The sequence below is a fragment of the Equus asinus genome, chromosome 3, assembly GCF_041296235.1.
Source record: "Equus asinus isolate D_3611 breed Donkey chromosome 3, EquAss-T2T_v2, whole genome shotgun sequence".
Taxonomy (NCBI): domain Eukaryota; kingdom Metazoa; phylum Chordata; class Mammalia; order Perissodactyla; family Equidae; genus Equus; species Equus asinus.
Genome location: NC_091792.1, coordinates 33,624,068 through 33,696,156, shown reverse-complemented (window position 1 = coordinate 33,696,156; position 72,089 = coordinate 33,624,068). Strand labels below are relative to the sequence as shown.

The following is a 72,089-nucleotide window of genomic DNA, read 5'->3' as shown; positions in this document are numbered from 1 at the left end:
TCTCAGACACTGATAATAATGTACAAAATGATTACACTGTACCGATACTAATGTCACAATCAATAACTGTGTATTTCTCATGTGCACACAGATACACAAACATACATATACACTCTATACACATAGAAAGATAGGGAGACAGACAGACTATTCTTAAGTCTCTTGCTATTGCTAATGAATGCTCATATAGGCACATTTTTTGATCTTTTGGGGGCAACATGAACACATTCAGGGTGATGCTCTATTTGGCAATAAATGGCACCCAGAAACCCAAAAATCTGTGGTGTAGCCTGGTGAGGTTTAAGGGAAAGAATTTTTTATTGTAAAGCAAGTCTTTATGGTGAATCTACATGAGTTGTCTTGTTTTTAGGCCACAACTCCTAGAGCATCATGCTTAAGAGAACTTCAGACACTAGTGAAGGTAAACACAGTGGTATACCTCATTTATTGACCATTTGTTCTGCCACAGACTGTAATAATCTGATTGCATTTTTTGATGTTTTACTACTGACAGCTTTTAAGCCTCACCCCTCCCTTGTGCCTCACCTCTGGGCAAGATGGTAAGAAAGCCAGTGCTCCCTCCTTTGGCACCAGTGGGAGATTCAAACCACAAAAGGCCCCGCCCTCAGCTGGCCCCACCTCCTAACCATAATAAAAACCTCCATGCCAGTCTCCTTGACTTGCTCTCTCAAGACATTTTTGGACCAGCTCATCATGTTCTCCCCAAAAAAACCTTGTCATAATAAACCTGTTCACACTTACTTGGTGTGTGTCTTGACATTGGTATCAAATTTTGCATGGGAGTCTATATACCATTCCTGTGAGATGGCCACAACACAGACACTCCTCTTAAGCATTTTACATGTGCTTCCCGTCTTAGAGTTGGGGAAACTGAGAAACAGGGTAACTGGCTACAGTTCACACAGTGAGTAACAGAGCTGGGATTCACACCAGCCAGCGTCCATGATGTTAATAAAGACAGCATTCTGCTGATCAAACCACGATGACAATGGTGATCAGCAGGATCGTGATGATGATGTATGCCTTTATTACTGAAAGTATATTATAAAAACACTGAAGGGATTTTAAAAGGCTATTTCAAAAATAGCATAGAACAGCCTTGTCTTAGGTGTCTGGTAGTTTGGGCTACTATTAGGTTAGCCTAGTATGTTAAACAATGAGTGTTATGATTCAGCTCTAGAAATCTAAGGCTGGTCCATTTGGCCCCAGAAGAATTGTTTCGGGAATGTCTCCTTTTGACCCTCCCCTGGTATTAGGTAGCCCCAGCAATCAGTACACTGTATCTAGATAAAGAAACAGAAGACTTTATTTCAAATGTCTTTCCAAAAGAGGCAGATGACCCACAAATTAAAGAATGTGTCACGTAGTTACAAGGTCAATTCACTGTGATGGAAGTATCAAATGGGGGAAGGATCATCTTGAGCCTTCCTGGAATTTTGGCAGTAGAAGGAGGTAGATTATGTGGGATCCTTTATGGACAAAACAGTTAAAGATGCATAAAAAGCAGACAACAGTCATGGTTGAATTACCCAGGGAGGCGAACAGGAGTTCCTTTGGAAGTAAACTCCACTTCTCCATGATCTTTTACACTAACATAACACGTAATACCAAAGTATGTAGCAGTAAGTGTCATGTCTGTAGAGATGTGATAAAGGTCAGTTAAAGGTACTTTAAAAAGGATTGAAAAAAGTCCCAAGCGAGAAAGAGATACCATTTTTGAGATTTTTGAGATCTTACTATTTTTCAGGTATGCAAAGCACTTCACATTCATCATCTCATTTAACCCTTATAATAATCATTAGAAGGAGATATTATTTCGATTTTACAGCAAACAGACTCAGAGAGATGCATTATCTTATCCAAGGTCACACACCCAGTAATTGGTGAAGTCTGAATTCGGATCCCGACCCCAAAGTCCCACTCTGCTTAACCACCCTACCAGATGGCCTCTGAAGTTGGCCTACTGATCACTTTCCAGAAAGTGCTGTGGAAATCAGAATGCTATCAATTCAAGATACAACTTCATTTTTTTCCTTAGTCATTTGTATTTAAGCTAAATGGCTCCATTTATTAGTTCATAAATATACCATAACTCTTAAGTAGACCAGTAGTACATTTATTTTCAAATATTTTTAAAACAATTTTACACACTTCAATCATTCATATGCTTTCATGATTTTTTTCTTATGTACTTAATGTTTTCCTTTAAATTAACTCCCTTTCTTATTACTTTAGCTTCTTCCTGAGTCGTAATATTCATGAAGTTGTAAGTTTGGTACACTCCTTACATTTTTCTAATAGATATTAAACATATATAATTATTAAAATGAAAATATCCACCTGGTTCCACAGTGGCTCACACTCCACCATCTGGGAAACACTGTTCTTGAGCTTGTAGGTAGAAAGAATTGAAATGCCTCCCCCAGAGTTGACCTTCGCGTAAAGAACACCATCCCTGCTCCGTAAAGTAGATTTTTCATTTCAGCCTCACCCAACCAACCAGTGAGATGTCTTCCTAGTTTCCTTAATCTAAAATCTTCTCCTCACTTGGCAGAATTTACCATCAAATAATCCAGAGAGTACCAGGACCCTGAGACTTTGTCCTCATCCATCTCTAACTTCTACCCACCCTGGTTCAGGGTCCTCACACCTTTCCCTTGGCTCGCCAGTCTCCTGCCTCTCCCCTAACCCAAGCAGGGTCCTATACCATAATAGGTCCTTTCTCATCTTCAAAATCTCCTCTTCCATTGAGCTATTTCTCCAGAATACAGAACAGTTTGCTTATCTTATCCATGCCAAGTAAAATCAGCAGTAATGCCACACTTCTCTCGGGTAACATACTTATGCATTAATATGGTCTTTCTGGAGGCCGTAGTATGGTTCTGAAGATGGAACTCCGGGCATTTGACAGCCTGTGGTGAGACGGTCCTTCAGATCATCACAGCAGGTATCTGGCCACCAATTCCCTCTCTGTCTGGTCTGATCCTGTCTTCTCCAGGTATCCCGAGGCCTTTGACAACACGGCTAAGCGTGGAATTCCACCTCTGTGATATCTCTGAGGGATTGGTTTGGATCTCTTTTTCTTTTACAAAAGCTCTCACTTTTATAAAACACTCTCTCCTGTCAACACATCCAGAAGACATCATACTCTCTGTGAAAATTCATCCTTCTGTTCACTGTTTTAAAATAAACTCTATTATTATTGGGAACTTATTAAGACATTTTCCCAGTATTACATCACGGTCAATATGTAAAAATATATGTGTATATAATAATAATATATCACTTAAAGTAAGCTTTGCCTAACTTTGTTTTGGTGATTGAAACACAACACTTTCACTCCTGGGGATTCTGTAGACCTATGTTTTATGCTTGGAGATTGGAAGAAGAATAAAATTATTTCCTTCGTTAATCTGAAAGGCAGAAACTGTGATCTGGTCCAGAACACTCACGTACAGAGTAAGACAACTTTACGTTTATTCTAAGAAAAAGCAATAAAATGATGCTGAATAAGATATGAGATATCAAATGCAGTTGGGGGAAACATGATACAGTGTTATCTGTGCTCTTGATCTTTAAATTTGCCTTTATTTACGTATTTGAGGCTCAGCAGCTGCCTCCACACCTAACTGAGGAACTGTTGGTATGTTCACTCCCTCTTCCTGGAGGGTGCCTCTTCTAGTCCACATGGTTTTGTTTTGTTTTTTTTTTGGATTGCTGCTAAAAGAACATCCATAAGGGGTGAGAGAGGGCTGACCAAAAAGAGTTGGAATTGGCCCAAAACATTTGACTATTTCTTGGTATCTGAGAAAGGGAGGAACTTTTTATTATTAAGACTAGTAATGTTCTCATGGTTCCTGGAAGATATGCTATCTTGAGCAGCTGTGTGTCCTGGGAGCCCTTTTTGTTACCGAGGGAACCCTCTAAATGCGTCCTATAAACTTTTCATCAAAGAACTCAGGAATATTCTATCAGATTTTTCCTTCCTAGCTGAAAATGGACGTGTTGAGAATTGTATAACCTGCTCTGGCAATTCTTTCACTAAATACAAAAGTGCTCCGTTCCTCACAATTGTAGAGTTGATTCTCTTCCCTCAAATATCAACTTGGGGAAATGTTGGCGAAAAATCTATCTTTATTCCTGGAGTCCTCTGTCTAAAAATTCCACATTTGTGACTTAAATATGAAGCACTGGCATCGTTTAAAGCAAATGGGAATTACGAGTCTGTGGCAACAGTCTTCACAAATAGAATTGAAAATAATGCTTATTTATATATTTTTTTCAAGGCAATTCTCCACACATTTTAATGTTTGAATAAACACAGCTTTTCAACATATTGGGATTAATCAGGAGTAATTAAACCCAAGCCCTTGTAGCTGTAGGAAAAGCAAAAAGGCAGCCAATTTCTTTCTATCAGTTTAAACCATGAAGTGTGATGTGATGACTACCGCCCGTCAGCACATGCTGTTGCATCAGAGGTCTGCCCAGATGTTACCTTGGCAGAAAGTAAATGCTCCTTCATTTTCTTCTTCATCTATAGTATTAAGATATTGGTATTTTTGAGCTCATATTCTACACCTGACAGTGTGTTGGGAACTGGGTCAACAAGACACAGTTCATACTCTCAGAAAGGTTTCTGTGCCCCCTAGACATAGAAGTCAAGTGTCTACTACGTCAGTTCTTTGAACGAGCAAGTTCCATAATGCAACCTGCATGGATGGTTGGAATAAATGGTAGTGCTGGGACAGGATGTGGAAATAAGATACAGGCATCCACATCGCCTATTAGGAAGGCCTAATAACCTCTGGCTACATTTTAGCAGGCTTGTGTAAAGACAGCGCTGGTGGGTAAACCATACGTAAGCCACAGCTACTCCTCTACTTCTTTTTGCCACAAGCATCACCTAAAAGTGAATGAAGTAAGAAGCACCCATTATTTAGGCTCTCAGTGAACATTCATTGCTGTTGTAAGAAATATTAGAATATCTACCTGGTTTTGACCTATTGTCTCTCAACTTCAAGCCTGCCCTTCTCATACATTTCCCAGGTTCCTGACATACCTGGAGGAAGGATAATTGGTAGTTGTTTCTTTGGTCCCACCACAGTTCTCTAGGGAGGTTCTCAGCACAGCTGGGACTGGTGATAGCTTTTCTTCAGTCTGGTCTCAAGGGAGTCCTGTATCTTGCCCTACAACAGTGTTTCTCAAACAATGAGTCAACTAGGGCGGATTTTTGTTAAAAATAAAGATTCCTGGACACACCCAAATTTGCTGATCCAGAGTCTCTAGCAATGGGTCCCGGAATCAACAATTTTAACATCTTTCAAGGTCATTCCTTGGCATACTGAAGTGGGAAAAAGCCCACCAAGGAGTGGCCTGAAGAACCTAATTTGGGCTCAAGAAACTCAGTGAATGTATTCAATATTTATAGGAGAATGAAGATACTTTGAAGAATCCCAGATTCCCACAACACAGGAAGACCCAGGTGGGTAACACAGATGAAATCCTTCAGTTACTCATACCACCTGAAATTCTTCAATAATCAAATATTCATTTGATTAAATAAGCTTAACTCTTTCCATTTGTAACTTTCCCGGGTGGATTCCAGGAGGCGGCAATTACATTTTGGTGTGAATTAATGTTATTAGCTTTGTCTCCTTTAAGTAAGAGAAGGGGATTAAAAAAAAAAAAACACTTAAGAGAACAAGAGTGTTAGCCCACTTAGTATGTCTCTCATAGCTCACTTAAAAAGGTATATATATTCCTAAAACTGTCCATAATGGTGAGTTTTATATGTCAAGTTGGTGAGGCTACAGTACCCAGTTTTGTAATAAATGACTAATCTAGGTGGTGTTGTGAAGGTATTTCGTAGATGTGGTTAAATCAGTTGACTTTAAGTAAAGGGGATTATCTTTGATAATTTGGGTGGGCTTTGTCCAATCAGTTGAAAGACCTTAAGATCAAAACTGAGATTTCCCTAAGAAAGTAGAAATTCTCCCTCAAGTGGCAGTATCAGCTCCTAACAGAGTTTCTGCTGGCCTGCCCTACAAATTTCAGACTTGCCAGTTCCTCCACAGTCACGTAAACCAATTCCTTGAAATAAATCTCTCTCGATAGATGGGTAATGTGATAGCTTTCTATAATATTTATGTTATATATGATATGTCCCATTATATATATATATGTGTATGTATATATGTATATGTGTGTATATATATATGTATGTATGTATCTCCTACTGATTCTGTTTCTGTTTCTGTGGAGAACTCTGACCAATACACCATCTTACAAATGTCTCTTTTCTGGTCTTAACAAAAGGGAAGTGGAAGGAGTGGGGTTGGGGGGTGTGATACTCACCAGGGAGAAGAAGGGCCTCATGTTCCGGCCTTAGAGGAAGAGGGCAGGAATGTAAGATGAAGCAAGCTCCCTGCTCCAGTAAAGCAACAAGGGTTTATAGGTGGAAGGGCAAATAGAGTCCTTTTATTTCCAACAAGCCTCCTAGGGATGCCATCTGACCCTGATTTAAGTGCCATTCCCATGCTCTGCCTAAGCTTCTAAACCCACCTTCCCTGCATCCCTCTGCATCTGCAGAGTCATGCTAGGGAGGATGGGGCAAACAGCCCACCAGTGGACCATTAGGCTGCACTTCACTGTTTGGAATTCCACTTTATCCACACTCTGACTCTACTCTTCTATTTCTTCCTAAGATTAATTTTTTTTTTAAACAAAACTGAAGTTTTCCTGGTTGCAGGCCAAAAAAATGTCTATAAAATTTCTTCCCTTTGAAAATCCTCCTCATAGCAGATGAACTAACCTTCAGAGCTCTATTTCACTGGCCCATTAATAATAGCCTTAGAATCCAGAAATAACTTGTCATTTGTGGTTTCCTGCTCCCCACAATACACCCCATTAAAAGCTCACCTTATAGAAATGGAGTGGGATCAAAGATGTTGCCTTTGTTTGCAACACCTGCTAGGGGCCTGCAAGTGCTCACGCCATAGAAATATTAGAAAGAAAGAAGTGCCACAGGTCAGCCGTTATTCGCCCAGCCAAGGGAATTCATCTTATCAAAAAGCAAGTATCGTGTCCATTTCACAGTTCCTGCTGCCTCCCTCAGTAGCTGAGGTCATTAAATGATTTGCCATTTAAGGGTTCAGCGATTGTAAGAGTTGGCAACAGTTAAAGGATACAAAAGCTGATTTTGAAAAATCATCCTAGCAAGCAGTGGTTTCCTACCATCAAGAACCTCTTCTTGTCTCACACCTTAGCCCATAGATTTCATGTTGAGATATGTTTTGGGCACTGCTCTTTCTTCTTAAGAAATTAATGTAAGGTTTCACATAAAAAAACTACAAAAGGAGTTGGCACTGACTTCTGGAATTTATCCAGAATACTGCTTTTATTGTGTTCCACAGCAATCTATCTGTTTAACAAGTTCCACAGCTAGTAAGCAGCAGAAACAGGATTTGAAGCCCCTTCTGCTCAGGTGCAAAGCCCATATGCATTCTTGCATTCACCCATTTCACAGAGCCTTATTCATCATTCGCTAGGTACCAGGCACTGTGGTTATATGTCACATAACCTGAAAATAAGATTAAGAAGGAATAGTGGTGGTGCCTGCCCAAATCTACCTCCCATCAACCAAGAGTGATGGAAAGCGACTAGTTTCAGTTCCTAAGGCTCTAACAATTAAGAAAAATCTGTGAGTACACCTATGTACAAACAAGAAACATCACTCAGAAAGTTGATCCATTCTTCTATTTTTACAATTTCACAGTCCCAGTCCACTTCTACCCCTTGATATCCTAAATGAATTTATTTTGCAAAATCCACACTTTGGGGTGAAACAGATATCCTCATTGCATACTATTTAATTTCTAGAAATCTATTTTTTTTTTTTGAGGAAGATTAGCCCTGAGCTAACATCTGCTGCCAATCCTCCTCTTTTTGCTGAGGAAGACTGGCCCTGAGCTAACATCCGTGCCCATCTTCCTCTACTTTAATATGTGGGACGCCTACCACAGCATGGCTTGCCAAGCAGTGCCATGTCCACACCCGGGATCTGAACCGGTGAACCCCGGGCCACCCAAGCGGAATGCACGAACTTAACCGATGCACCACCGGGCTGGCCCTCTATCTTTTTTAAATAATCCAAAATGTGGAGAATGTTCTACACATGGAAGTCTTTACCACCATGTTATTTATAATAAAAAATTGGGAAATGTTGGGTAAATTATGGTATTCAGTCATTGAAAAATAATGTTTTATAGATTTTTAATCACATGAAAATTGTTGTGAAACAATATTAACGGAAAAAGCAAACTAAAGTACTGTATAGGGATACTTGGACCAAAACCAATTTTTCTGGACTATACCCCCAAAAGACCAAAATGCACCAAGATGCTAAAAGTGGTTGTTTTAAAATGGTAGGATATGTGTTAAGATGGTGACTTTCTCTTGTTATTTAAACATTCTTTGTAGAGAAAATTAAATTTTTAAAAATATATATATATTTTTTAACACCTTGGCAATAGGACACTCTGTGCCAAGTGAATTGATGGCAATTGTTATCCTAGTTTTTGGGGAAAAGAGTTGATACTGGAGACAAATTAGAAACAGGTAATGAATAGGGGAAAGTCTTGTCCTGATGTAGGTACCATTCGATGGACTGTTCCTTCATAGGGATAACACTTTAATTTTAACTGCAATTTGCTTTCCTTGTACAGCGTTTTCTCTTTTTGCTTAACACAATGACTAGAGAGACACCATTCCTTGCCAAAGGCTGTCTAGATCTTCTAAAACTCTTCTGCTGATGGAACATCTTATTTGCCTGAAGCCAGAAAGTTGGGCCAAATGGTTTCTTGGATTCTCTTTCAGCTCTAGTCTTGGTGACTTGGCTTCTCAGTGTCACTGTGCTGGCAGCCTGGAAGCCCTGCTTTGACTTCATGCCATTTCAAGGAAATCGCTGACTCATTAAAACGGAGCTGGGGATATTGCAAGAGCCCTGGAGACATTAATGAGAAGCGGGCACTGTTTAAGCAGGGGCTGCTCCCGGCTCAGAAAGCTGAAGAGACACAGGAGGAGGACTCTTCTCTAATGAAGCCCTCAGCTTTCCACATGGATGGACAAGCTGGCAATCCTAAGAAAGCACATTTTGGAGAAAACTGAACAATTCTAAAATACTCAGTTTGAGAAACATTAGCCAGAAGTTTAGATGTCACTTCTATATATCTCTACCTGAGAGTTGCTTCATTTTTTATAACTGTCTTAGAGTTCAATTAGGCAGGATATAGGAAGGCCTTAAAAACGTTCATGCCCCTGGACCAAGAGATCCTGGGACCTAGGAAGTCACTTAAAGGAGACAATCAGACAAGGTGGGAAAAAATACATGTACTAGACAATTTATCTGTTTAAAATAGCACTATCCACAGCATCAGCAACAACTCTAGTAGTCAGGGTTTCTCCAGAAAACAGAACCAATAGGACAAGTGGATGTATGCTACGTGGTATATAGTATATAGATATTATGAGGAATTGGCTCATGTGATTGCAGAGGGTGAGAAGTCCCACAGGCTGCCCTCTGCAAGCTGGAGACCCAGGAATCCTGGTGGTATAATTCAGTCAGAATCCAAAGGCCTGAGAACCAGAGGAACTAAAGGTGTAAACGCAGTCAAAGGGCAGGGTGTGTGTTCCTGGGTTATTGGCTCTCCTCCAAGAGATGGTTGTGACTGGGAAGCCAGGCACCTTCTGTCTAGGGGCTCTGCCATTCCCTAGAGCAGGGGTTGGCAAACTTTTTCTGTAGAGGGCCAGCTAGTAAATATTCTAGACTTTCTAGGCTCTATAGTGTCTTGTCATAAGTACTCAACTCTGTAGCATGAAACAGCCATAGACCATTAGCCCATAGGCTCTTTGTGGACCTCTGCCCTAGGCCGTCAGAGACCTTTCCTGGATCTATGCTTCTGGCCCACAAAGGAAGAGAGAATGTGTCTCTATCCCGTATCCATCTAAAAGAACATATGGGAAGGCCACATTCCTAATCTGATCTTTGCCGCTGGGCTGAGTCTTGTGTTTAACTGAGGAATATCACTGGCTCTAATACTCAAAGCCTTATCTCTTATTATTTGGTAATCTCAAAGGTATCAGCTATCCTAACATTTCATTGCCCCAGGTTTCTTGACTCTGTTCCCTTTCATTTCAGCTTGCAGACCAGCCAACTCCTTCCTGAACTCATCTCTTTCCTATAAAACATTACCAAAGACAGCTAATAGTAGCCAGCAGGCACCAGCACTCAAATTATTCCCAACCGCTTCCTCAGAACCCTGGTTCAGTAAACACACGGTCTTCTTTAAGTTACTGCAGGTGACCATTTTTCAGTGTCTTGCTACTTTATAGCCTAGTATCCATCATTCAGCTACTACCATGTTTCCTTACCATTCGCCAACTCACTCATGTATTTTAGATTTATGCTATGGCAGCACCCAACTTCGAGGTACCAGTCTCTGAATTGTAATAAAGGCACCAATATTTCAGTGGTTTTAAATAATAAAAAAATTATTTTTTGACCTGAAACAGTCCAACACAGGTGTCTGTGGTTGGGTGGGTCTCCTGGGTAGCTTTATTCCACATGGCAACTTAGGAACCCAGGATGCTTCCAGTCTAGGGGCTTCACCAATCTCCAGGGTCTTGGAGTTCACCAGGTCTCCACATCCAGCCACTAGACCCATGATTGCCTCTTGTTCCGTTGGCCAGAACTCAGTTATATGGCTCCACCTAACAGCAGAGGAGACTGGGAAATACAGCCTAGCTGCGTGCCCAGAAGAAAAAAAAAGATACCGGCGAACGAACAGCATTCTCTCTGAACAGTGGTTTATGTGGTACAATTTTCTTGATTGCAGGCAGTCATGGGGTTACCAGGCCTATACGAAAGTGATCCTTCTCTCCCGGTCTTTCAGCTTCTATGTTCTGATCATGAGAGAAAAGGGAGAAGCTGAGAGTTGCAGGGAGAAGCAGAAGCTGCAAGAAACAGACACAGTGAAGCAGAGAGAGCAAACAGGGAAAGCTGGTGAATTAAAGGCCTCTCAACTGACAGCTGAAACTGTGGACAGCTGTGAAAAGACAAACTCTGTTAAATGGCTTCAATCTGTGAACACGGGCCAGGGATCTTAACACCATGAGTTGAAAAATATTTGAAACTTTTTTCTCTGGATAAAGAAAGCTGGAGAACTAGATTTAGCTGTGATTTGATAGAGGGCAATATGAGGATAGTTATTTATAGCGAGACATTTATATATCTTTGAATAATATTTTTATTGTATGCTTTCATTTTTAAATTTTGGATGTTAGGATTAGTTATCTGTTTATTTTTGGAAATTATAATTGTATCATGAACCTTTCTTACTCTCTACTCGGCCGCATTCATTAATTAATTCATCCATTCATTCCATAAATATTTAATTAAAGTCCAATTAAGTGCAAGGCACTGCTAGGTACTCTTAAAAGGCAGATGTGGTCTCTGCCATCATGGGACTTAGAGTCTAGTGGGTAAGCCAGACATCAAACAAATACTCTGGGACCAACAATTACATTTAATATTACATCATTATAACGTATATGGTTAAGGTTATAACAGTATCTGGTTATGAAAGAGAAGTACAGAAAGTTTTCAGAGTGTATCACACAAAAGCCTGGCCCTTTCTGAGGGCTCTAGGACAGCCCCCTTGGTAAAATCACATTTCTTTATTTTTAAATAAAGTGTTACTTTTCTTTCAAGTTACAAAAGGATGTGTATTGAAAAGCGTTTTCCTGCCTGCCAGCTCTGTCCCAGCCTTCTAGATTCTCTGCCTGGAAGCAACTACTCTTCCTAGTTCCTTGTATGTCTTTATTTTAAAACATCCTCACAACAGGTGGCAATATTACCTGTACTGTTCCATTTCTTGCATTTTTCACTCACTATATATTCTGGAGATTGTCCCATGCTAGTTCCAGGATAGAGAGTGTCCTCATTCTCCTGTGAAGGCTGCATGGCATTCCATCGTCTGGGTTACCATAACTTATGTAATTAGTCTCGTATTAGTTTTCTATTGCTGCTGTAATGAGTTGCCACCAGTTAGGTGGCTTAAAACAACTTGTTTATTATAGTACTACTCTGAAGGTCAGAAATTGGTCTAAGCCGGCGAGAATCAAGGCGTCATAAGAACTGCATTCTTTTCCGGAGGCTCAGTGGGGAGATCCGTTTTCTTACCTTTTCCACCTTCTAGGAAATGCTGCATCCGTTGGCTCACGGCCTCCTTCCATCTTTAGAGCCAGCCATGGTAGATAGTCTTTTGCATGCCACATCCCTCCGACACCGACTCTCCTGCAGCCCTCTTCCACTTTTAAGGACCCTCATGATTATATTGGGCCCACCTGGATAATCAGGATCCTCTCTCCATCTCAAGGTCAGTTGGTTAACAACCTTAATTCCATCTGCAACTTTGATTCCCTCTTGCCATGTAACACAGTCAAAGATTCTGGGGATCAGGATGTGGACATCTGGGGGGGGCGCATTATTCTGCCTACCATAGGCCCTATTGATTGATATTTATGTTATTTCCAATTTTTTTATTTTTAAAAATAGTGATAGAATAAATATATTCTTATAAATATGTCATATTTACATACAGAAGTTTTGGGTCAAAGGTAGCTATTGGTAGGCATCATTTCATATGTTAAAAGCTATTTGTATTTCCTTTCCTGTGACCCTCTATTCATATGCTTTGTATCATTGTCCGTTTTTTTAAAAATGTACCTTCCGGGGAGAGGAATTCATTTTTTTTTTCTTTTTGACTGGTAGGAGCGCTCTACATAGAAAGGAAATGGTTCCTTTATCTACAGTAGTATTGGAGATATTTCCCCCACTAAATTATCTTTCGACATGTTTCATTGACTTTTTGCTATGTGGACATTTTAAAATATATTTATGAAGTTAAATTTATCAATCTTGTTTTAGGGCTTCTGGATTTTGTCCTACTTCACCGTTTTGAGATTATTTTTAAAATTTTCCCAAGTTTTTCTTCTCGAACACTGTAATCTTTAATTCATCTAGAACTGATTTGGGTTTCAAAACCTTTCTTGTTCTTCTTCCTCTGAACCAACTTGGCATTGAAACGATCTATTTTTAAAAGTTGGTGGGATTCCCCAATGAAGCCATCTTGACCCGGTGTTCCCACCCTGCCAGTTCCTGCCAATTTCTTCTTGTACTTTCCGTATGTTTTACTTTAAGAATATTTGCGTCACACTTATTATCATTCTAATGTGCCCTTGTCTTATTTAAAGCTCCACCCTTAATTCAATCTTTCTGGTCCTCAGATCCAAACCACTGCTTTCTTTGCATTGCCATTTGATCAATAGGACTTTGACCATCCTCTTATTTTCAACCTTTCTGAAACATTCGGTTTTAGATGTGTCTCACGTCCTGCTAGGGAGCCAATGTTACGGAGCTTTTCCTATGTGACAGGCACCATTCTAAGCGCTCTACACATGTTAACTTGCTAAATCTTCCCCAGAGTCCTGTGAGTTAACTTTAGTTACTATCCTCACTTCATTAAGGAGGCAACTGAAGCAGTGAGAAATTAATGGCCCCAAATCACATAGATTTAAATCTAGGCAGCTTGACTCCACAGCTGTCTTCTTTATAGCGCCTCGTTTTCACGGTGCAGTTGAGATTTTAAAAAAAAAAAATCCAATTAGGCTTTTTTAAATGGGTGATTTTAGCCCATTTGTACTTACTGCTATGACAGATATATTTGTGTTTACTTTTGCCATTTTTGTGCTGTTTTATTGCTTAAAGTCTTTTTTCGTTATTTCCTTTCCTCATGTATGTGTGTGTGATACTTCTGATTACTTGGAAGGTTTATGTCTTTGTTTTAGTGGTTATCCTTATGTACTATAATTTTATATAAAATATTTATATGTATATAAGGTTTTATGTAGGGTATTTAATCCTCTGTTTCTTTAGCCTGTATTTACTGGCTTTCTACTCAAGCAGAAACAGGCCAATGCACTAAAAGTAAATTTGCCCAAAGCTAATTCACTGAACCAATTCACCAAAAGTCAATTTGCTCTAAGTCCAGTTTATTGGATGACTTTTAGAAAATTGACCTGAAGCCACTCTGAGTAAGGGCAAATTTAGCATAATTCCTCTCTCTCCTTCTTTACCATCTACTGTTAAAAAAAATTATTTATGACTCTTGCTAAAGACAGTAAGGCCGACTTTATTCAGGGGGACTATTACAAGAGGTTTTGTAGTAGAGGAGAGAGATTGGGCTTGACTCCAAATACAACAAAGAAGAGTGGGAATTCATAGTCAAAGAGCAGGCTGGGGGTCAGTGGAAGGAAAATCACTAAGAGGAAACATCAAGCCTAGGGGGATTCTTGCTAGACCAACTCAGCCTTGCTGAAGGCAGGCCTGGGCGATAAGATATCAAGCTTGGGGGAGGAGGAAGTCAATCAGATATCAAGAGTAGGGGATTTTCTCAAAACTGACCCAGCAGGATTCTTGCTGAAACTGGACTAAATGGGGCATGGACAGAGTCCAAGGTCAGAGACTAGTCAGAAAAAGGACTCAGCAGACCCTACTTCAAGTTTGGTCAAAGGAGAGTCTTTGCCACCAGCCCCTCCACCACCTATTTTAGTTGAGTGTGTTATTTTTCTTAGTGTTTATTGTTATGCCTTGAAGTAAAATTGTCCCTGCCTTACTTGCTGTATCTTTATCTTTTTACCCCTGGTCATAAAAGATGGGGAAATCTGCCTATTTATCTTTCATCTTCTCTCTCCCTTTCCTCCAACTTTTTTAGTTATTTCATTTATACTCTGCTGTGATTTATAATGTTTATAGTCTGTTCTGGACCATTATCCTCACAATTTGCTTTAGTTTCACCAGTTAAACAGATTGAAGGTTTTCTGTCAATCTTTTTCACTGCAGTGTTTTCACTTATCGTTTGATTGGCAGAAGTTTGACCTCTTTGAGGGCATCATGGGATCTTTATTCTTTGAGTTTTTATATGTTCAAAACTATTTTTCCATTGTCTTCATACTTGAAAGACAGTTTAACTGGGAATAAAATTTTTGGATCATAGTATCTTTCTTAACCATTTGTGAAACACTGCTCCACTTCCTTCTAGTACTGAATGTTGACATGGAGAGGTCTGAAGTCATCTGTTGGTTTCCCCTTATGGGTGACTTATACATTTTGACTGAATACTCAAACTGGTCACTCTTTTTCAAATGTTAATTTTTGCTTGCCCCAGCCATCCTCAGTCCCAATTCCGCTTACCCTGAGGCAGCAACTTTCAACTTCTCAGATATTTCTTTTGGTATATATCTCTGTACTAGTAAGTGATGCTATTTCACAATTTTTCACATAGATACTATGCATTTACTTCCTACTATGGAGGGTTTAGCTCTTTTACAAACATCCCCAGCCCACATCATCCATATGCACACACATCCGTAGAAATATACACTTCCTCTGCTTTCCTTTTCCTCACCTTTTGGAGTTAAATCAATATTCAGTGGTCATGTTATGACTTTGTAACTGTTATTCACACCTGGGCTATATAGTATACAATGGTTAAATTTCCTTTCTTGAAAAACGTTTTTTTGTTTTGTTTTATGGAGTTAAAAATTGCTTCTTTTTTGTATGATTTTTCATGTAGCAGTCCCAAGTCCTTACCAGAACTGAAAACTTCTTTAAAGTATGTTTAAATGTATCAAGTATTCTACACACTTCATTTTCTTTTTGAAGAGGTCTCTCCTGTATTCCTGCATCCTCCTCCTGTCTGGACTGTGTGCATCCCGGGCTCTGGCCAGCTCTCAGCCTCAAACTTCCCTTCGTTATCGTCCCGGGAATTCCCTTCCTATCTGGAGCCCTTGTTACCTGCAGATCTTCTTCATTCTTGGTTATGTCCTCATTTTGTCAGGTCATGTCTCCTATTAGCCATCTGGGAAAGTGTGCTTGGAAGGAAAATTCTTGAGACCTTACATTCTCAAGTTATCTTTGCTTCACACTTGCAATTTATCATTCGGCTGGATGTGGCATTCTAAGTGGGAAATAATTACATCAACATTTTAAAGAGATTGCTTCATTGTCTTCTAGTGCTAATGTTATCTCTTGTCAATCTGATCCTCAAACATTTGTATGTTCATTCTGGACACTTTTAGAAACTCTTCTTTAACTCTGATGTTCTGGAAATTTGCAACAATCTACCTGAGGGGAAGTCATTTTTCCATTTAGTGTGCTGGCACTCACTGGGCACTTTCAATCTGGAAAATCATGTACTTCGATAATGAGAAAAATTTTTATTAGTTTTATAATAATTTCCTCCCTTCCGTTTTCTCTTTTCTTTTTTTCTGGAAATCCAAATATTTGCATGTGGACTCCTAATCGTCTATTAATCCCCCCCCCCCCATGTTTCATTTCTTCTTTTTCTGCTCCTTTCATCTGGGAAATTTTTCTTATTCTTTTATTTCTTCTTTTGGAAATTAGTTTCTGCAATCTGATGATTAATTTGAAAGAGTTCTTTTTTGTTCTCTGAATGTTCCATGTATAAGTATATATGTATATGTTCCTGTTTCATGAATGTAATGTCTTCTCTTGTCACTCTGAATTATCAATTTTCTTAAAGTTTTCTTCCAGTCCTTTCATTTTTTTATTTCTGCAATTTTTTCAATTTGTTTGTTTTCTTCTCTGTATTTTGTGTTAGAAACTTTCTTCGAGTGTGTAATGACCCTTTCCTGTCAGTTCACGTTTAAGAGTGAGGCTCTAAAAAGTGGGTTAGGACTCCATAAGAGTTGATGGGGCTTGGAAATCGGTAAGCCTCACTGAGGAGTAATTAGGAGAGACTTGGTTCTTTCTTTGGAAGTCTTTTCTTTTGTAGCCAGTGACTTTCATCTGAAATCCCCCAGTTGTGAGTTGAGATTGGGCCAGGGCTAAGTATAGTTGCTAGAATTCTGGGACCTGAGAAAGTTGGAGGGTGGTCTACACCTCTTAGTAAGAGTGTCACCCCTACCCTTAAGGTGTTCCTGATATCCCCAAGTCCAGGTCAGTCTTTCTGGTTCAAGTTCTCCAGCAAGTAATCTCCAGCCTTCTGCTGGGACTCATAAGATGAGGTCCCTGGCTATTTGGGACAGGGAAGGGATGCAGGCATTTGTCTTCTCTTTTTAAGCATTTATCATCATTTTTCCTGTTTTCAATCCACCCTGCACTTCTGTCTTCAGAGCTGCCTGTTGCCTTCAATATCTGAGTTGCCATGAGAGCAATCATTTTGTTTCCTGTGAGCTTTATACACATACTGGCCCAAGTTTCAGCTTTCTCTGTTCTGCTAGGTCAATTATCACCTGCTTTCCATTTCCAAAGTATTGTTGACGTAAATCATCCATTCCTCCCGTTCTCTTTGTTTTCGTGGGGTTTTGCCTTTTTATTTATTTACTATCCTTTCAATGAAATTTTGAAATGGAAATGGAGATCACTGTGTAATTCAATCTGTGGCAGCCATGAAAATGCACTTCTCAGATGGCCTCCTGCAGGGAGCATGATTGACCGAAGGCTCCAGCTGTTATGCTCTGAAATCCAATACTGCGTGAAGAGGCCATGTTCTCCCACTAGCTGCTCCCCGTCAGTGACAGTGTGGCAGGGATACTGAGGCAGGCTCATTCCTGGGAGATGTGAGCCTCCTCTGATGGGCATTGTTGGCTGGAGGATGCCTCGTCAGCCTTGCCAAAATTTTCTTAGAAGTGCATTACAGACTAAAGCCTGACTTCCTTCTTTCCTTCCTTCCTTCTGTCCTTCCCTCCCTCCCTCCCTCCTTCCTTCCTCCCTTCCCTTTCTCCTTCAGGAATCACGACTGCATCATGGTCTGAGGGCTCATTCAACCTCCTCTGGCTTCCTCCTCATTTTCTCTCACGGGTGTTTCCTCTCTAAAAATCTCTTGTACGTTGAATACTGTCTTGGCATCTGCTTCTTGGAGAACATGGACTGATAGACCATCCAACACTTTAATCTGGAAATTAAGAATTCTTTTGCTAGGTTTGAAGTTTAGAGACTTTACTAAGATATAATTGTTATTGGTCATCTTTATCAATTTTTCCTAAGGTACAATGTACCTTTTCAGTCTTTTCATTCGTGTCTTATTTTATTTCTGGGAACTTCTCTTAAATTATGTTTATGTTCCCGTTCAGTTATTTGTTTCTTTTCTTCAGGCATACCAATTATGCACGTTTAATCTTAATTTTTATCTCCACATCTATCATCTTTCTTTAATCAACTTCATTTTACTTTCTCAATCCTCTCTCCCATATCCCTTATTTTGAGTTGTGAGTATTCTCCTTTATTCTAATGTGACCCTCACTTCTAATAAGATTATACTTTTGCCTTCCCCTCATCTTTCATTTTTTACTATCTTATCAGCACATATTTCCCCCAACTCTTGTAGATGTACTTTGAGCTCTTGTTCCATATAGGCATTTCCTTCATTAAATGTTTTTAATTCAAGGCAACGTATTTGGCAATAATTTTCATCTGGTTCATAGCAAAATGATTCTAGGGTATATTCTTTATCTGCCATTTGTTTTTCCGATTCCGTCAACATTTTTTTTTTCTTTTTAAAGTATCATCCCATAGATTCAATGTGGTTCCTTTATGGTCATTATTCACTTTCTAGTGAAGGAAAGTTTTTCGTGAACTGGATATTTGCAGGCTTCTCACAGCACAGAGGCAGTATAGAATAGCTCTGACTTCAGATTACAGCTTTACCACATAATAACTTGATGACTTTAGTTCTGCAGTAAAGAGGTAATAATAACAGCAGTTATCTCACTGAGTGCTATCAGGGTTAATACACGAAGTAACACGTGAAAAGGCTTGTTGACCAGGCATGTAGACCAAGCACTGTAAGGACGTGATAAATATTACCTTTTAAAAGGTCATCTGTCAGTATCTTTTTCACTTCCATTTTGTCTTTATGTGGGGTCTTTTCCTCACTTTTTGTAGTTCAGAGTTACATATATTGACTAGATTTGTGTAAAATGAAGTTCACACTTCTAGATTTTTTTCCCTCCTTGTTTTTGAATAATTTCTTTTAGGAAAAAGGAGCAATCCTGTCTTTACTTCTCCATGTATGCATCCAGGATCCAAACTGGTGAAACCCTGGGCCACGGAAGTGGAGCACATGAACTTAACTAGTCTGCCGTGGGGCCAGCCCAAGACAGCTAATTTATGCTCCTCGATTCTTGGTTGAATAAGGAAGGACTCATAGGAGAAGAAATGTGACAGAACTTTAGTCTTCTTTGGGGCTGGATTTTAAGGTCAAACTTTTGAAGTTATCAAGCGTCTTTCCTTAACAACAAAAAAGATTTGTCACTGCCTTTTTTTTGGGTGATAATCTAGATACCTCTAACAACATCTATGTTGCAAACATTTCTCTATCTATTTATAGAATAAAACATTCCCAGGCTTTTTGATTCCAATTTAAAGATAAAACTATAAATATATTTTACTTTTTAATTTTTTCATATAAAAAATTATACTACTACTAAGAGAATTCTAAAGGAAAGAAAAACAAAACTTCAACCACAAGCATACCTACACCAACAAATCAAACTGTTTCCATTTATCCACGTTCCCTTGTGAATATATTTTAGCAATAATTTCAGAACACCACGTATTTGGATAAAACGTAGAATTTTATTTGGATTCAGAGGGATTACGTAGAAGTGCTCATGTCTGTTCTGCTGCCCTCAACTAGTTTACGTAGTTTTACAGGAAATCAAATCAAAATATCATGATAGAAATGATTTTCAGAATTACACACTAAATTAATCCACTATCTAATTTCACTATGAAATATAATCTTAGATACTATTGTCTATATACTTGATTCCATTTTTTAAGTGCTGAAAGAAAAGGACTATCAACTGAGAATTTTATATCCAACAAAATATACTCCAGGAATAAAGGGAAAATCTTTCCACTCTGGCTGGTGGGAAGCAACACTATTCTGAGATCTGTGTGATTTCCAAGAATTGTTCCACCTGCTCCTTTATAGTACTCCTTTCCCTGCTGTGATAGTTTCCACAACACATGCACAGATCAGTACTCAGGTAAAGATTCAAGGGAAACCCTCTGTAGGCCTCCAGAGCTCTTTCTCTCTGAAGATTTCCCTTCCCTGTGACTGGGTCTCATGAATTTTAAGCACCTTGGCCTCCTTGAACTAAGAACTCTGACTTCTCATCTCAGAGAGGTGACCAGGCTCTGATTGGGTGCACAGTCCCTGGGCTGAGGCCTGGGGACTCTCTAGGAAGTGAGCTGGGTCAATGTTAGGGCTTACCTTATTTGTTTTCCTTCTCTCAGAAATCACTTCTGTGCTGCTTTTTGTCAATGCCTAAAAGCTATGGTTTCATAGATTTCATTCAGTTCTTTACTTCTTCAGGACAGAAGGATAAACCTAATCCCTGTTATTCCATATGGGCTAGAATCAGGAGTCTTAAAGTTCTTCTCCTTTTTTTTTCTTCGAAACTCCAAAAGTTTTTCTTATGAAACAGTATTTATGTTGGTGAGAAAACCTCTATCTAAAATTCAACAATTCCTTCAGTTTCATTTTTATATTATCTGTGAATTTCAAGTAAAGATAAACTTCATATTTTTGGGGGCCAGCCCGGTGGCACAGTGGTTAAGTTTACTGCTCTGCTTCGGTGGCCCGGGATTTGCCGGTTTGGATCCTGGGTGCGGACCTACACACCACTTATCAAGCCATGCTGTGGCAGGCATCTCACATATACAGTGGAGGAAGATGGGCACAGATGTTAGCTCAGGGCCAATCTTCCTCAGCAAACAGAGGAGGATTGGTGGTGGATGTTAGCTCAGGGCTAATCTTCCTCAAGATAAACAAATAAATAAATAAATAAACAATGTTTTAAATTTAAAAGTAATTTGATTTTCTAGGAATTACGTCTATTTATTGTTCTTTTTTCCATGTGTAAATATAAAGAGATGTCTGGAATAATGGTCACATATGTTAATGATAGTGACTCTATATGGTGGAATTTTGAGTCATTTTTTCTTGCTTTTTTCTACTTGCATATTTGTAGGTATAACTTTTTACTAAAATTTTAAAGACATCTTGTGATATTTTTAAGGTAAATAGAAAAAAGAACAGGGAAAATGTGGGAGTAATTTTCTCAAGGACACTGGAACCTTGGGGAAAGGTAACTTCAGAGCAAGAGGAAGAATAACTTTTCTCTGAGATAAAAGGATAAAAAGATAATTGTACAAATTTTAAAAATAAGCCCATGTTAAGGGATAGTTAGAGTTTCATACCAGATGTTCAGATGAGCTCCATCATTTTAGAAAAGCAGGAACTGATGTCATTTCCAGTGAAATCATTCTTTCATAAGAAACATCATGAAAAACATGGACTCCAGGTTTTGAGGCAATTGAACTTTCTGAATTAAGGATTCATTGTGTGTGTCAGTTTTCTGATTCCACTAGTCCTTGTCTAGATTCGAATGTAGGTGAATAAAACGTGAGGGATGAAAATAGAAGTGGGTGGGTGGGGTGCATGGTGAGATGAAAGGGGATAGTAGTAACAGCAATAGCAGCAGCAGCAGCTCCCATTTAATGAATGTATACTATGTACCAAGCAGAATGATAAATATTTTCCATGCTTTACCTCATTTGGTCTTAACCACTGAGTTTCAGAGAGGCTAAGAAATCTGCCCTTGCTCACACAGCTAGCCAACGGCAGAATTAGAATCTGAACCCGGTCTGTCTGACAAAGAAAGATAAATCTTTGGTTTCTAAATAAGAATTTCGATGTATCTTTTCTTCACACACTGACTTCCTCAAATAGAGATCAACCTTTAAATCATTTTAACCACCATGTTGAGATTTTTGTTTCCTTAGATATTTTAAAAGAACGTAATCAAATGCCCTCCAAGTGTTCTCATCTCTGCATGATGAAAATTGAGTTTCCTCTATCTGGTTTCTTGCCTCTTATGTTACTTTCATTTTTGCAAACTCAATTTCTCCCAAAATTGTCGGGATGGCACCTTCTAGCTCAGCCTGGATAGAGTATCCATCTTTATCTCCTGCTGATTGGTAATGTAACACCCGGATGTGGATCCAGGACTTCAATTTCAGTGCCGACACCCATTCTCTCTTTGACCCTGGCCAATCTTTTTGCTTTCTTGTCCTTATACGTATAAAACCAGCTGCGAGAACTGCATCTCAGAATACTCAAGGTCCAGAAAATTTATTTGTAAAGTCCTGGAAAGGTCTTTGACAAAACATTAAATAGAAATGTGAAGTATTAACTAATGTTTTCGTTGCTTCAAAATGAGGTCAATGTATTAAACTAATCCCAACTTCTATGAATAATCCACTAGCCTATAGAATTCCCACCAATCTACCCCACATGTTAAAGATACAAAGCAGCTATGCCTGCTGACACAGTTTGACCAAGGTTATGACTAAACAAAGTAAATGCAGCGTCTCAAGAATACTGGTCTTTCTTAGTATATTTTCTCAACTTTTGCTTACATTTTTTTTGTTTGTTTGTTTGGCCTAATTTTTTTCAGGTCCTGGACTGGAACCTAGGACTACAATTTCAACTCATCCACAATCAAGCAAACTCAAGAGAAGTTAGAAGTTCCAATCTTTATATTTTTGGGCTATGTTTAAGGAAGATGACAGGCAAATATGCCTATTAGTGCCTGTCCTGTGGTCAAGCCTAATGGATCTGAAACCTGGGGACAGCAAGATCAATCCAGTATCTTGGAGAGAGAAAACAAAGTGTTAGTACTGTGGTGTGATAATTTAGTACTTTTCTTTTGTAAAATCAGAGCACTTCCCATACTTTGGCTTCTGATCTTCAGTTCGTTTACTAAAGAGTAACATTAGTTAGGTGGGTTTTCTTAGATATGAAAGAGAGAAACATTTAATTCTTGCAGGCCTTACCATAATAAATACAGAGCTGCATAAAGGTATGTGATAATAATCTAGTTGTTTCTTCTCTTTCAATTCAGGAGAACATATCTACCTGTCTTCTCCTGTTTCCCCTATCCTCTGACATTCTTTGGGCTCATCGTTGGTGTTTGAAAAGCTTCACTTAATGGTGGGTATGAAGGCCTACCTGAGGAATTGGCAAAATGACGGATTCGCTGTGTCCGTTCTTTGGCTCATGTGAGAGGCGGTTGTGGTGCAGTTACAAGAACACTGGAGCAGCGTCAGAAGATCCACATCGCTTAGCTGGACCACATGCTAGTTTTGTGACCTCGAGCCAGTCCACCCTCAGTCTCAATTTCCGTGTTCATAAAATGTAAAAATTCTCAAAGATGTTTCTTCCCCTCTTCTGGTCTTTACTCAATTCGTATATTTTCCATGAATGTCACTTTCTCTGCGAGACCTCCCCAGGCAGTTCTACTTAAAGTCTCACCCTACCTCCACCAAAGTCTTTCTACACCACTTACCCTTCTCCTGTGCATTTTACTTGTCTATCGAGTTTACCATGTCTCTTCCATTAGAACTAAGCCTATAAAGGCAGGGATTTTTGTCTGTTTTGTTCATTGCTGTATTCCCAGTTCTGAGAACAGTTTGGCACAGAGCAGATACTCAGAAAATATTTGTTGAATTAATGGATTGAATAATTTTATACAACCAAAATTTACTGAGTGTCTATTATGTGCCAGGCACAGTGTCAGGTGCTAGGAATATAGTAAAGATACAGAAATGTAAACGACATATGCAATAAAATTCATGTAATAGACAGTCATTGTACTATGAGTATACATCCACTGGGTATGACGGGAGCCCAAGAATGTAAAGGTCAGTTTGACCTAGAGCAGTGTAGCCTGGGGATTATTTGAAAAGCCTTTGTAGATAGGCTTGAGCTGAGCTGGCCAGGTTGGGATGGAAGCTGGGAAAAGGCATTCTGGATAGAGAATTCAATGTAAACAAAGGCAGGAACCCTTGAAAAACGCCTGGCATGTCCTGGTGATTGTAAGTGGTTTGGCATGGCTGAAGCATAGGATGCTGGGGATTTAGGAAAGATGGGCCAGAGGTGCGTCTTATGTTGGGTTCTGCTTGCCATGTTTAGTCAGACAGGGGCCCTGCCAGAAATAGTGCACCTGAAAGAAATAATTGAAGCGTTTAATGAGGGGTAGATTTACAAAGTGGCAGGCACATTAAGGAAACCAAAAACGGGTGGTAAAGCACTGGGTCTAGCTATAATGGGCAGCCATACCACATCAAAGACCAAAGGGACAAGGGGAAGGACCAAGTATTGCCAAATTTCTCAATAATGACACTATTGACATTTTAAATCAGGTAATTCTTTGATGTGAGAGGCTGTATTGTGCATTATAGGATCTTTAGCAGCATCCTTACAATTTACCCACAAGATTCTAGTAGCAACCTCCCCCCTGTTGTGACAATGATAATCAAAAATGTTTCCAGACTTTGCCAGGTGCTCCCTGGGGGGCTAAATTGTCACAACTGAGAACAACTGATTTATGGGAACCTACCATAAATGTGGAGAGGGGCTGCCTAACAGGAACTATGGATTTAAATAGAAGGATGCAGCCACTAGAAAATAAATATCCAACATTTCTCTTCTCTTACCCTCCCATCTCTTACTTATGCCTTCCATTGCCCAAACCCAACTGGAAGCTGGAGAATAAGGGAGACCAAGCGAGGTCGATTGTGGAAATCAGACACCCAGGGTATAAAGCAGCTGGGAGAAGGATGGAAAGTGGATTTGGAGGGCAAATGGGGTTTATCCAACACAGTGCACGTTAGGAGTTTGGATTTCAGGCTATGGCCTGTGCAGAATCTTGTGTGCAGAATCTCTTTGAGTTTTGCTGAAAAAACACTCTTCCACAGGCTTTACAGCACTCAGTTTCTCTCTTTTAAGGGAGTAGAAGACTTACTTCTCCATGCTATTTCATCCCATGCTTTAGTTACCACCTTTCTAACATTGATGGCATGTTGGGAAATTGAATCATGGGTAAATTTCAATCTTCTGTTTAAGAATCACATTTCCCCAAGAAGTAGGATGTAATTACTCCTGATGATGACGACTTTGTTTAAACATTTGTTTTAGAAATGGGATTATCTCAAAGTCTTGGACTGCGTGAGTTGGAACCATGAGGATGTTTTTCTACTATCAGTGATATCATGTGGGTTCTATATAGTATGCGCTTGTCAATGTCAACACAAGGAAGGCTGCGTAAGTTAATTGAATACCTATGCTGAGTGCAGGCAGCAGGAGACAGCGTAGAAATGGAAAAGAGCCCTTGGGCTGTGTCAGAAATAGTGACCCTGTATCATGACCCAAAGATTATGATTATACTCCTAGTAGCCTGTGCAATGGGGCTAATTTGTAAACTTCTTGTAAAATGTGTGAATTAAACTGGCTGCTAATTCCCTTCACTGATGAATATAGATGTTCTGCAAAGGGTGGAAGGTTTCTGGACTTTTTGTTTCGTTTTGTTTCTTCTTTCTTTTCAGACTCTTCCATCCTGCAAAATCCAGGGGCAACAGCCTGAAGCAGATTTACAAATCTACTGAACTTAGTTTCCACCTTTGAACAGAGGAACAATGTGTTTCTTAGGTGCCCCACAGTATTCCAAGTTATACAAAATCACATCAAACTAAAAACCCTGGAAAGTAGACACTTGACAAACAAGGAAAAATTGAGTGTATTTGATGGAGCTGATTCAAGTGTTCTTTGTGCACTTGGAAGCTGAGTTTAAAGTCCTTTTCATTATCTTCATTTCCGCAATAGAATGGAGACCATTAGCGTCTTGGAAAATGTTACAATGATAATTTTTAAAAATGGATTTTTAAATGCAAACTGGTGCAGCTACTATGGGGGAACAGTCTGGAGAGTTCTCAAAAAATTAAAAATAGAAATACCATACAACCCAGCTTTCCCACTACTGGGTATTTATCCAAAGAACTTGAAATCAACAATTCAGAGAGACTTATGCACCCCTATGTTCACTGCAGCATTACTCACAATGACCAAGACACGGAAGCAACCCAAGTGCCCATCGACTGATGACTGGATAAAGGAGATGTGGTATATATATATATACACAATGGAATACCACTCAGCCATAAAAAAGACAAAATCATCCCATTTGCAACAACATAGATGGACTGTGAGGGTATTACGTTAAGTGAAATAAGTCAGATAGAGAAAGACAAACACCACATAATTTCACTCATATGTGGAAGGTAAACAAATACATGGACAAAGAGAACAGATTAGTGGTTACCAGAAGGAAGGGGCTGTGGGGTGGGCATAAGAGGTAAAGGGGAAGATATATACAGTGACTGACAAATAATAACGTACAACAGAAATCTCACAATGTTATAAACTATTATGACCTCGATAAAAAGAATGGATTTTTAACTTTCTTAATTATAACTGTTTGAAATCTTAGAGCTGTGGAATATTAGAATTCCCGTATTCCTTCCCTTCCCTACCCCCTAAATGTGGAATTTTTCGTTTGTGGCCGAAGGTTCTGACCTCCCCCAATTACAGGTGGGATCAGGTGATTTCTTATATTTAATGAGGGCCACCATGGAGGACACTGGAGGGATAACTCTCTTGCCTTTAATGATATTAGGAAAATGTTATTATTAAAGGAAGGGAGAAAGAACTGACACCAAAAAGCCAACAATTCAGTTTTTAACTGTTTTTTGAATTAATAAACTTTATTTTTTAGAACAGTTTAAAATTTACAGAAAAATTGAGCAGATAGTACAGAGTTCCCATATTACCCCACCACCACCAACTTGCACCCTTATTATCAATATCTTAACAGTAGTATGATACATTTGTTGTCATTGATGAACCAATACTGATACGTTGTAGTTAACTAAAGTTCATAATTTATTCAGATTTCCTTAGTTTTTGACCTACTGTCCTTTTCCTGGTCCAGGATCCCCTCCGGATACCACATTACATTTAGTTGTCACGTGTCCTGGGGCTCCTCTTGGCTTTGAGTTTCTCGGCCTTTCCTCGTTTTTGATGGTCTTGATAGCTTTGAAGAACACTGGTCAGGAATATTGTAGGCTGTGCCTCCACTGGAATTTGTCTAATGTTTTTCTCATTTGACAGGTTATGGTTTTGGGGAGGAAGATCACAACGGAGAAATGCCTTTTTATCACATCACACTGTCTACACGTTTATGACTGTTAATGTTGACCTTGACTACCTAGCTGACAGTGGTTGTCGAGATTCTCTACTGTCAAGTCCCTCCTTTTTATTCCTCTTTCCATACTGTACTCTCTGGGAGGGAGTCAGTAAGAGCATCACACGCTTCAGGAGTGTGTAATCATGCTCCCCCTCTCCTGGGTGGAGTATCTACCTAATTTGTTTGGAATTCTTCCGCACAGGAGATTTGTCTCTTCTCCCCCAGTTATTAATTTACTCAATTATTTTTTACATCACTATGGACTCATGGATATTTACTCTATACTTTGGGTTATAATCCAATACTACTTTATTTATTTTGTTGCTTAACTTGTTCCAGGTTTAGGTATTGGGAGCTCTTTCAGTTGGTACCTGTGTCACTTTGACATATCTCCATCATTGTAGTTTGTTTGTTTTTTGCTTTTGAGCACTTCCTTATTTTCTGGAACCACAAGACACTCCAGGCTCACCTCGTATCTCTCTTGCCCCAGTCCTAGAACCAGTCATTTCTCCAATGAGCCCTGGTTCCTTTTATTGGAGAATAATATTGGAAACCAAGATCTATGTACTACTGGGATGTTGTTTCTTTCAGGCTTTCTCAATTGACAGAGCAAAGGAATATATATATGTATATTAACTCATGTAAATAAACATACCTATAAATATTTCTATGTGTAGCTATCTGTATCCATATTAAATTAAACATGAGTTCCTACTGATATCTCTAACTCTAATTCATTACCACAGGGATCATTATAATTTCCCTTGCTTATCTGTAAATCCCCTCTCCAACAGTGAGAACACTGGTTCCCATTGTTTGCCATCAAGTTACTTAGTTGTTCAATTTCAGTGTACATGTTTAACAGTATCAGAATTGTTAACCTATACCCCCATGGGACACAACTTTATCAACTAGAGTACAGTATTTATGTGCAGTTTCTTTTGCCTTTAATCTAATAGACTCGATTCATTTCCAAAGTTACTTAGGTTGGCACATTTTCCTCCACCGTCTTCAGTGAGGTTGTTTCATATGTTTGTGATACAAGAGTCTCAGTGTGTATTCTTTTCTGGGATCCCCAACCTCCTAAATGACATAAATGAGCCTATGTTAAGTTTTATATTTTGTGTTAACGTAAGGTTAAGCTTTATTTGGACAGTTCTATGGGTTTTGACAAATGCATCCTGTCATGTGTCCACCCTTACAGTATCATACAGAATAGTTTTACCACCCTTACTTTACTCACTCATTCCTCCTCTCCACCCCTTGAACCTCTGGCAACCACTGATCTTTTCACTGTCTCTATAATTTCGTCTTTTCTAGAATGTCGTATAGTTGGAATCATACAGCAAGCAGTCTTTTTAGTCTGGCTTTTTTCACTAAGCAATATGATTTAATGTTCCTCTATGTCTTTTCATTGTTTAATAGCTTATTTTTTTTTATCACTGAATAATGTTGAGTGTATGGATGTACCACAGATTGTTTATCTATTGAAAAACATCTTGGGTACTTCTACTTTTTGGAGTTTATGAATAAAGCTGCTTTAAAGATCTCTGTGCAGACTTTTGTGTGGACATAAGTTTTCAGTTCAGTTGGTTAAATACTGAGGAGTGCAATTGCTGGGTCATTAGGCAGGACTATGTTTAGTTTTGTAAGAAACTGCCAAACTGCCTTCCAAAGTGGTTCTACCATTTTGCGTTCCCACTAGCAATGAATGAGAGTTCCTGCACTGTCAGTTTTTGGATTTTAGTCATTCTAATAGGTGTATAGTGGTATCCCATTGTTAATTAAGTTTGAAATTGCCTAATGACAGATGATGTTGAGCATTTTTTCATGTGCCTACAGTTTGTATATCTTTTTTGGTTAGTTATCTGTTCAGATTTTTTAATCAGGTTGTTTCCTTATTGTTGAGTTTTAAGAGTTCTCTGTATACAATTTTTATATTAGTCCTCTACCAGATATGTCTTTTACAAGTATTTTCTCCCCAACTGTGGCTTGTCTTTTTATTCTCTTAAGTGTCCTTCATGAAGCAGGAGATTCTACTTTTAATAAAGTCTAACTTGTCAACTTTTTCTTTCATGTTTTGTGCTTTCAATGTTGTATCTAAAAAGCTCATTGCCAAACCCAAGTTCACCTAGATTTTGTCCTGTGTTATCCTCTAGAAGTTTTATAATTTTCTAACTTACATTTATGTCTAATGATCCATTTTGAATTAGTTTTTGTGTAATGTATAAACTCTCTATCTATATTTCTGTACTTTTTAATAGGAATGTCCAGTTGTTGCATCACCATTTGATGAAAAGACTATCCTTTCTCCACTGAATTGCGTTTACTCCTTTGCCAAAGATCAGTTAACTGTATTTGTACGTATCTATTTTTGGGTTCTCTATTAGATTCCATTGATTGATGTGTCCATTCTTTTGCATTTACCATGCTGCCTTTTTTACTGTAGCTTTAGAGTAAGGCTTAACTTTGGATATTATGCCAGTTCTTGACTTTGTTCTTCTCCAATATAGTGTTTGCTATTCTCAGTCTTTTACCTTTCCATATAAACTTTAGAATCAATTTGTCAATATCCACAAAATATTTTGCTGACATTTTGATTGAGATTACATTGAATCTATAGATCAAATTGGGAAAAACTGACACCTTGACAATATTGAATCTTCCTATCCATGAACATGGAATATCTCTTCATTTATTTAGATCTTTAATTTTTTTCATAAAGGTTTTATAGTTTTCCTTATATAGATTCTAGATATATTTTGTTGTTATATTTATATCTGAGTATTTCATTTTGAGGATAATGTAAATGGTAATGTATTTTCAATTTTAAATTCAAATTTGTTTTAAATTTTATTGCTGGCACATAGGAAAGCAATTGACTTTTGTATATTAACCTGGAATCCTGCAAACTTGCTGTAATTATTTATTGGCTCCAGAATTTTTTTCTTTCTTTTGGTCAGTTCTTTGGGATTTTCTACAAATCTGTCATCCACAAAGAAGACAGTTTTCTTTTTCTTTTCCAAATCCATATTCCTTTTATTTCCTTTTCTTGTCTTAACCATTATCTAGGACTTCCAGCATAATGTTAAATAAGAGAGAGAACATCATTCTTGATCTGATCTTAGGGGGAAATCATCTGTTTCTCATCATTAAGTATAATTATAGTTGTAATTTTTTTGTAGATGCTCTTTATCAAGCTGAGGAAGTCTCCTTTATTCTTAGTTTGCTGATAATTTTTATCTTCAATGGGTGCTGGATTTCGTCAGGTGCTTTTTCTGCGTCAGTTGATATGAGGATATGATTTTTCTTCTTAGCCTGTTGATAAGATCAGTTTAATTAATTGATTTTGAGTGTTGAGCCAGCCTTGTATACCTGGCACAAATCCCAATGGCTTGTGGTGTGTGATTCTTTTTATACATTGTTGGATATAATTTGCTAAGATTTTGTGCAGGATTTTTGCATCAATCTTCATGAGAGATATTGGTCTACAGTTTTCCTTCTTGTAATGTCTTTATCTGGTTTGGTATTAGGATAATGCTGGCTTCATAGAATGAATTAGGAAGTGTTCCCTTTGTTTCTATTTTCTGGAAGTGATTGTAGAGAATTAGTGTTATTTCTTCCTTATATGTTTGGTAGAATTCACCAGTGAAACTTTTGGAGCTGATGCTTTCTTGTTTTCGAGGTTGTTAGTGATGGTTTCAATTTCTTCAGCAATTATAGACTATGATGGTCAATTTTATGTGTCAATTTGGCTGGGCCACAGGGTGCTCAGATGTTTGATTAAACATTATTCTGGTGTTTATGGACAAGATTAACGTTTAAATCTGTGGACTTTGAGTAAAGCAGATTGTCTTCCATAATGTGAGTGGGCCTTATCCAATCAGTTGAAGGCCTGAATATAACAAAAAGACTGGCCTCCTGGAGCAAAAGAGAATTCTCCAGCAGACTTCCTTCAGACCTCATCTGCAACATTGGCTCTTTCTGGTACTATAGCAGCCAGCCTTAGGACTGGAACTGTAGCATGAATTCTCCTGGGTCTCCAGCCTGCTGGCCCACCCTGCAGATTTTGGACTTGCCAGCCTTCCTAATCATGTGAGTCAATGTCTTAAAATAAATCTCTTTTCATATATATATATATGGAATAAATATATATATGACATATATATGAATAAATCTCTTCATATATGTATATTTTATATATATATATATACATATAAATTATCCATACACACATCCTGTTGGTTCTGTTTCTCTGAAGAACCCTGACTAATACATAGGCATATTCAGATTATCTATTTCTCTTTGTGTCAATTTTGATAGTTGGCATCTTTCAAGGAATTAGTACATTTTATTTAAGTGATCAAATTTGTGGGCATAGCATCATCAATAATATTCCTTAATTATCATTTTAATGTCAATGGGATCAGTAGTGATGACCCCTCTTTCATTTCTGATATCATGAATTTGGAAATTTTCTCTTTTCTTTTTGGTTAGCCTTGCCAGAAGTTTATCAATGTGATGGATCTTTTCAAAGAACCAGGTTTTGATTTCTCTATCAATTTCCAGTTTTTAATTTCATTGATTCCTGCTTTAATTTTTTATTATTTTTCTTCTGCTTGCTGTAGGCTTAAATTCCCCTTCCTTCTCTAGTCTCCTAGGATGGAAGCATAGATTGTTGATTTTAGATCTTTTCAAACATATGCATTCAATGCTGTAAATTTCCCTCTAATTATTGCTGTCACTGCATCCCACAAATTTTGATAAACTGTATCTTTTATTTTCCTATATTGCGAAATATGTGGTCTATGTCAGTGAATGTTCTACATGAACGCCAACTCAATTTTAATTAAAAAAATTTAAAACAGGGGCCGGCCCGGTGGCGCAGCAGTTAAGTGCACATGTTTTGCTTCGGCAGCCTGGAGTTTGCTGGTTCGGATCCCAGGTGTGGACATGGCACCACTTGGCACGCCATGCTGTGGTAGGCGGCCCACATATAAAGTAGAGGAAGAGGGGCATGGATGTTAACTCAGGGCTAATCTTCTTCTTCAAAAAAAAATTAAAACATATTCAAAGTGAATTTTCAAGATTAATGAGGTAAAAAATGGAAGTTGAAACAAAACTAGGTAAGGATTAACAGGATTTAGGATGCTTTTACTTTAGTTGACTAAGATGACAAAATAAATTTCCAAACTTGACCAATCTGTCTACCCATCCATGTAAGCAGCCTTTTGAAATCTTTTTTATTCAAATTTTTTTAGGTGAGGTGTTTGAATCAGAGATCCTAAAAGGAGAGACTGTACTCTTTTATCTCTTTAACTCTTTGGTTATGTCCCAGTATAATATTGTCTCTGCACAGTATATTTATTGGGCCCACAGGGATGAAAGTTAAAGGCTGTGTTTACCTCCTGAGTTCCACATGCACACACCACACATACCACAAACAAAATAAACATCATGGGCTGCTGATATTTCAATGAAAGAGCAAGTTATTTTGTTGTTGTCGATTATTTGTTTTTTGGTTGGCAGTATCAACTGGTAAATATCTAGTATATTACCACTACTCATATATCCAATGACAATTTTGCCACCAGGGTGATGGAAATGGTGATTAATGGTTAGTGGTAACGAAGGTTATAAGTGACCTGTCTTCTCCAGGACTTCTTAACCCAACTGCATTCCAGTCTTTCAGAAAGAGAAAATTCCAGCACGAATAATCCAACCTCCAGCTCCATTTGTGGCAAGGCCAGCTTCCAGCAGGTTTGGCTGGCTGTCCTGGCTGGGCCTTCTCTCTCCAAGGTCTCTGGGCAGACTGGCTGGGGCCCTCACCCATGCAGACTCGGCACTAGGAAAATTGAATTAAATCGTTAGTGTAGGTCCAGTCAGAGATTCCACAAAATGGACTCAGGGTCTGTTTGAAAAGACTTTTTATAAAAGCGAATCTTGTTCTGCAAGATTTTTAGCAGCTCCTTTTTGTAGCTGTCCCTGAGTAGAAGGGCATCACACACATAGAATTGTATCTCTCAGTCATACCAAACGTCTCCCCTGCCTTAGAAATTAGAAGCTGCTCCTGGAGTTGGAACATTAAACATGACTTGGCTCAGACCGCCCGGGGGATAAGGAGGTCAGCGCCAGTGTGAAGCTTCACCTGGGTCTCTCGGCCCTGTGACTGACTGACAGGAGACTCTTTCAGCTACAGAGTAAGAGGTGATAGGCCGCACTTAGCCCTGTCTTGCTCCCAACCTCAGCACTGAGAAGGCTTAACATCTTTCCCCAAAGGAAGCCTTTTTCCTTAGGAGCCAAGACAGTAAGAACCTCCTTCAGGATGAGAAATTAAGTGAACTGAGGTAGGTCAATCAGGGTCGATGAAAGATGTAATTTATGGAATAAAAGAAGATTCAGGGAAACACGAAGACGGTTGTTTCCAAGTGTCCACACTAAACGTTTAGCCTCAGTTTCCTATCGTTGAATTCCTGGCACTGCCAGCCCGAGAAGAACTTGCGTGAGGACCAGGAAGCGAGTTGGTGCCATTGCCCTGCTTGGGGATGGTTTCGCTTCGTTTTGCTTTCCTAAGAACCCAGAGAAGCAGACAAAGTCAGGTGGCAAGCTGTGCTAGAACGGACAGTGGTGCCCTGAGTTCCAGTTCAGGCTCTGCCCTCACACCCTTCTTTGGGCCTCGGTTTCTTTGCCTCTAAAATTGTTCGCTTCCAAAACTCATTGTGAGTTTAGTTTTAGTCAGTGCTGTCAAGTGGATTCTGACTCCTAGCGACCCTGTGGACAGCAGAGCGGAACCCTGCTCGGTCTTTTTTGCACCATCCTCTCCCCTTCCGGTGCTGTATCAGACGATGCTCTGCTGCTACTCATAGGGTTTTCATGGCCAATTTTTTCAGAAGTGAGTGGCCATGTCCTTCTTCCTAGTCTATCTTAGTCTGGAAGTTCTGCTGCAGCCTGTCCACCGTGGGTGACCCTGCTGGTATTTGAAATACTGGTGGCATAGCTTTCAGCATCACAGCAACACACAGCCACCGCAGTATGACAACCGACTGATGGGTGGTATGGTTCCCTGATGGGGAAACGAAGCTCGGCTGCTGCGGTGAGAAGGCTGAATCTTAACCACTAGACCACAGGGCTCGCTTATTGTGAAGTAGAATAGAATATTTCATAGAATTTGGAGTTTATAGAATGTTTTCACATACATTTAAAGCTTACAACATGTAGGGATGGTATTATTATCTTTATATAATAGAAATGAAAACTGAGGAGAAACCATGTATCTTACTCAAGATCATGTTACTCATAGAAATTGAGCTGGAACCCAATTTAGATCTTGGGCTCCAAATTCAGTATGGGCTCCTTATTTTTTTCTTTCTTTGGGGAGGATATTTTTTTTATTGTGATAAAGCATACAAAACACAAAATTTGCCACTTTAGCCATTTTCATGTGTACGGTTCAGTGGTGTTAAGTACATTCACATTGTTATGCAAGCACCACGTCCATCTATCTCCAGGACCTTTTCATCTTCCCAACTGAAACTCTGCAACCTATTAAACACCAACTCCCAACTCCTGGCAAGCACCATTCTGCTTTCTGTCTTTATGCATTTGGATACTCTAGGCTCCTCATATTAGTGGAATCATGAGATATTTGTCCTTTTTTGACTGGCTTATTTCACTTAGCATGTCTTCAAGATTCATCCATACTGTAGCATGTGTCAGAATTTCCTTTTTTAAATATCAAATAATATTCTATCTTGTGTACATACAACATGTTTATCCATTCATCTGTTGATGGACGCTTGGGTTGTCTCCACCTTTTGGCTGCTGTGAAGAATGATCCTATCAACACTACCAATACACTATCCATATTTGTGTACAAATATCTATTCGTGTCCTTGCTTTCATTTCTTTTGGGTATATATCGAGAAGTGTAATTGCTGGGTCATATGATAATTCTAGTTAAATTTTTTTGATTTCTCCTTTTTTGATAGGTGAAGTCAGCTGTTCTTTTAAAGTAAAATAACATAAAAATAATTTCTCACCTCTTGTTATTTACGTTTGAAGCCGTATCTTCCTCTATGTTTTCTTAAATTGGCCATGATATTCTTTTGATACTGTGGCCTAGCTGTATCATTACATTGCTAGTGACAAAAAAGTGCCTTGCATTTATTTTGTGCTTTGCTTCTGCATGCAAAGCATCACACTGATGTTATTTCATTTAACTTTTCAAGGTCTGTGAGAAGAGGATCAAGGGTAGGTATTATTAACCTCATCTTACAAATGACAAAAATAAGGTTTAAGCAAATAAACACACAGATATGGAGAACAAATTGGTGGTTACCAGAAGGTAAGGGGATGAGGGGAGGGTGAAAAGGGTAAAGGGGCCCATGTGTACAGTGACTGATGGCAGCTAGACTTTGAGTGGTGAACATGATGTAATCTACGCAGAAGTTGAAGAATAATGATGTACACCTGCAATTTATATAATGTTATAAACCAATGTGACCTCAATAAAAATAAATAAAAATAAATAAACAAATAGGTGAGAAGGGTGAACTACTGGAGAACAAAAAATACAAAATAAATAAGGTTTAAGAAAGTTAGATTTTCTTCAGTGAAATTGTAGTAATCATAAAACAAAAATTCAACTTTCTAACTCTTAATCTACTGCTTACTCACAGGGATCTCTGTATACTTAAATGGGCTATATGGTCACGTAATTCTGGTTTGATTCTTGTATGATACTTGCTTTGTAAACTTAGAAAAGTCTCCAAAACTTTTCATGTCTGTTTCCTTGTCTATAAAATGCCAATGCTATTACTAGCCTCTAAGGAGAGCCTGAAGAATATCCAACAAAAATGGCAGCAAAGAACTTCACAAAAGATGGAGAGTTGGGGCCAACCTAGTGGTGCAGTGATGAAGTTCTCGCGTTCCGCTTCAGCAGCCCAGGGTTTGCCGGTTCAGATCCCGGGTGCAGACATGGCACCGATTATCAATCCATGCTGTGGTAGGCGTCCCATGTGTAAAGTAGAGGAAGATGGGCATGGATGTTAGCTCAGGGCCAGTCTTCCTCAGCAAAAAGAGAGGAAGATTTGCAGTAGTTAGCTCAGGGCTGATCTTCCTAAAACAAACAAACAAACAAAAAACACATGAGTATGTTCTCATGACTCTGTGTGGCTTCTCTTCAAGTGGCGGGGCCTAGGCCTCTCTTGGGCAGGCTCTGGTTCAGGACTGATGTCAGGTATCTATGCTTCTTCATGCTTCAGGGTCTTTCTCACGCTTTCCCTCTACTTTATATTCATTTCCATCTCTAATGAATTTAGCTTTCAAGTCCCTGCTTGAAGTGGCATCTCATCTAATGAATTTAGCTTTCAAGTCCCTGCTTGAAGTACCACTTCTCTGTTCCCTTCCCCTAATAGTTTCTGCCTCTGTGTTCCCAATGCATAGACACATTTTTCAACATTCTTATAAGATCACATTTTAGTTTGTGGTTTCTCTCTCTCTTTTCCTCTAGGCTGGGAGCACCTTGAGCACAGGCTCTGTCCCATTCATTCTTGTTTCCCTGCTGCTGTCATGGGGCCCAGGATACAACACATGCTCAAAAATTATTTGAAAATGATAAAAAGAATACAATAATATGAACAAATAAAAAAGTCAAGGTTGATTTTCAAGGGCATACAAGTCGCTGACACAGAACATAAGAGCCTCCTTCCTATTGCAAAAATAATACCCCTTCCTCTTTCCCCTCAAGATGGTTGTTGACATCACTCTCCTTCCCTCCACTCTCCAATGTTCTAGAAGAAAATTGAATTGAGGCACATGGATTTGGAAAGGCTGACCTCTGGTTTACAGGGATTCAAAAGTAATGTACCACAAAAGCAGCAAGCAAGACAATAAAAAAGCGGTGAGGAGCCAAGAGGTTCTCTGTGACTAAGAGAGGGAGAGATTAAAAAGGGAGAGAAGGTTTTCATTGGTGATTATGAATGGAATTGGGGCTGGGAGGTGGAGAGTCCCTTCCAGGAAGACTACTTCTTGCTCATCTTTCTAAGTAGCTGGCAAATGGTGGACTTCACTATAGGATTATTGAACCCAGCTGAGATTGTGCATAAATTGTTATCAATAAAGAAACACAATTGGTTAGAGATTAGCCAAACAAACCAATTTTAATCAAATAAGAAGGTGTCAAAATCCCAAATGACAACCACAAAGTCACAGTGAACCTGCTTTCCTAATTTTGAGAGTTCCTGCCATGGTAATGGATTTATCTTCCAAAGGATCATTCCTAAATTAGATGTTTGAAGCAGAGAATTCATACGCCATGGAGATGTTATGAGTGGTGGTGGCCGGCACACAAATGCCTATTTTGTCTGTACAGTTAAACACTGGATGCTGTGGTAGAAAGAACCCAGGCTTCAGATGACCAGACTCACTTAGATGTGGCCATTTACATTTCAGAAGAAAGCCAGACCCAAACTAGCACCAAGCTAGCGATGGCATGAGGAGTGTCTGAAGGAGTGAGCAGGGGCAGGGAGAAGAAGACAGGAGCAGCACAGTGCTGGAAACCCTCCTGGTGGCTCCTTAGCCCTGGAGCTGAGGGTGCTAAGAGAGACTTGGTTGCTGATCTAATCTTCTGGATGTGTCAGAATTACGTGGTTGTTAACAAACAAACAACAATTCTAGGGCCCTACTGGATCAGAATCTCCAGAAACGGGGCCCGGCCTTGGTGTGTTAAACAAACTCCTTGACTAATTCTCCTGCACAGCCCAGTGTGGGAAACTGTCTCTAACATCTGTTCTCTCTCTTCCAATTAAGAGGCTCTGGAGTGAGCAAAGAAGGGCAGTGGAGGAGGTGGGATCCTGGGAAACCTTGGGGAGTGGCTGAAATATGGAAGGGAAGTCCCTAGTTTTAGTGGCTAGGAGGGGAAGGAAGTTGCAATGGCTCACTGTGTAACTGATGAGGAAACTGAGTCTTAGCCACAGTCTCAGAGCAGAGGAGGGAGCTGGGATTCTAACCCAAGCCTCTCTCATTCCCAAGCCTGTGCTCTCATCTGCTGCAAAGTTCTTCCTCTCCCATGTGGTGAGCAGATATCCTTCAGAGCCTGCCAGCACTGCTAAACTGTGAATTCCTAAGAATGTTACACTAACAGTAATGTCCAGTGACAGAGCAAAAAGCTGGAGGCCAGGCCAGACCAACCACATCCGGCGAAGCCTATGGAGGCCGTCTTCCAAATCTCCTTTTTGGCCTCCATGTGCTGGTAACTTTGCCTCAATTCTCAGTTCCTCCAGCCATAAATGAAGATAATAATATTTACGTATCTTCTTCACAGCCCTGCAGTAAAACTTAATTAGTTCATGTTTATTATGTACTTTGAAGATGAAAAGCTCTGTGTAAGAGCTCCGTACCATGATTCCATGTTTCTTGATTTTATTCGACAGCTCTAGAGCTCTACATTCTATAGACTCTTCTTTTTCTTTATTTTTTGTTGTTTCTAACCTGGTCCAAACCAGGAACTAGTGGAATTTCTTGAGCTTTTCTAAGTGTAAATGGTTTGAAGGATCTAATTGCTGGCTAGGATTGAGGGCAGGGAAGGAGAGAGGAAAGAAGCGTGTCTGAACAGAAACTCCACACATTCCAATGTCTGCCCCCAACCTGGAATTCTGTGGCTCCCCCAGCGTTTGCTTTGACCTCTGGCTCGTTGCGTTGTGTATTTATAGTCTCAGACCTCCTGGCCCTTCAACTCTCTTTCACCACTGCTGTGCCCACCCCCCCCCCAACTTGTGCCCACAAGCACACAATCCCGATGAATGTGAGATGTTGGAGGAGGATGGAAACGTGTTTTTTGTGCAGTATTTGGCAATTTTAACACTGTTTTATGGAAGCATTAATTGTTGTGAAATCTCTGCTCTTTAAAGTACTGATCCTTACTCTTTGCAAGAGATGGTGAGCGATATATCATGAAAGAGAGAGTAGTTTTTAGTCCTATTGAAATAGTTGAATTAAGTGATGCTTTCAACATAATGGTAAAAATATTACTGTTTTTAAACACACAAACAAAAAAATTTATTAAACATTAAAATTTGGTAAGGCAACTCCTCTTTCAAGAAACAAAACTCAATACAAAACTGTGTTTAATTTGAAGACTTGAAAGCCTCGGTTAGTGTTCTGGCCAGCCTTCTGCCTCAATTCCTCTAAGTGGCTTAACTGCTCAGTGTACAGGCCGGCCCTCAGCCGAGCTGAGGAGTTGGGGCAACTCATCTCTGGCATCCGAGGGTCTAGTCATATACTCTTCTATTGAGCTCCTTCTGTTACTCCACGCTCCTAACTCCTGTTAGGCACAAATAGGAGTTGTCCCAGATATTTTCCATTGGTTCCTTCGGTCCCCCTTCCCCCCGCATCTCTCCACCCTTCTCCAGTCTGCATGGGAAGGATGAGAGCAGGAGTGATGTCCCAAGTTTGAGGGTGGCCATCAGGAACACCACAGAGAGGTCAAAAGGTCAAGGGCTGAAAATGATGCATGAAGTGCATGGTGGTCCTAGGTCTGCCAGGGAAAATGAGGGTTTCGTATTTTAGTTTAGGAAGCGTTATAAACACATATGCATATTACATGTATTCCTATATGTATATGTAGATATATATTTGTAGGTATATCTAAAAGAATAAATTGAGTGCCCTGTGTGTAACCTGCACACACAGCCTAAGTTGGAACCAGAGCTCAGGAAACGGATGAAATTATAGCGGACCCAGTCCTGACCAGTCAGGTGCAGGACAGTGGTCAAAGTGAACAGATAAGCCTGGCTCTCCTCAGCTTTCAACAAAATGAAGGGAGTGGACCTGTCCCACTTTTCTTTATTTTAGGAGTATAATGGTTGGCTTGATTGGGGTAAGAGAAAAATATGAGAAAGAGAAGATTAAAAAGACATTGTGTTAGCAGCATAATGTTCAGCCAGGATCCATTCCTGGAACTTCTCTACTTGTTTCCATGAGATCTATGACATAGGAAATTCCTCTTTGGGAACTTTCTGGAATATGGCCACAAGAAACCCCTCTCCCAAATGTTTTTCAGAGAATCCATGAAATTTCCACGTCTTCAGAAGAACATTCTCTGGAAGCAGATTGATAAACCTGAAGTGAGTCTACTCCAGATGCTGGTAGGAAACCACTCCATCCTCCTTTCCCAGGCTCTGGGGTGACGCTCAGCATCTTATGGAAACGGGACCCTGACTCCCATCGGCCACGTTCCTCCACCTCTGTGACTCTAGCAACTCAGGCTGTAGGTGTTGAAATGTCTTTGTTGATAAATGAAAATCCTTCTGATAAGACTTACATTTTATACCTTAAGAACAAATCTAGTGCCTCTCTCTTGAGGCCTCGTGGGAGGCAGGGTGGTGGCCCTAAGAACTTGCCTGGCAGACCTCGAACTCCAGGCCTGTCTGCTGCCCCCTGGACTCCATCGCTGCTTTTCTGCTGAGGCCATGCTGCCACGACCACTCCCAGCCAGTGAGCAACTAAAGTGGACCCGTTCCTGGGCGACACCAGACTCCTCTGATGGTTGACTTTGACTCAGGGACTCTATTTGACCAAAGTGATGACAAACATTTTTAAAATCTTCATTTCAATGTTAAGTATGGAATATATAGTCAACAGTGATATGATGGAAGAATTTAGAATGGATTATTGAGTAGTCAAAAATCTGTACCAAAAATGATGTAAAGAATATTAAAGTATGGACAAATCATTATAATGCTAACGATGATGGTGATGATGATGACGAGGAATCATAAACTTGTTAGCATTCGCTATCTGGCACTGTTGTAAGCGTTTTATATATATATATATTTTTTAATTAATGTTATGATAGATTACAACCTTGTGAGATTTCAGTTGTACGTTATTGTTAGTCATGTTGTGGGTACACCTCTTCCCCCTTTGTGCCCTCCCCCCACCCCCCCTTTTCCCTGGTAACCACCGACCAGATCTCCTTGTCAATATGTTAACTTCCACCTATGAGTGGAGTCATATAGAGTTCGTCTTTCTCTGACTGGCTTATTTCGCTTAACATAATACCCTCGTTTTATATATTTTTTTAATACAAATTCTTTACCTTTTTAGTGGGTGCAAATGTATAATGATACAGAGACAACTAGCTTCTAATTTTTTCCAAGATGCTGAGTTTCTACATTAATGCAGTTAAGTTAATACATAAATAGAAGTATGCACATATGCCACAAATGTCATTTTACTGAAGTTCTAATGCCTGTGAGGAGATGAACTGAATGGAAATTAAAGAGTAAGGATTTTTATGTATATGTGAAACGGTATTCAGTACAGAGTGTAATGCTGGCATGTAGTTTATTGGAAGAATGAAATCTCCCAATGAAATGAACAGTTATTAAAATAAGCATGTTCTTCCTATCGTTAGAACCAGAAAAAATACGTTCTCTAAGACAATGTTTCACAGACTAGTCTATTAGATTCTCTTCATGGTGATTACCTGAATTTTGAGAATTCAGCTTATTGAAACACAGGCTCCTGAGAATCATTTTCCCGACAGCCCGTTTCAGCTGTCTCAGGTGGGGCACAGGAGTTTGCGTTGTACCCAGCTCCCTCAGATGATTCCAGTACACACTAAACTCTGAGTCACTGCTAAGAGTTAGGAAGCAGCAAGTGTTAACATTTGAAAATGATGGCTGTTTTTTGATTCAGATTTAGAGTTTGGTTATCTGTGGGTTTACATTCAGACCATTCAAAAAGAAAGGTAGGGGCCGGCCTGTAGCTGAGTGGTTAAGTTCGCGGGCTCCGCTTCCACAGCCCAGGGTTTTGCTGGTTTGGCTCCTGGGTGTGGACAGGGCACCGCTCATCAGGCCACGTTGAGGCAGTGTCCCACATGCCACAACTAGAAGGACCCACAACTAAGAATATAGAACTATGTACTGGGGGGATTTGGGGAGAAAAATCAGGAAAAAAAAAAAAAGAAGATTGGCAACAGTTGTTAGCTCAGGTGCCAATCTTTAAAAAAAAAAAGAAAGGTAATTCTTTTATCCCAGGAGGAGGGTACATCAGGATCGTGGTCAGGCAGCAGTAGACGTTAGCGGTGATGGGCTCCCATTGCTCCGGAGATCAGAGAGGTGAGTCCAGGGAGGGGCCCCTCAACCCAGCAGTGGGGCCCAATTAGTCTGTTGTTTCTGTTTGTATACTAATTAAACCAAAGTTGTGGGGCAAAAATGTTCAGTCTGTTCTGAGCTGTGAGCTAAAGGACGTCTCTCAGCCAGAGCTAATATCATAAATAAACTGGCTGTGGAAGACAACGCGGCCTGAAGACTCATTCACCATGGAAGTCATTTGGGAGAGTTTCCGGGTTCACGAAGAGAGACCACGAGAGCAGTTTCCTGACATGATATTCTGAAGAAACATCAGAAATGTATGTGCTCTTACAACCACGGTTTCTAAAGGGAGATGAGGCGCCCGACTGAGGTAGAAAACGAAAACAAGGAGCCTGTTACTTGTTCAGACATCTCTTCATTGTTGGGGTCTTTCGTGGGGAGTAATCCCGCTGATAAAACAAGGGACAAAAGAGGGTGGACTTTTTAAAGGAGTTGAAAAAAAAGTACAAAGTGAGAAAAACAAAGGGAGATAAGGATAAGGAAAATGAGAGAACAAAGAAGACAATCTGATTGCTTTGAGATTTTTGGTTTTAGATGCATCACTGTTAGCAGTTTTCTGGAAAGAACCGTGATCCTAGGTTTTAATTAAATAATTTTCCATCCATTTTTTCTTTGACTGTAAGGAAACAATCCTGAGACATCCCACTGAATTGTAAGCATCTTCCTGCATCCTGTATATCTGATGGTTTAAGTTGAAAATCTAGGTCACAGAGGAAAAATTTTAGAAAGGAGTCCCCTGATGCACTAAACATATTTCTATTGAGACGTTCCCCCTGCTAGGGCCTTCTGAAGATAAATGACTGCAAACATGGAATTTACAGCTCTGGCTACAACCCCGAAGGTAAATTTACATGACTCCAGGGAGCAGTGCAGCATTTGGCAGGGACCTATAGGATAAACGGCACTTTCCTACGGCTGGGAAAATGCCAGCAGAGGCTACTGTCCCTGGAAATTATCTTGTGTTCTATTATGGGAATTCACCAGGTCCATTTGGAACCTGCTTACAAATTCCTTGGCAAAAATTACAATGGTACCAACTGCTTTTACTGTTATTTTGTACCCTGAAGAGCAGTAGTTGGAAACACAAGTGCTTACAGGGGCCAGGCTGAAAACACATCTGAGTGAAGCAGGCTGTGACTAAGAGTATTAGAGATGCAGAGAACTGGAGAACATGGGCTCAGTCTGAGAGCCCGGCAAATCCACACCTACATCCATGAATCAGTACAGCTTCCCCCATCCTCCCTTTCTGATACCCAGGGGTAGGAATGATAGAGAAAATAACAGGGCTCTGTTAGGAACCCTAAACCATCCAAGTCGTGCTACACCCAGACCATTACTTTGTAAATTCTGAGATAGGCCAAATCAAGATTACACGCATTCCCAGGTTTCCCTCTTTCTGTCTTCTTTCTATTCCTATTTTTTTCACTTATCTTTTAAATCAGTGTAGCAAGAACTAGTTATAAACATCCACCATACGGAGGTAGGCCCCATATGAATCTCTAAAGAATAAAATAGAGTCTCTGACCTCAGGGATGTTTAGAATGTCTAGAGAAGGCAAGAAATAAACAAGAGAAAAAGCAATATGGAATACATAACCCAAAAGATGTCTCCAGGTGGTTAGCAAATGTATTGCCATGACTCCAGAGGAACTACACATCAAAGTGAAATGAACTGCAGTGCTCTCAGATTTCTTAAACAAGATGTGACTTGAAAAGGAAGTAAGATTTAGCTAGTTAGAGGAGAAAAGAGGGGAGAGGACAGCTTAGGTGATAGGGACGGAGTGAGCAGAGGAATACAGGAAGGGCAAATTTTTATCCTTCCTTTCCTTCCTTCCCCTTACCCAAACTCTAAGGAACCAAAGATGAGTGGGAAATGTTGGGGGGAGGTGTTGTCCTGACTGCATGGGGAAAAGCACTTTTTATCCTTGTATTCTGGAAAGCCCTTATGAGTTTATCTTACTCATTACAGATTCTGAATTACTAAGTGCTTTGTGGCTCTGGCCTGGGACTATGCCAAGGAAAGCACTAAATCTACATTTTGGAGCAGGAATTAAGTCTTATACAGAATATGAGGTAGCATAGTCTTTGAAAATAACAGAAAACACAACTCAAAATGTCTTAGACAATAAAGAACTGTAATATCTCATGTAACAAAAAGTGCAGAAGTTGGGAATATTCTCCAGGGCTGGTTAGTGCAGTGACTTGACAACATCATCAAGACCTAGATTCTCTCCAGTTTTCCTCTCTGCCATCCTCTGAGTATGTTGCCTTTGTGCTCAGAGTAGCTCTCCTGATGGTTGCAAGATGGCTACAGTAGTTCCAGATGTCGCATCCAGACATGAAAAGGTCCCACGACGGAAGATAGCATCTCCTCCTCTGAGCCTCTGTTTAGGACTAAGTAAATCTTTCTCATAAAGCCTCCAACAGACCTCCCTTGATGTATTCTCACCAAAATTGTGTCATACGTCCCTTAAAAACCAATAATTGTTACGAGGAATGTGATTGCCACGGTCGACTCAGACTAATCAGGATTTATCTCTAAGTCGCGTTGGAGGAGGGAGGGACACCAGACAAAACAAAGGCTCTGTTAGGAACAAAAACAAAAGAAGAAGAAGAAAGAGGAAGAGAAGGAGAAGGAGGAGAAGGAGTCTGCTGGGTAGATGTGGTTTTAAAATCTGTCCACAAATTCTATGATACTGCTCCCTTTTAAGAAGTTGAGAGGCCAGCCCGGTGGCACAGCAGTTAGGTTCACACATTCTGCTTCGGCGTTCCGGCGTTCACCGGTTCAGATCCTGCATGTGGACACGGCACCGATATAGAGTAGAGGAAGGTGGGCACGGATGTGAGCTCAGGGCCAGTCTTCCTCAGCAAAAAGAGGAGGATTGGCGGCAGATGTTAGCTCAGGGCCGATCTTCCTCAAAAATAATAATAATAATTAAAAAAAAAAAAAGAAGTTGAAACTAATTCCCCTCCCCTTGAGTGCCACGCCACCCAAGCAGCCAATGAGAGGCCCACTTAGTGAGGAACTGAGACCTCCTGCCCACAGCCATGTGAGTGTGCCATCTTGGAAGTGGATCCTCCAGACCCAGTCAAGCTTTCAGATTTCTGCAGCCCCCTCTAACAGCTTCACAGTGAGTAAATGGAGACCCTGAGCCAGGATACCCCAGGCCCAACTCTTGAATTCCCACCCACAAAAACTGTAAAATAATAAATGTTTGTTGTTTTAAAGCACTAAGTTTTGAGGTAACTTATAGGTTAGGTAACCAATCGTGACTGGTAGCTCTTCAGGGAACTTGAGTATTCATTTTGTATATGGAAATCATACCATGTCTTAAAATTGTTTTACTGAAACAAGAGATTGCTTCGAGTCATTGGATGAGGTGGAAAGAATTTGGATATAGAAATTAATAGAATGCCAACCTTGGCTCTGTCACTAAGAAACCTTATAAGCAGTTTCACTTCTCTTGATCTTAGGCTCATTATCTACAGCATAAAGGAACCAAACTAAATGCAGGCTGATGCCTTGTCCAGCTCTCAAATTCCATGGATATGTGAGATGCTTGAATCTTACTAAGTTTTAGGTTGTACAGCGCAGCATTAAGAACACCAGCACTAGAATTAGATGCCTTGGGTTTAAATCCTAGTTTAGTCACTTATTAAATAATTGTTCTAGGATGTGTGATGTTACCATTTTAAGCCTCAGTTTCCTTATAGGTTTGTTGAGAGGATTAAATAACATAATGCAGGCAAAACTCTTAGCACGTGTCAATCAGTTTCAGGCAATTGTTGTTCTCTGTATTATAGTAGCACATTTTTAAAAAATAAACAAACTTTTGAAATGGCAGAGTTGTAATTTTGTGGTACTTTATAGATAGTTGATAGTTCACTGGGCTTCTGGATAATCAATGCCAAGGAAATCCTCGTAATCAATATGTAAAGTGCATTTCATAGGAACTTGGAGCACACTTTTATTATTTTTAAAAGCATAGAAATTTATATGTGGAGCTTTGCCTTATGATTTATTGCTGGTCATACCCTGGATCAGGAAGTCAACCCCGAATTACAATCTCATCCCTACAGGAAAGTACAGTCTGCTATATAATGATCTATTTTTACATGTGTTTCTAGGAGCCCTTCACAGCGGAAAGTTAGGTGGCCTGTGCTTCCTTGATTGTTCCACACAGCACAACCTGTAGTAGGTACTCCATTAGATTTTTTATTAGTATAAAGCTTAATAGAAATCTAAGTCAGTTTCTGTTTGTGCCTTAGAATTTGATCGTTAATAAAGTTCGTTGTGCACCAGGTGCTCTGGGCCTGGTTCTGCCAAGTTGGAAGTCTCTCTTCTAGGTCTCTCTGACTTCAGCTGCTGGCTGGACAGACAATCAGCAGTCCTCTGACAGACTGCTGCCTTTCTCATTCGTATCCAGAATGTTAGGCTCCCTTTGGCCCAGATCTGTTTTCTGGGATAAGTTTCCAAAATCAATATCTGATGTCTCTATTTGCTCTGGCACCTGCCATTGACTTAGGTAGTGGCAAACAGGGTTAGAATATTCTGAGCTTTCCATCTTTCTGTTGTACAGCTAGGGTCACTTGAGGCTCCAGACTAACTCGCCAGCTGGAAGCACAGAGTATTCTGGGCAGAATTCATTGCCAATGGGCATGGGCTGGGCTTGGCAATTGAGAGTCAGGAAGGATCCAGTTCCCAATGCTCTTGGGTTCTGAATTTTTAAATAAAGCTTTGTTTTATGGGCTAAGACTTAAAAATATAAATTATTTTTGTTGTTTCTTTTTCCTATGATATTTTGCTGTCATCAATTCCTCTAGAGCCACAATGCAGTCACCCAGAAGCCTATAGTTCTCCTATCAGTCTTAATGGGGCAACACTCCAGACATCTCTGATTGACCTTGTTGTGATCTGTCAGCACGAACCACCTAACAAATTTATGTCTTGAATCAGTTTCTATTGCTGCTGTTCTCTTGTCTTTATTCTTCTCGATTTTATGTAAGTTGATAAGGTCCCCTCTTCTTGCCTTAGGTTTCTAGACTAGAATGCAGATTTTTTATACAACAGCATTTATATGGTTGGCTCTGCTTTCCTTTCATTATTTCAGGTGCCCACCTGCTTCGTGATCTGCACTTGCTTGTTTATCTTACATTTTACATACCACTTCTCTTTTATCAGGCAAAACCATGTTCTTTAAGAGGAAAATTTCACTGAGCTTTACGTATGTTGAACAAAATTTCCAAACCCTGATGTCTAGTTTCTTAATCTCAGTGTTCCATAGTTTTTAGGAAATTCAGAAACAGACTTGTTTGTATGAGGAATGAATGTTTTATATACTATTCAGGAAATTTAAAATCCTAGACCTTTGGATTCCCTTATTGTAATTGTATTCAAATTTAATATTTGACACAATCAACAGAGTGAAAAGGCAAGCTATGGAATGGGAGAAAATATTTGCAAGTCATGTATCTAATAAGGGGTTAACATCCAGAATATAAGAAGAATTCCTAAAACTCAACAACACCAAAAAAACAAGTAAACCAATTGAAAAACAGCCAAAAGACTTGGATAGACCTTTCTCCAAAGATGATATACAAATGGCCAACAAGCATATGAGAAGATGCTCATCATCACTAATCATTAAGGAAATGCAAATCAAAGCCACAATGATACATCACCTTACACCCATTAGGATGGCCACTATCAAAAAAACAGAAAATGTCAAGTGTTGGTGAGGTGTGGAGAAACTGGAATTCTTGTGCACTCTTGGTGGGAATGTAAAATGATATAGCTGCTATGGAAAACAGTAGAGTGGTTCCTCAAAAAACTAAAAATATAATTACCATATGATCCAGCAATTCCATTTCTGAGTATATGCATATATATATGTGTGTATATATACCCACAGCTATTGAAAACAGGATCTTGAAGAGATATTTGCACACCCATGTTCATAACAGCACTATTCACAATAGCTAAGAGGTGAAGCAACACAAGTGTCCAATGACAGATGAATGGATAAACAAAATGAGGTATATACATACAATGGAACATTATTCAGCCTTAAAAAGGAAGGAAATTTTGACATATGCTACAACATGGATGAACCTTGAGGACGTTATGCCAAGTGGAATAAGCCAGTTATAAAAAGACCGTATGATTCTACCTTATGAGATATCTAGAGTAGTCAAATACATAGAAACAGAAAGTAGAATGGTGGTTGCCAGGGGCTTGGGGAGGCAGAAAAAGGGAGTTGTTATTTAATGGGTGTAGAGTTTCAGTTTTACAGGATGAAAAAGTTCTGGACATTGGTTGCACAACAATGTGAATACACCTAATACCATTAAACTGTGCACTTAAAAATGGTTAAGATGGTAAATTTTATGTGTTTTTTACCACAATATAACACCTAATGTTTGTATTTCACATATCTGCAGTACACAATATGCATTAATTTTTTCTTAGGAATGTCATGTCTTATCAAGGGTCATATCTTTACTTAGACAGCTTTACAGCCAAATGGACTTGGCCCTCCACTCCTAACCAGTGTCTCGGCCGGAATAGGCATAGGATAAGATACCAACACCCAAAAGTAACTAAGTTAGTAACTGATGATGACCTTGTGGCACTAACACATATTTTTATTAAATACCCCTTAAGTAGCCTGGATTATGTCCATTGGGGAATGACAAGAGTGCTTCTTTTTTCCTTTGAGCAGGGGAAATGGATTTGGCCAAGCGAGACTGAAGTTCTGGAGGGGTGGAGGCATGGAGTGGTGTTGTGCCTCTATGTTGCGCAGTTTTCACAATGGGCTTTCCTAAGTGTACAAGACAGCAGTGGCAGTGCCCTTGTGCCATACTTGCCAGCCTATGGTATAGGCTAGATGGCTAAATGGCCAACCACTGGGGTAGGAGAGGAAGGCTGTTTCCTGCCTGTATAGCCCTTTCAAACAGGGTTAAATGCTCAGCAGGTGCACAGGGCAAGAAAGGTAATCTTAGCAGAGGGAAACCACAGGAGCAGACACGTGGAAGTATGAAATACTAGGTGCTATTCAGTGAACCTAGGAGAACCAGGCACGAATTTCAAAGGATGAATAATAGGAATGAATACATCTTAGTCTTGTTTGTGTCCCCAGTTCTTGACAATAAATTCCATTGAAGTGAACTAGTTTCAAGAACTTGAAAATATTTAGATGTGTGTGTCTTTGGTTAAAGAGGAAATAAGTTGGGAGGGCTTACATATAATTAGACACATACGTATACATGCAAAAAGAAAGATTATTATCTTCTGAAAAATCTAAACACTTGGCAGAAAAATCTGCCAAGCTGACTCATCTGGCAAGATGTCTGTCAGTAGTTATTTTTCTCAATCACATTTGTGGTCACTTTATTTGTTTCTTCTAAGACACTCATATCAATTTTTTGATAGGAATTTCAGGTCATTTGAAAGGCCAAACAGTAAGTATTTCAATTAAACAAAAGGCACTACCACAATGCCAAAAAGCTCTTACCATATTTAGCTACAGTGAAAACATCCAGAGCAAGTGTTAGGGGTTATGATGGAAGGGAATATTTTTTCCAGAAGAGCTGAGAGAAATAATTGTCTTCATACCCTGATCATTTGGACCCAGAAGAACACATGCCAAGAAAAGGTCAAGAAGGCTGAAGGTGAAAGCCACATGGAAAGGTAGAAAGGAGATAGCTGCCTTTTCATGGGGAGCGGTTTCTGCACCTGCCACCAACTTCCTGATGTTCCCCAATGGCTGTTTAAGTTGAAAACTTCCAACTCCTACCTTACAGGGGCTCTGCAGCCAGAGCTACCAGGTTCAAGGGGGTATGGGGCTCCTGATGAGTTTTACAGAACTTGAGGAACTCTCTCCACATTGCGTGTGTGTGTGTGCATGCGTGTATGTTGACGCCAGAGCTACCAGAGTGGATGCTATCCTGACTCATGCAATCTTTGTCACTCACCATTTCTGAAATTGCCAGTAAGTGCTTGGAAGCAGTTGTAGCCCCCAGTCCCATAATTCCGGAGGAAGCATTGGTCTAAAATAAGGGGGACAGATACTTCCACGATGCTTGCAGAAGAACTCCAGTGGGAAGTCTGTTTCTACCTGTTTAGCCATGTCCCTTTACAACTGAGTACCTCCTGAGACTTTTTAAGTGTAAAATCAACCACACCTTTTACCTCTCCTACCCCTGGCTCTCCCATTGATAAATTGATAAAAATTCTGCAGGAGACCCAGCTTATTCAGGCATAGCTCTCCACTTCTCTTCTTCACGTCAGCTATGTTAAAGATTATCTGAAATTAAGAAAACTCAGATTAAGACTAGGTGCTGGGATTCTTCCTTGCCATGCCTAATTCTGGCTTCTTGGATGATTTTTATTAGCCTCACAGCTTTAACTGCAGAGCAGCTGCTGCAAGATTTTAGACTTTTGAAGGTGTTGCACAGGGGTGTTCGAACTTGATTGGGGAAACTTACAATGGTTTGCATGGGCATACTCCTGGTTTTTCTTTGCCCTAAGAGCTAGTAGCATTTTTGTACATGTTGAGCAAGAAAGCAAAGATAAAATCATTTACATTCGTTCTTATTGCTTTTGATCACATAGTAAACGTGGCAAAACAAAAGGATGTTATCTAATTACTGCTTTATCTCTCCTATTGGTTCATAAGTTCTTTAAAGGCAATGTCTGTGTCTGATTCATTTTTGGCATCTTGCAAAGCTAGTTCTATACCTTACAAATAGTAAATTATCAAAAAATTTATGAACTAAGTGAATAACATTAATAAGAAAAGTGTCTCAAAGTTGCTTTTAGCCAACACTGCACGAGGCTGTGGGAATTAACCCCACTGGGCTATTACATTCATCAGCTCGCTTACCTGTCTCTAAACATGACAAGAGAAGGATCTGATAATCAGAAGTTTTGTCCTTATCTGAAAGGAGTTAAAGGGTTTTGTCATTTGTTCTGAATTGACTTCTGCACTCAGCAAGCTGTTTTGAAAAGTAAGTTGTATTTCTAAATCCGTTAAGGAAGTTGGGCCTTATGTGCCAACCTTTGGACTGAAGATCTACTGATCTCTGGACCCGGCAGCAGTGGATCAGGAATTTTGAGCTGCTTTTCCAGGAGCAGTAACGAATTGGCGTCTATCCATCTCCATTGCCACACTCACACATTTGCCCCATCACCATTGTGCTAAATAATTAATTAAAAGCACTTTTGAGGCAATAGCTGGACTTAGCGGTACACTCTGGGCAATTAGACAAGATCAGTATAATTGGCCTATCTGACGATTGAACCTGTAGTCATAACCTCATCAACAACATGTTCTAGCAAATAAAGCTCTTTGCATAAATATATATCACATTCCTGACCTTTCCATGAAGAAATATATAAGAAAGGAAACAAACACACAAATATATATGTCGTGCAACGATTTAAGAGTGTGTTTGAGCATGTTTGTAAAATAGTAGTTTCTGTAGCTGTTTCTAAGGTCTGGGAACTTGATTTGTCCTAAAAACTCCTAGGTTCTTATCCACATGTCTATCAACATCTCTCGTAAACAGAGACTCAAACCTTCAGAGAAGGCCAAAACAACAATTCTCTCTTCCATTAGTGCTTCTCTGAGGCTATCAGCTCCCTGCCCCGAACTTCTTGCCTCCTCCCTCCCTCCTTTCTCTCTTCCTCTCTCCCTACTTTGCCGCCTTCCTTCCTGCCTGCCTTTCTTCTTTCCTTCCATCCACAAATAGTGTTGGACCAGGCACTAAAATGTCACTGTGACTACAGGAGTGAACAAGAGACCCCAAATTCACCTTCATGGAATTTATATTGTCTCATGGGAGAGAAACAATAAAGAAGGTAAGTACATTACGTTTGTAGCAGATTAGATGATGATGGTGCTACGGAGGAAAGTAAAGTAGAGAATGGGGACAGGGATTCCTGGGAGAGGAGGTGGTGACATTAAACAGTGTGTTCCAGGAGGGCCTCACCGAGTAGACAGCATTTAAGCAAAGAACTGAACAAGGTGAAGGACCAAGCCCCAGAGCAGAGACGTTGTATCAAAAGCCAAAAGTGAATGGCCCTTGGGAATAAATGGAAGACCCTCTTTACTTGATTCTATGGTGACCATGCGTCAATTATGCATTAAGAAGTATCTAATGACTTATCTTTGGCAGAAAGACAGAAAAATGGACACCTGAATCTCTCTCTTCTTCCTCTGATTTAATCTCAAAGAAGTGGTGAAGACTACACTCTGACTCTCCACAGAAAGAGAATTTCTTAGACAAGGAGGGGAGACGACCCCTATTGTCATAGGTCCAAAGCCTGAATGGCCCTCCCCGTCACCCAGCACCCAGACAAAACTCAAGGGCGAAGTCAAACTCCTTCACACAGGAAATAGTCTTATTCTCAAAATTTCAACCAATAAAAGAAAAGGGTGGAGAGGGCAAAAGAGGGGAAATTTGAGCAGAATCTACAGCGGAGAATTTAGGTTTTGCTGAGCAAGTCCAGATATGCCCACAGCAACCAGGAGAAGCTCTCAGGATAATCCTGCAGATGAGGTCCATGTTTGCCTGCATGGCCCGATGTGCAGATGTTAGCAAGCGAGCCTGTCTGAGAGAAGGGAGGCATCCTTGCCACTGCTGCTATCGATATTTTAGTATTTAACAACACTGGTGAATGAATACTATATTCTAGATCCTGTGATAAATGCTAGAAATGCAAACACAAACAAAATGCAGTTTTTGTCAGGTTTGGATGAGTTCACCCACCATGAGTTTATATGGTTCCCAGCCAAAGTGCACTAAAGGTCACTAACTGCTCCTCTTTGGTTTGGTTCTCTTAGATCTACATAGTTGTAAATTAGGATAATAATGGGAAGAATAATGTCTATGTCAGATATACATAAAATACTACCCAAATATAACTTGAATGGAAGATGGAATCCAAAATAAGTGGGGTCTTACATCCCAAAGGTCTGATTATTTTATAGATAACACAGGGCAAGAAAGTCTTCCTTGTTTTTGCTTGGTGTAAACATGAATATCATGATGAATATTTTAAGTTAGTATATGAATGTCCTGCCAAGTTATCCATCTTGAATCTGGAAGAAGGCTGATAACCATGTACTCTGGGAAGAATATTCTTCTGGACCCAACAACTATCAATAATTTACTGAATCCGCTTTTACTTCAGAGCACCTATTTCCCAAGAAGAGGCAGGCTCAAGTCTTGGAACCCAAACACGGCCAAAGGAGGTCAAAAGCCTTTTTCTACTTTTGCACACATGCCAGACGAGAGTCAGGTCTGTTGCGGAGGAAAAAAACTTTTTCCCTATTACCTCCCAGGTTCTCTGCCTGGGGCCCTGTAAAGTCAATGGACAAAAAGCATATTAACAAGAGAAAAACAAACAGAAATTTATCAACGTGTGCACTGTGCCTACACACAGGAACACTTAGCAATGAGCAGCTGAAAGAGGTGGTTAGAACCTGGGCTTATAAACCGTCTTAAGGAAAGAACAATACATTTTTAAAGAAGTGATGAGACTTTGTTTCTAGGGTGGCAAATTGTGGAAAAGTAAATATATGGGGGAACGAATGGAAGAGAAGGACTAGTTAGTAAAGTTATGTAGATTCCTAAGTGCCCTCTGGGCTGATAAGAATCTAGAAGTTTCCCTGGTGATTAGCTTTTATCTTTCCTGGTAGAGAGGGGAGAGGGGGATGCTTTACAAATTTATGTCCTGCTTTTAGGCAAATAGGAGGAGGGCAGAGAACTTTTCTTGTATCTTCTTCCTGATTGCCTTCAGCTCAAAATAATTCTTATGCCAATGTGGCATATTTTGGGGTAGCATATTCTGCTATATTTCATATCATGACACATTCCTATAGTTATGACTCTATGGCCAACCAAGTATTTTTCTTGCCTCCACAAAGAATTCAACCCATTTGTAGATATATCTGCTGAATTGTGAGTTTCCAGTACTTGAAAACAATGCAAAGCAAAAACACCATCTTGCCTGTCTTTACAAGGAGCTGTTTACATTCACCTATTTATAGTCAAGTCTTGACTTTTGCACTAAATGGAGCAGATCTATGGATGACCTTAAATGGCATGTTTAAAATTATGGACATTTGACTTCAAAATATGTTCTGGAATGGCATTTGGTGATAGAACTGTTATTCTAGTACTAAACTCTATTTGAATTTATTTCAAAGGTAGTAGTGAATATTCGCTAGGAAGATCTGATTGCAAAGGTTCTTAGTTTCCCAAACCCCCTTGTTGATTCTTCTCCATTCTCTAGTCGATGTTCTCTCACCAAACGTTGAGTTTGCTTTCCCTGAAACTTTCGTGTAGTAAAAGAAATGCTGAAGTACTTGGGTGTCAGAGTTTCTCTGATTATGAAATAAACAGAAGGAAATTAGATATTGGCCAGCAGTGAGAACCAATATAGAGTCATAATGAAAATTTCTGACAGATTAAGAGAACAAAAGGAAAAGAAAGTTTCCAAGATTTGCTCTGGTCTAGCAGAAAGTGCTGTGCAATCAGATAATCAGCAAGTGCTTTGCCTTTTATTAGCTGTCTGACTTTGGGCAACTTAGAAGAATAATCTATGTTGTTGTGAGGGTTCCATGTTGTAGTGAGGATCAGACAGAGCTGTAAAGCGACTTGTTCAGTGACAATCAGTGGTGGCTCCTAGAATAGTCAGTATTCAGTACACAGTTATTAAAGGAATGGAGCTAGAACAACAATAATATATAAAACTTTGTAAAAAAATAGATAAAATAAAATTATTATTACATTTTTATGCAATTCAGAAATAACCTGGGTCACTGTTATTTGGGGCAGGAGGCAATAAAAGGCAAACAGCTTCACTTTAGTAGTGAGAGGATTTATTCCATCCTCTGCAAGCGAGACATTATCCAAAATTGTGGTGTTTAATAGTTACTGCTGAGAGAATTGGAATTTTTAAAGAATTCCAGGAAACCAGAGGCTTCAAGGTAATGAATCATGGAGAAAGGAATCACCGTTTTCTGAGCAGAGGTTGATTCTCTAATGTTAAAACAAGGTCACAGACTTTCCATTACCTTAACTTAAACTGACCTCTTCTAATGACAAAGCCAGTATGACTCAGGGAAACCCTGAAGACTTGGCCAGTGAGAAAGTGTCTCTTTCAGCCATGGACATAGATCTCTTGTACGGGCTTGAACTTTTAGCTGTTTTACCCTGCTCTGTGTCTGCTTCCTTCTTTGGCCTTTTCTTTATTCCAATCTTAATTTCATTTGGGTATTTACTGCTTACTTTCCTAAGATTTATGTGACCAGCAGTAGTATATATACGTATACTATGTGTGTATTTGTGTATGTGCGTGCTTGTGTGTTCCTCAACACATTCTAGTCTCTTGCTCTTTCTATTTAATAGCATAGAACCATGACCTTTCTCTTCATGTTACTTGTGCTCCCTATGTGGAATTGGGGTGACCCTCAGCCCAGTACAGAGTACCATCAACTTGTCCTAGTCTATTCTCAGAGTGTAATCCCTGAGCTTCCTCGTGACAGTAACTGCAAGTCCAGAGGTTCATCTTTCTTCTTCTAATAAACTCTTCATTAGGCATTCAAAGGTCCTACGGTGTACAGGAGCGACTTGAGGAGGGTCCAGTTGGAGTGATACCAGGGTCTGTGGTACAGGGGCCTTGACTGCTGAGTGGAGGCTCATCTCAGAGAATCACAGGCAAAAGGGAGAGCTGGGGAAGAACTTGATTCTACTAGTAGCCAAGGGGCCTGAAGGCCTCAGCCCTATGGGTCAGTGTTACTCACAGTGGAGGGCCTTTCCATCAAACTGGCTGGGACCTGCCAGCTTAAAGCCTTTTTACTTCTCTGTGGTTTCATAGAGCTGAGTTTTCCCAAGTTCTGGCTCCAGAGAAGCAGTATGTTAGAGGCTGGGAGGCCTGGGGGGAGAGGAGTCTCAGAACACTTGTGCTGAGCTCTCTGGGACAACAACAAAAAGATGAAGAGATGCCCACATCCTAGAAGCCATCTCCAGGGCAGTGCTAGAGCTCAGTGGAGGAGACACTATCCTCGACTCCTGCCACTACTCCTGGTTCAAAGTCAAGGCCTTCCACAGTAGTTCTTTATGGAGAAGGGCCATCCCCCAACATCTTGTCCCATTACAGGACCCCACGCCCTAAGATTCCTGATCCCAAAGATCTCTTAGTAACCAAACTCTCTCAGTTCCTATTTAGAGTCACTTCTCAGAATGCAACATGGCCTCAGGAGTGCTTGGCCAAGGAAGTTCCCATCTTTTTCTGCAATGATGACCTCACAACCTTTTTAAGACACTTAAAACTTCAAAGTTCTGGTTACACTCCTCTCCCAGAATAATTGCCAGCTTACCCTGCACTTAAGTGACTCAGGAAGGCCTCTTAAGTGACACTTCCCAGAACAAGGGACATCTTTTCAACGTGATACTGCCCACCAAGACAATGGAGTCTCTTCACACCAAACTTACGTAGGTGAGGAGACCCCTTAAGCGATTCTTCCTCAAACAATAATGATCACTTCACTGCATTTTCTGCCCTAAACTCATTGTACACTGAAACAGCTGCCAACTTCTGTCTTTGAAAACTGGAGAAAAAATTAAAATGCTCAAATTTAATTGCAAAAGTGCATCAGTTTGATAAGGTACCCACAACAGATGCCCCAATGCTTTGTTGGTTTACTTCTCACTTGCCTCCTGTGTGATAGCTTCTCAGTTCTGTACATTAAGTGCAAAGCTAAATGCGCATATGCTTTTGCCTTCAATCAGCAAAAATGCAAGCATGTTTAAATATATGAATGCACACACACACATACACACATGATGTCAATATATACCCCACTGCCAAAATCTGAAATGTAGTTTTCCTTTGCTTTGCAAAGCTTCTTGAAGATGGTGATTGTAACCGTATTTGATAGAAATATTTCAGGAGTGGGGAAAAGATACATGAACTGAAGAGCTAATGTCATGATACCCTTATCTAAGTTCCACGATGCTAAGGAAACTAGAATCACATTTTAAAAGCAAGTAGGGAGCTATGGTAGAATCCCAACATAATATGACAAGTGGGGTCCACAAAGACTTACTATAGACTGTATAACACATGGAGTTGTATTGCCACGCGATTAATACAATTACTTAGCCTGCCAGGCAGGAGTTATCCTAGGGAACTCTCCGTGTGATCCAAATCCATCCAGAACCCTGCTGCATTTTGGAGCCTCTTGGTGGGAGTTCTTCCTGCCTCCATCCCCCTTCTAGCCAAATGTCAATGGGGATGATTCTGGATCTCACATTGACTGGGACTTCCAGGACAGTGAGAGTGACTCTAGGATTCTCCTGCTCTGACGAAAGCTGTTCTGTCAACCCAACCTGAAAGACTGAACCAATGGAATACTGTAGACCTACACTCTGGTTTCCTGCTTCCTGTTCAGGGTTGCCTACTGTTTCCCCATCAAACTTCATGCTCCCTTTCAAAGTCTCAACCATTTCCCAGAACACAGGAACATTAACCTACTTGCATTTGGAAGCTGAGACTGCACAGAGGATAGGAGCTAATTAGATTATATGCAAACTTACATTATCCTGGGGTGTGTTCATGGGGGTTTTATTCTACTATATCATTGCGTGCTTGTGTCCTCCACTCATATCCTAAGCTCCCACCTAACAGCAGAGGCAAATAAATATTTTAGAAATCCCTCTAGAGCTTCTTTTATTCTACAGTCATGTATATGATCCCACAATAAATCAACAATAGCAGGGCCAAGAGTATATGTCAAGTGTGTTGATCCCATGAATTAACACATCTTCCAATGGCTAGTATGAACATTTAGCTTTATAGAGGAACGGGTGGACTCCTGCTCTTGAAAAGCTCCCAAAATCACACAATATTAAATGGATGGTTTCTTAGAAGCCAAAGACAATGATCAGGAAAAACTTCCATAAAGGAAATTTTTGCGCTGTGGCTGGCAGTGAGGGGTTTTGTCTGGAAAGGGGTTGCACTGCATGATCACAGTAATAATTAGGCAAAAAATGTCATTTCTGTGCCAGCGGTGAAACTAAAGTGTCTAGATGTCAATATAAATAGACATCAGGATACGATACAAGGGGTTGAAAATATCATTGAGATTGTGGGTGTTTTGTTGGCAAAACAAAGACATTGAGCAAACACATGTTATTCCAGTAAGCCACAGATTGCAAGAAATCAAAGCTCGAGTGCATGTTTTCTCTTCAGCAAGGGGGCAAAAGACAAGGGTACTTTCCAAGCTGGTAAACCAAACGTTTGTTAGTTGGAAGCATCTGATACACATCAGCACAGGTGCAGTCACAAATTTTTCTCCAGGGACAGGAGTGTGGGAAGAAAAATGTGTTCCAGGGTGGGGAGGAGGCAAGTGGAATTGATGCTTATCATAAACAGCTTGTTTAATTAAAGAGACATTACCGTCCAATCTAAGAGTGAGGTTTTCAACCTAAAGGGAGTTCAGAAATAAGATGTGACTACAAAAGGTTATGACTTTGTGAATTTTGTTAAAGTAATTTTAATGAAGATAGTTTAAAGTAATACCTAATTGACTTTATCCTCTTCCATTTCTCTGACCTATATGCTAGGTCTTAAGAGCCAGAAATGAAAACCGAGGAGCTTCGTTCTGGGAAGACGGCGACATAGGAGGACCCTGAACTCACCTCTTCCCATGGACACAACAAATCTACAACTACATGTGAAACAATTTCTTCTGAGAAAGATCTGGAAACTGGATAAGAAGAGACCCTACAACATGGGACGACACTGACAGGGGTGGAAAAAGGAGAAATACACCTCTGCTGAGGAAAAAACACATCCTAGCCACAGCGCTTCATGGCCAGGAGCAACCTCAAAGGTAGGAAGCTTTTCCCAGAGGAAGAGGGGTGCTCTGAGTGGGATCTGTGCCACAATAGGCATCCCAGGCTTTAGATTCAGCACAACTAAGACCAGATCCCATAATACGTGGATTCGCTGCCTTTGAAAACCAATGGCGAATGCTCCCAGAAAAACTATCAAACTTCGGACAAAACTGAGAAGCTTCACTTCTTTGTCATTGCTGAGAGATATCTCTGTGTAACTTCTACGGATCAGCTTAAGTTTGTAGTGGGAGGTTTGGAATGCCTCTTCCTTAGCTCTTTCACCCAGCATTGTTCAGAAAAAGGCATGTGCAGTAGTCCAAAGTGCAGCCGGACCATCATTAGCTTTACAGCTCCCACCTCTGGACTCCCAAAGCAACTCAGAGGAAGACAGCAAAGAAGGGATGGCTTGGTCTGTTTCTCAGGGGTGTATGGATACCGCCCCATCAGAAAAAAGTCTCACTCTTTTTATAAATTATTAAACATATTACCTACAAAGATATGAGCAATTCTCACCACAACACAATTTAAACCATCACTTCAAAGTAATTGTTCACAAAGTCTGCTAATGAATGGCCTCAAGTGGCCTCCTCAATGGAATCATGAAAAATTTTGTCAAGTTCCCACCAGTGGCCTCTAGCCAAGCAAGGGTTTTCTCCAGAGTGCCCCAAGAGAACTGGAAAATAAAAATAAACCCCATGAGTTTCCATAATCAACTCTTAACACCCTAACTGCTCATGAATAAGTAACCCAGTTGATACAACCATATTCCAATGCACAAGTTCATTAACTATCCTATCTAATTCAGCAAACTTTGAATGGTTTCTCTAGGCCAGGTGCTTCGTGAACAAGACAGTATTAAAATAGTCTCTAACATATTTTAAAATATACATAGGTTAAACTATAGCATATTAACAATGTATAAGGTCAGGGATGTTCAGCCCCCATTCCAGAGGGAGTAACTGCCATTCCTTCTGTTTTCTGTATCTCAAGATCAACAATCTTGACCCTGCTCATCAGCATACTGAATGTCAGAAACAAACAAATCTCTGGTTTTTAACGGTGTTGATCGGCATGATGAATTTTAAATGTTAGATATTGGACACGACTGGTGAAATTAAAAATATTCACAATGCATGCATTGGTTTCAAATATTTGGGACTCTCTCCACACTTGCACAAATAGGCTATATGAAGCAAACAAAGACTGAACCTTTAACCTTAAAGGTGGAACTCAAAATTTGACCCCTTAATAGTCTCGAGTCTAGCTGTTGGTTATGAGGAGCTCTGTGGCCTGATGAATACCACAGGAGTAAAAGATTTCTGACTCTGGAGTGCTGAGTCAGCCTCCAAGTGGGCAAGGTCATTTTCAGAGCACCTAAGATAACAAAAAGCTGGGACTTCATTAAACTTGCAGAACTGCAGAAACAGTTTTGAACCTGCTTGCTAACCAATGTTTGGCTAATAAATGTCGTATATGAGGCAGAATTTGGTTTGAGACTTGCTTTCATTATGACCTAGTAGCAAGGTTGAGGAGTAACAAACCCTTGTCTACCTCCACTTCTTCAATGGCCACTGTTACCTTCCAGAAAGAGCCTAAGAATTGTGTATGACCAAATAGACTTACATCAGTTGCAATCCATAGCCCCTACTTTCAAGGAATTCACAGAGGAGTTTCTGTAGGCCTAACTGCTGCTCAGCAGAGGCTACCAGAGTTCCAAGAGACTGACCAATCCATGGCCAAGGTCCCTAATGAGAGGTGTATATATGTTAGTCCACTAAGCCATGGCCCTGAACGAAAGATACTAACATATATATATTACTAAGCTTCCTTTAGTCAATAAGCTAATGAAGATCAGTTACTTAGTTTTCGTTTTGTCGGTCAGGAACAGACATCTTGGAAAAATCCATATGTTTTCACAGTCCCTGGGAAATGACTAACTCTTCTTTTAAAAGTTCCTGGAGAGGGCAATGCTACAGGTTGTTGTGGGCCAATGTTCAAAGCGTGGGAGAGGATTTCTTGGTGCCTCCCCTAAGCTCTGCTACTGACAGGTAAAGAAATAATTCTGAATGGCAAAGGTAAAGGTCGAAGGTCTTGTATCTCAATGTTTGGGTCCGGGTTTCTCTCTCCTCAGAAGCTTTCGGTCTTGAGTTATGTTTTTTGTTTGTATTTTCCTCATCTTTAGATTTGGGTCACTGGAGTCCCATGCTGGTGGCTCTCCTGGCAGTTGCCCGTGGCATAACTGCTAATAAGGGAACATAAGCCAAAATGTAAGGCTTTTTATTACACCAAAAATACAATCCTAATTATATGAATGTGAGCAACCGTCCTTTGGCTGACTCGCCCTCTGGTTGCCATTGGTGAGGTACCATGGTCCTGCCAGAAGCTGTAATTTACAGAACTGTAAACTTCACTTCCTTCCATTTCCTCCTCCTTTGCCCATCCCATCAACCACCACAGTTTTTAAATATAGAGCTGTCCTTTTTGGTCATAGTTCACGGCTAGTTATAGCAAGACTCTCTTGATACTAAGCCAGACTTTGATGATCTTTTTAAAGGTACCAGTTAAGAATACCATAAGTTAAGAATAAATTTCACCACAAGTTCAGAGTGAAATTCTCCTGTTCCCTTTCCCATAGTGCTAAAATGAAGTTAAGAAGTCTTTTTCTTTTCCGTCCCCATAAAACTATATTTTGCTTCACACGGCTCTTCTTAATGTTTGAAATCAGTAGCCATTATCCATTTATGACACATGTTTATAAACACTTATTCAGTGGTGGGTATTGCACTAGCATGAACAAAAAATATTGAGACATATATGTGTATACCCTCAAGGAGCTCACAAGTCTAGTGGAGGAGGAAGACTAGTATACAAATAATTGCTCCCAATGACACGTCATGAGCGATTATGGCAGAACACAGTGGAGCTTCCCAAACTCTGGGACATCTAGCTTCCTTCCTAAAACGCAGCAGAGTGTGATCGTTAAGATCACTGGCTTTGGAGACAGAGCATTTGCCTTCAAGTACACCCCCATCATTTATTAGCTGTGTAGTTTTGGACAAGTTACATAATCTCTCTGAGCTTCAGTCTCTGTAAAAGTCAACTGGGAAATGGAGCTAACATTCATTCCTCTTTCATGGTGGATGTACAGCACTTAGCACGGTGTCTGGTACATAGTAAGTGCTCAATAAATGTTAGCTGTTGCATATTACTTATCTTTCAAGGTTCGATTCAAATGTAAAGACCTTTACATTCCAGCCATATCTTAACTCTGCAACTTTGTTTTCTGTTAATTAAAAAAAATTAAATTAGGGGCCAGTCTGGTGGTGTAGTGGTTAAATTCTCTTTGGCAGCCCAGAGTTTGGGGGTTCAGATACAGGGCATGGACCTATGCAGTGCTCATCAAGCCATGGTGTGGTGGCGTGCCACATACAAAATAGAGGAAGATTGCCACAGATGTTAGCTCAAGGACAATCTTCCTCACCAAAAAAAAAAAAAATTAAGTTAAAAAATTAAATTTATTTTATTTGGGGTTTTTTTTTTCATTTATTTGTTTCTTTTCGGATGTACATCATAATATATTTTGAATTCTGTGTAGATTACATCATGTTCACCACCAAAAAGATTAAATTTAAATTTAAATTAAGATGCATATAGAACACATACAACAGTATTCCCTTATTTCTTAATTTAAAAAAAAATCATTTCTTAATTACAAATACCCCAGCCTTCTAAGTGGTGTGGCTTCCAAGAACAATTCGCTGAAATGACACATAAGAATAGAAATTTAAATTGATGAAGCTGAGAGACGTAATTGCTGTACATATGAAAAAGCCAGGATGCTTAGTTAAATATTGCAGATTAGGAGTTTATTTTCTCTTCAAGATTCTGATAAAACGATAATAAGCAGATTTTAAAGTTACAGAAATTAAAAGCAAACATAAATAAAACAGATCACAAGAGGAGATATTGCAGATGAGAGAGTTAAACAAGTTTTTGGAAGACATAACTCAAATCAAAAAATGGTGACTGACTTAGTGACAAAGTGCCTACAAAAGGGGCACCTGATTAAAAACGAGCCAAAGCTCTGAGGTTCAAAAGGACTTGGAGGCACTTGGTAATACAGAGGGCAAGGTGAGAAACAGGGATATGGGTTGAATGTTTGAAAATGGAGCAGTGGAACTACTATGCAGACAGACCACTAGCTCTTGGCACTTTCACCTGCTCAAAGGGGAATGAGGCCAAGGATCCAAGGTGGAGTTACTCAAGTTGCCAAGTATGTCAGACCCAATTATATACTTGGAGACCAGAGAAATGACCACCTAGTGGATCTATGGGCCCTCAGTATAAGCCAGACTTTGGCCAGAACTTCATTTATTGCCTGACCTCCTCCCAGTTACCCTCTCTCTAACAGGGTGGCTATGATGATGCTTTGCGTCAACTTGGACCCTATGTCCAACAAGACCTCACAATGTCTAGCTATTCTCTTTTCCCCAGTAAACTGTTACTCAAGTAAATGGTTGCAGATCTCTGGGGAAAGAATGGGGTAAGCATTACAGTGTATACTCACCATTGTGGTGTGTGTATGTGTGTGTGTGTATAAAAAGAGCTAAGTAGCAACTCCAGAAAAAATAATAGATTATGAAAGAAAATATATAATCCTACTACATTACTTGGCTCTGTAGAAAACAATATTGACAGTCACGACATGTAAAACAAAAAGTTATTATTTTAGCTAAATAAAGTGATGTAATTATAATGATAAGGTAAGGGTGAGGGAGGAGAATCATGGCCAGAGTATTGCCTATGAGCTGGCACTTCAGCTGCCCCTTCAGCAGACCCTTCTAACACTCGGTCAACACTGTTGCGTGCTGGCTCTTAATGAGGAGGGAAAGCCACTTCTGTACTTTCATAAAATTCAGAATAGCATGGGGAGTCAAAATTTATAGAGACATTTCCCCACGTGTCTTTACCTCATGAATCAGGGATTCAGGTTTTCCCAACCAGACTCATGACTACGTTTGTCAAAGTTTCAACTCTCTTTGAAGTTTAGCCAGTTCGAAAATCAAATCCTGGGCTTGATCTGCGGCTTTTTCTGCGAGCCCATTGCATGAGGTGAGGGCTTCTTTGAAAGCTACCAAAAAGATCCTCTGGCTTCTACACCTGGTTTTCAATTTGATAACTGCTCTCAGCTTTTCATTATTAACCTGTACAGTCTCAATGTATTTTAGAAACAACCACCCAATTCCACTATCATTGTATTTCTCATCCCCCCCCCCACACATTTCAAATGCCTGAGTCATCCCATTGACTTTTACATTTTCCCCCTACAGACATATCACATTACCTGTGAAAGTTTTACCAGTTGGCATGCCACCTTATTCTGGGGGCTGTCTATACACCAACTGCCACCAGGAATTGGTTCCTCATTACCAGCCAGGGAGTGAGCGAACCAGCTCCTACACCCCACCTTACTGCCTGCTTTCTTGGACCCCTTCTGGCATCAACAGTCACAGATTGGATTCCTGAGAAAACAGATGTGAGCTTGATTGGGGAGTGCAAAAGTTTATGAGAAGGAACACTTGTGAAAGCAAAAGGATAGAAACAGGATTAAGGAGGATAAGTATCAGACCACAGTGCAGGTATGAGAAATCTCTGCCAGCCCAATGGGAGGTCCAAGCTCCAGAGCAAAGATTATCTGTGAGAGGAGTCCTGAGAATGGCCAGGCCCTTTTACCACCTCCTAATATGATCATAAGCTAGGGGCTGCCCTAGGAGAATATGAGCTCAGCCATCCTGCTTTGCTCAGTCATTGCCTGGAAGCTGCCCTGAGAAAAGGGTGACCTTGACTTCAATGCTGAGCTGATCTTGAAGGAGCTAACTGCAGTGAGTCCTTTCTTGAAAGGAGTCTGAGCCATACCTCTCCGTATCTGCTACTACATGGTTCGTATCCTGAGCTTATATTCTGGTGAAGAAAACAGACATGTTAAGCATACAATTTCTATTCAATATGGTATGCACAATGCACAGGGTCAACTCAGCATAGCTAAATGAAGGAGTGAATGGGCTGGATAGAGTGGGAGTGAAGACTCTAATCAAGACCAATCCCCAGGGTCTTGATCATCTTCTTGTCCCCCTAGTTAGCATGTCAACTTGAAAGATTGAAATAATACCATACTGTGTACAATATGTGTATTCACAGAGGGTCAATTTATCTTTTAATCCATAAATGAAAATAACTAAAATGACGCTTGGCATCTTCCAACCACAAATGGTGAAGTATTTAGCCAAAGTGGAAGCTAATTTGATTTTTTCTTGGAGTTATAAAAGAAAGCCAAGAAAATGTCTTAGTGCAGAATGCTTTATGCTTACTCAATTTTAAAGGTTTAATAGATTTTCTAACAATCATCAAAAAGTTTTTATCAAGAGACTATGCTTAGTATGGTCCTTGTAACAGCAAGAAACTTTACTGTGATATGCATTTTGAGTTTGGAATAGTCAATAAATCATTCTAATTTCTAGATAAACCATCATCTAGAAAAACTTGACCTATTCCATCAAAATGCAACTGCTACAGTCATTACACACTTATTTAATCTATTTTTCTTCATTGGAACTTTTAAATTACAGAAGAAAGCACACTTTAAAGAAAAAAAAAGAATAATACAGAAATAGTAACATATCATGTCTCCTCTAGAGGAAGAATAGCAGTTTTGTGATTTCCCAGATGCTTTTCTGGATATTTTCATTTCAATCTGGGCAACTTGCTTCACCTGTCATATATAGAAGAAGCATCAGATTTAAGCATTCAAATCTATTTACTGAATAGATCACAATTGCCTCCAATAGCTTGTTTCATCATTGAATAACTACAATAGAGCACACTAAGACAGAGATAAGTGAACTGCGCTATCTGCTCAGTCTTAATTAGCCACTATCAAGAGCCCTTTGGATTGAACTATTAAATCACCTTGAAGGATACCCTCTAGAATATGTTATGAAGAAATCATTCTCATCTTGGTTCCCCAGATTTGCTTTCCCTCCTGATTTATTGAACAGAATATACATATCTACTCTATAACAATATTTATGGCTATAAATACATATTCCTTAAAGATTAACAATCATATTCCTTATTAACGAACATATTCCTTAAAGATTAACTATCAAGTCATAGTGGATGGGTAATGGATTTCAGGATCTGAAAAGGTCTCAAATGTTTGATACTTGCATGAAATCACTAAGAAAAACTACTCACAAATGAACAATTTAGACCTTTCTATAGTAAAAATATTCTAAGTCAGTCAGAAGCTGGGGTACAGTGGCCAGATTCTTCCGAGGAACCTCCGAGCCATGGTACTCAGAGAAAATGCCTCCACGAGTTCTTCAACCAATGCAATGGAAACCATCTATTATTTCCTTACTTGTATATTCAAAGACAAGGATTCTTTGGCCTTGAAGAGTCTACTCGACTTTAATAGTGTGGCCTTTGTCAAGTGGTGTGCAAGAAAACTACCGAGACTCTACAGAGGCACATGTCCATCTGGATTTGATTTAGTTAATCTATCAAGTACTTGTGTGCAATTTTTCAGACACATGGTTTTGCTTCTCTATTTTTCAAGTAAGTTCTGTTTACTTAGGCAGATGTTGCAAATTAGCTCTTAAAAAATTGCAAATGAAGTAAAGAAATCCTTTATAGTAGAGCTGAGTCTAATGTGAATTTCATTACTGATTCACAAAGACAGACTAATCCCAGAATTCTAAGCAAGTCCTCAAGAAAAGATTTTTTTTTAACTTTAAAGACATTTCCCCCCCTCCACTTTCTTGTTCCTCGGTATGTGGTGTCGCCGCTGCACCTTGTGGGCATCCTGGATACAGTAGTCCCCCCTTATCTGTGGGGGATACCTTCCAAGACCCTCAGAGGATGCCTGAAACCGCAGACTATACCAAACCCTATATATACTGTGTTTTTCCGCCATATAGACATACATATTTATGATAAAGTTTAATTTTTAAATTAGGCACAGTAAGAGATTAAGAATAACTAATAATAAAATAGAATAATTATAACAATATACTGTAATAAAAGTTATGTGAATATTGTCTCTCTCTCTCAAAATATCTTATTGTGCTGTACTCACCCTTCTTCTTCTTGTGATGATGTGAGATGACACAACGCCTACAAGATGAGATGAAATGAGGCGAATGACGTAGGCATCGAGACTTAGTGTCCCAGCAGGACAGAGTGGGAGGGGGCGAGATTTCATCACACTACTCAGAATGGCACACAACTGAAAACTTCTGAATTGCTATTTCTGGAATTTTCCATTTAATATTTTCAGAACTCAGTCGACCATGGGTAACTGAAACCTCAGAAAGCAAATCGTCAGATAAGGGGAGACTACTGTATCTGGAAAATTTTGAGCTCAGATTCATTCTGGGCCATAGAAAATGTGAATATCCTTGACCTTTACTAAGTTTCTTCAGTTGCTCCATTAAACCAAAACTCTATTGTGAAACAAGTACTATTAAAGCATTCACTTAAACTAGTTGTGAGAATTTCATTGATTAGGCACGTGGGTCAGTTCACTGAATTCACCATGAGGCAATGTTAATTTATAACACTTGAACCTATCCAGTTAAGACATTTTGAAATGCTGCTTTAAGAATATACATTATGAATAGAAAATATATTTTTAATCATTATTCAGAAAATACCTAGGTTTTTCCTTTCTTTATCAGTCCCATCAAAAAGGAATGAACTATGGGGGCTGGCCCTGTGGCCGAGCAGTTAAGTTCGTGCGCTCTGCTGCAGGCGGCCCAGTGTTTGGTTGGTTTGAGTCCTGACCGCGGACATGGCACTGCTCATCAAACCACGCTGAGGCAGCATCCCACATGCCACAACTAGAAGGACCCACAACGAAGAATATACAACTATGTACTGGGGGCTTTGGGGAGAAAAAAGGAAAAATAAAATCTTTAAAAACTCAAAAAGAAAAAAAAAAGGAATGAACTATGAAAAATTCTTTTTTATTAAATATTGGCACCTGAGGTAACATCTGTTGCCAATCTTTTTTCTTCTTGTTCTTCTTCTTCCCAAAGCCCCCCAGTACATAGTTGTATGTTCTAGTTGTGAGTGCCTCTGGTTGTGTGACGTAGGATGCCACCACAGCATCACCTGATGAGCAGTGCCATGTCCACGCCCAGGATCCAAACCGAGGAAACCCCGGGCCACCAAAAACAAGCATGCGAACTTAACTACTTGGCCACCGGGCCAGCCCCTGAAAATTTTTTATTATTATTATTAGTTATTTATTTATTTATTTTTGAGGAAGATTAGCCCTGAGCTAACTACTGTCAGTCCTCCTCTTTTTTTGCTGAGGAAGCCTGGCCCTGAGCTAACATTGTGCTCATCTTCCTCTACTTTATATGTGGGACACCTACCACAGCATGGTGTGCCAAGCGGTGCCATGTCCGCACCTGGGATCCAAACCAGCGAACCCCGGGCTGCCAAGAAGTGGAACGTGCGAACTTAACCGCTGCGCCACTGGGCCAGCCCCTGAAAATTTTTAGAAAGCAAGATAAATTGTCTTTCAGTTAGCTCATCTAGTCACATGTTTCCACCACCTACCTTTTGCTGATGACCCCAAAGCTATGTCTCCCACACTCATTTCTCCAAAATAGTCCAGCCCCATATTTTCAGCCATCTGCACTATGACCATACCTACATCTGACTAGAACTCATGATAATTACTCCAAAAGGAATCACGTTATGAGTTATATGGTGTCAAGGAAGGCAGTATATTTATACCCAATACTCAAAGAGTAATCTGATCAGCAGCAGCAGGTTGGCATTATCAAGGAGCTTCTTAGAATTGCAGAATCTCAGGCCCCACCCCAGACCTACTGAAGCATGATCTACATTTTAACAAGATCCTTAGGTAATTTTTCTACACATTGAAGTTTGAGAAGCACGAAATGAAACTACGTGGATCTTAAAGTCCGACAATTTTGAGTTTGTTTTCCAGTTCTGTGACTCATTGGCTGTGAGACCATGAGAGAATTAGTTAGCCTCTCTGATTCTCAATTTCCTCATCTGTAAAACAAGGATTATACTTCTAAAGGTTGTTGCAAACATATCCAAGAAATGTGTTTGTGTGTGTGAGAGAGAAAATAAAATAAGTTAGTTATATAAACTATTAGGTTGAATGATCAAATATTGACGATTTCTTACAGTTCAACCTTACCTGGAACAGTAACCTTTTCAATAAACTACAGGTAATAGGTACCTGTATTAGGTTCCTAGGGCTGCCATAACAAACAACTGCAAACTGGGTAGCTTAAACAATAGCAATGTATTCTCTCACAGTTCTGGAGGACAGAAAATCAAGGTGCCGGCAGGTTGGTTCCGTCTGAGGGAGAATCTGTTCCGTCCCTCTGTCCTTGCTTCTCACGGTTGCCTGAAATCCTTGCCGTTTTGGGGCTGGTAGATGCCAGCCCAACCCCTGCCTCCACTCCACACCACTCCACTCCAACCCCTGCCTCCATCATCACGTGGTGTTCTCCTCTGAGTGTCTCAGTGTGTCTTCCCCTCTTCCTATAAGGACACTCGTCTTTCGATTTAAGGCCCACCTTAAATCCCGTATAATCTCATCTCCAGATCCTATTTCCAAATAAGGTCACGCTCTGAGATTCTGGTTGAACATAAATTTGGGGGAGATATTATTCAACCCCACACATGACCCTTCCTCCCTCCCTTTCTGTAATGCTGGTAACTCCAATCTTAAAAACTCAAGAGTTATTTTTGACTCTTCATTCTCTCATATTTCTTATATTCAGTTGTGCCCAGGTCTAGTGGTTTGCTTCCTCAAAGTGTTTCTCTGCTTTTAGGAATATGGAGCAAGGCTTGTATTTTAAAGTGGAGCAAAAATAGAGCAGATCCTAGCAGAGCCAAGGCTGAAAAGGTTCCATCTTTGGGTGAAAATGGCCTCAAGGACACAGGACTTGATAATCTGATAACATCTTTGTTAGCAAAAGGCACCCTTTCCTCTGAGTTCAGTACCCACTTACTTTCTCAGCAGAGTACTCGTGTACAGTGAATAATCTCTACAATGGATGTGGTATCACTGAGTTATAAGATAGATTGGACGATAGCATTTATGTAAACATATATAGAGAAAAATTTGTGTGAAATGCACCAAAATGGTAAAAGTGGTTGTCCTTGCAGAGATGGAATTAGTGGCAGACTCTAGCTCTGCATCCCCACCATTTCCTAGAATGGGCATATATTAATTTATAATAGAAAAAACCACTAAAGCTTTTTTCAATATCTTAAACAAACAGCATTACAAAAAGTGAGTGAATAAATTATCTATCAAAGGGAATTGAGTCAATTAGCTGATTAAAAATATAATATTTAAGTTAAAACCCTAGATGCCACTTTAACAAATTAGAAGAAAATATAGACTAAGAGTTTCATTGATATCCGGATTTTCTCAGCATCAAAGCAATAGAAGTGTTGCGGGTCTCTATTGCTATTTAACAAACCATCTCAAAATTTACTCCCTTAAAACAACCACAGTCTCCCAAGAGTCTCTGAGTTGATTGGGGTCAGCTGGGTAGTTCTGACATTCCAAGTGGTGTTGAGTGGGGCTGCAGACAGTGCCAGGACACGAAAGATGTCTCTTTCATATGGTTTGCAGTTCATGATGGCTGGTGGCTGGGAGGTCAGCTGAGGCTGTCAACTCTAGCGCCTCAGTTCTCCTCTATGGAGCTTTTCCAAAAATGTGGCTTGAGCTTCCCACAACATGGCAGCTGGGTTCCAAGGAACCAATAAAGGTGAGAAATGCAGATCTCTGAAGGCCCAACTTTGAAAGTTATATGATATCTTCCTTATATTCTATATGCTCCACCATGTCAAAATAGGTCACAGAGCCAGCCCAGATTCAAGGGAAGGGGAAAGAGAAATAGATGCCAACTCTCAGTGGGAGGCGTGGTATCTTTCATCTACCACTAGCAGAAGTAAGAAAGGAAAAGATCAATTACTACAGTGGTAGAAAACAACTCTGAATGTCAGATGCCTCATAAAACAATAAAAATAAAGGGCAAAATTGGAAAAATCTGCAATAAATATGATTAACAAAAGCTTACTTTAAAAATCTCAAGTGTAGGGATTTGAGTTATGCTCCTTGGTTCCTAGCACATTATTTTTTTTCCCATCTATTAATGGTCTCTCTCTTATTTTCTTGACCTTATTTTTCTTTCAATCTTTTTCTTTTCCTTCTTCTTCTCCCCAAAGCCCCGCAGTACATAGTTGTATATTCTAGCTGTAGGTACTTCAGGTTGTGCTATGTGGGCCACCACCTCAGCATGGACTGATGAGTGGTGCCATGCCTGTGCCCAGGATCCAAACCGGTGAAACCCTGGGCAGCCAAAGCAGAGCAGGTGAACTTAACTACTTGGCCAAGGGGCTGGCCCTTCTTGCCCTTATTTTTAATGCCCACTTCTGTTTCTCTCCTTATGCAGGGCTACTGCGCTGCATAATTCCAGGAATTGTACTGTGTGCAGCACCCTTAGTACTTATTCTAATACACAATATCTATATCTTCAAATATATGCACAACCTCTTAAATATGTAGTATTGTTTTGTTACAGTTTTATTTATTTAATTTTTTTTTACTAGATTACCAATGTATTAGAAAAGGACACAACTCAGGAAGAGGCAGGGGGAAGAGATGCACGGGGCAAGGTAGGGGGAAAGGGAGAGGAGC

General features: G+C 39.8%; 1 long non-coding RNA gene across 1 annotated transcript; it reads right to left on the bottom strand.

Annotated features, from left to right (window-relative positions):
- Positions 1 to 23,089: 23,089 nt before the first annotated feature.
- On the bottom strand, positions 23,090 to 67,605 carry LOC139044780 (uncharacterized). Its single transcript, XR_011501937.1, has 3 exons — positions 67,461 to 67,605; positions 36,155 to 36,373; positions 23,090 to 33,100 (listed from the first exon to the last, which is right to left on the bottom strand). It is a non-coding gene; the product is annotated as an uncharacterized lncRNA (long non-coding RNA).
- Positions 67,606 to 72,089: the final 4,484 nt, after the last annotated feature.